The 72089-nt window shown below is 39.2% G+C and overlaps 4 protein-coding genes and 1 long non-coding RNA gene across 8 annotated transcripts; 1 reads left to right on the top strand and 4 right to left on the bottom strand.

The window, feature by feature from the left end:
• Window positions 1-29133: 29133 nt before the first annotated feature.
• On the bottom strand, window positions 29134-48722 carry LOC147502916 (uncharacterized). The gene is made up of 5 exons (XM_086604649.1): window positions 47727-48722; window positions 44610-47612; window positions 44450-44512; window positions 29459-29556; window positions 29134-29365 (listed from the first exon to the last, which is right to left on the bottom strand). The coding sequence occupies exons 1-2, from the start codon at window positions 48720-48722 to the stop codon at window positions 46296-46298; spliced, it is 2313 nt and encodes a 770-aa protein (XP_086460775.1). The 3' UTR covers window positions 29134-29365; window positions 29459-29556; window positions 44450-44512; window positions 44610-46295.
• Window positions 29601-37304, bottom strand: LOC147502917 (uncharacterized). Of its 3 annotated transcripts, none has more exons than XM_086607732.1 (5): window positions 36955-37304; window positions 31582-31919; window positions 30875-31496; window positions 30543-30794; window positions 29601-30456 (listed from the first exon to the last, which is right to left on the bottom strand). In XM_086607732.1, the coding sequence occupies exons 3-5, from the start codon at window positions 31024-31026 to the stop codon at window positions 30042-30044; spliced, it is 819 nt and encodes a 272-aa protein (XP_086463858.1). In that variant the 5' UTR covers window positions 31027-31496; window positions 31582-31919; window positions 36955-37304; the 3' UTR covers window positions 29601-30041. The 3 variants fall into 3 exon arrangements, with proteins under 3 accessions (XP_086463858.1, XP_086463860.1, XP_086463857.1); XM_086607734.1 differs by lacking the exon at window positions 36955-37304 and adding an exon at window positions 32392-32412; XM_086607731.1 differs by lacking the exon at window positions 36955-37304 and having other exon boundaries at window positions 31582-32378.
• Window positions 48723-50874: 2152 nt separating the features above from the next.
• LOC147502915 (uncharacterized) lies at window positions 50875-55368 on the bottom strand. Its single transcript, XR_015221848.1, has 4 exons — window positions 55274-55368; window positions 52235-52473; window positions 51895-52119; window positions 50875-51723 (listed from the first exon to the last, which is right to left on the bottom strand). It is a non-coding gene; the product is annotated as an uncharacterized LOC147502915 (long non-coding RNA).
• Window positions 55369-56415: 1047 nt separating this feature from the next.
• On the top strand, window positions 56416-67953 carry LOC147502914 (sugar transporter ERD6-like 6). Of its 2 annotated transcripts, XM_086607729.1 has the most exons (18): window positions 56416-56763; window positions 56836-56898; window positions 56969-57058; window positions 57125-57184; window positions 57285-57350; window positions 57452-57517; window positions 57627-57702; window positions 63917-63981; window positions 64093-64185; window positions 64686-64766; window positions 64865-64949; window positions 66075-66121; window positions 66219-66281; window positions 66600-66659; window positions 66814-66879; window positions 66969-67028; window positions 67346-67460; window positions 67580-67953. In XM_086607729.1, the coding sequence occupies exons 1-18, from the start codon at window positions 56563-56565 to the stop codon at window positions 67690-67692; spliced, it is 1470 nt and encodes a 489-aa protein (XP_086463855.1). In that variant the 5' UTR covers window positions 56416-56562; the 3' UTR covers window positions 67693-67953. The 2 variants fall into 2 exon arrangements, with proteins under 2 accessions (XP_086463855.1, XP_086463856.1); XM_086607730.1 differs by lacking the exon at window positions 67346-67460.
• A 1699-nt stretch (window positions 67954-69652) lies between these two features.
• Window positions 69653-71229, bottom strand: LOC147502913 (GATA transcription factor 18-like). Its single transcript, XM_086603917.1, has 2 exons — window positions 70328-71229; window positions 69653-70197 (listed from the first exon to the last, which is right to left on the bottom strand). The coding sequence occupies exons 1-2, from the start codon at window positions 70793-70795 to the stop codon at window positions 69946-69948; spliced, it is 720 nt and encodes a 239-aa protein (XP_086460043.1). The 5' UTR covers window positions 70796-71229; the 3' UTR covers window positions 69653-69945.
• Between the last annotated feature and the right edge of the window lie 860 nt (window positions 71230-72089).

Raw genomic sequence — 72089 nt, 5'->3', positions numbered from 1 at the left:
AATTCGGGGTAACCATGCGATGTTAGTATTTGTGTAGCCGGGTTGGATTTCCTGAGTAGTCTCAGCAACCCGGCTAAACAACGATCTGTATGAGAAAACTGGTAAACCAGGTCGTTCCTTGTTTTCATCGCGGTCGGTCTTGGCTATTTGTTTTGCTTTGTGTGCTTGACTTCGTTTGCTTGATCATAACCGATTGTGATTAGATTGCGCGATAATAGAACGCGTGGTAGGTGCGTTGCGGTGACCACTTAGCGATGATGACCGGTAAGCGTGGATGGCGCCCCGCTGTGGGTTATACCGCCGAGACGTTGTTCTAATTGCGATTTATTCAGTGCGGCAACCCGAAGTGTAGCTTCACATGCGTGACACGTGTAGGGAGGCGAGGGGTTCAGGGGACATAATGATGGCGGGCAGATGGCGTTTGGCGTCTCAAGGCAATTATGAGGCTCTTAGGAAAAGACGTTTCCTAAGGAATATAAACGGCTCTTTACATACCATCGAGGTACTTGGCCATCGTTGAGTCTGCGCTGCTCTCTATCTTCTTTGCTCTACCCTGTCGCCGTGCTCTGCTCTTCTTGCTTCTTCACCAGGTACGTGATTCCTTCTTTGTAAATGTTATTCTGTTTGAGAAATACCTAGAGTAAGTGTTAAACCGAAGCGCCGTAACTTTGCCGCTAGGTTGGGATGGCTAGATGTCGCGGCGTTTGTGAGAGAAACGTCACTATCAATGGAGGAGATGGAGTTTGAGCCTCATGTTCATGGCGATCGGGGAAGAGAAAGGTTGCAGAGGGAGCAGCGAAGCGGTCATAAACTAATCGAGGAGAGATAGTCGCTCTGGCTGGCGGCATTGTATTCAGTCGCCCGCCGAGTGGGTGAAACCTCTTTGGTCGTTTTGGTGAGAACAACGAAGTTGGGGCAAGGTCGCCCGATTCTGGTGAGTTCGCCCCGCCATGTAAGGATGTGGGGAGTGAATTCTACTACACAGGGAAGAGGCGGGGAAAAGCGGATGGTAAAACGCCGGTTGTAGCTTCCACTCGGCTCCCCATAGCGACTAAGCGTTCAAGAAGGGATTGTGCTAGATGGTGATAAAGCGAGAGGAGGTTGAAGAGCGAGGACATGGGGACACTCATCGGGGGCGATGGATATGGCCGCTTGTTTGGTGAGTTCCCGAGCTTAAAAGTTTGTTGTACCGACTTTCGATGGAGTCGGTGGTCTAAGCTGTGTTCATGCAGTTTCTTGCGTGGTATGATAAAAGTCGAAAGATCTTTGTGCGGCGCCGCTCGAGACTAATGGGAATCCGCGCGTGGAGGGGTTGATCGATGCGAGCTGCGTGGGAGTGGACAAGAAGAAACTAGAAGTGATGTCCACCAAGTACCGTAACGTAATCGGGCCGAGAACGCCAGATTGGTGACGGATGACCGAAGCGGAAAGGGAATTGGCGGTTGTGACTGCTTATGCGAAGAAATGTCAGAAGGTGGCGCGAAAGGCGAAGAAGGCGTATACTGAAGCCTGTATCGCCTATGCCGCTCTGGACGAAAAGTATGACACGCTGAGGTCATTTCGGCATCTTTGCCGACTAGCGCAGCCCCGGAAGACAAGCATGTCATTACTGAGAATTGATAAGGTGATCGTCATTTGACTCTGTCAGTCGTAAGTTGTGAGTATATTCTACATTCCTCTCTCTTATACGAGAGCAAACAATAGAGCTGTGTTTTCAGGCTTGCCTGAGCAGTTCGCCTTTTTGTTCGGAGGACTGGTTTCCACGAAAGTGGCAGTTCTATACTTTGTTTATTTTGCATGAGACGCCGATCTGGATTTTCTGGGTAATCCCAGCAGATCGGTGGGCATATCTATTGCAATGCTTGATCGAATATTGTTATTGCTTGTGTTTCACATGCATGTTATGTGTTCTGTGTATGATGCATGTAGCTTGCGATAGCTGAGTGTTTTGCTCGTGGAGAGCGTTCTCGTTTTAGTCGATCTTAGAAATATAGGTCCTCGACGTTACAAGAATTGGAGAGGCTAAGTAGCTTGTGAGCTCCTGAGAGCTGTCTGCTCGCTGAGAGCGTTCTCGCTTTAGTCGATCCGAGAAATATAGGTTCTCGACGTTACAAGAATTGGAGAGGCTAAGTAGCCTGTGAGCTCCCGGACAATCGAAAACCGGAGGCGTTTCGCTTTAGTCGATCCTAGAAATGTAGGTCCGACGCGTTACAAGAATTGGAGAGGCTATGTAGCCTGTGAGCTCACGAGAATGCGCTTTCGGAGAAGGTTTTCGCGTTAGTCGATCCTAGAAATATAGGTCCTCGGCGTTACAAGAATTGGAGAGGCTATGTAGCCGTGAGCTCCCCGGAATTTGGCTTTCGGTGAGGCGTTTCGCTTTAGTCGATCCTAGAAATATAGGTCCTCGACGTTACAAGAATTGGAGAGGCTATGTAGCCCGTGTGAGCTCCTCGAGAGTAATGCCGCTGAGTGAGAGTGTTCTCGCGTTAGTCGATCCTAGAAATATAGGTCCTCGACGGCGTTACAAGAATTGGAGAGGCTATAGCCCGTGGAGCTCACGAGAGCATGCTCGCCCGAGAGCGTTCTCGCGTTAGTCGATCCTAGAAATATAGGTCCTCGACGTTACAAGAATTGGAGAGGCTATGTAGCCTGTGAGCTCCGAGAGTCAATGCGCTTCGGAGAAGGCGTTTCAGCGTTAGTCGATCCTAGAAATATAGGTCCTCGGCGTTACAAGAATTGGAGAGGCTATGTAGCACGTGAGCTCCGAGAGAGAATGCGCTTTCGCTGAGAGCATTCTCGCTTTAGTCGATCCTAGAAATATAGGTCCTCGACGTTACAAGAATTGGAGAGGCTAAGTAGCCTGTGAGCTGTACCAATACAACTAACTGGAGTAGAGAGTATCGGTCGAAGACAAAACTTGTCTTACATTAATGAAAACAAAAGATTTACAACATGAATGGCATTTTTACCGATAAAAAAAATTTGATGAAGTAGATAAGTATTCCAAGGTCGAGGCAACATCTTCCCCTCTTGGGTTCTTATCCGGTATGCTCCATTGCCAACGACGCGTTCCACGATGTAGGGGCCTTCCCATGTGGGGGCTAACTTGGAATCGTCCTGCGTCTTTTTGAGCACTGATAAGAGCCCAAAACTGTAGTTTTAACCCCTTAATAATCATACTGTTAGACCAATTATGTTAATAATAAGTAAGAGTTAACACTGATTACGCGTTTTTATGCATTTCAGGTTTCAAAGTCCATTATGTGCAGAAATGTACCACTTTAGCGAGATAAAGGAGCAAAAGTCAGCAGAACTTCCGAAAGCCGTATCTTTGGACTCAGACCTCGGAATTGGGCATACCTTATGTCAAAACGACCGGCTCGGAAAGAGCTTTGCAATGGTCCAAGCCTTGACCCAATCAGAGGAGCAGAAGTGGACGAAAAGTCTGTGGAAGTCAACTGCAGCTGAAGAGGCCTTTTTGATTTGAAAAATTGGGTTTTGGGCCTGATTCTCTGGCCCAAACCCTGGCTCCAAGCCCATGCACGATTTTTAGATCTGGATGTATAAAAACAAAAGCTTAGCTCTTTGTTAATGGTAGATAGTTAGGTTAGAAAATAAATTAGATTAGTTAGCCTCCATTAAACCTTAATTCTAGATCTAGTTTTCATTAGTTTAATTAAGTTTAATTTCATTTCAATTCTTGTTTTAGATTAAACTCTCAAATTATTGTTCTTGATTGATTAGATAATAAAAATAGTTATTTTGTCAATTTCGATTTCTAGATCTAAATTCCATTATTGTTCGTTATCATTTCATAGTTATTAATTAGATTTCCATTATTGTTTAATTAAATAAATTTCAATGCTTTTATATTATGTTTAGTTTTAATATAAATGGAAATGATTAGCGGAATGATTCAAGGCTAAACCTCCATTAGAGGGGGTTGTGAAGCCTTGATGAAAGCTTGATTCCGATTATCGTAGAATCGTCGTATTTTCTATTCCACTCTAGAAATGATTAGTTCACCATGAGAATGGGTTTAATTGTTCACATGCTAGTTATAATTGGTAGAAATGCCATGTATAATTAGGGATTAGGAATAACCAATTGTTACGCTAAGCAGCTTCATTCGGATTCTGACGATTATTCGTCGTTAGTGGATTAAGTTGAGTTATGGTGGAATCAATCCCCTCTAACTCCTTATCATAGAATCAACGTAGCATTCCGTAGATATTCGATAACCGACTAGTTGCATCTTGTGGGTAGTTGCATCGTAGTATAATTCTCTTCGTAAAACTCTCATAGACTTAAAAACGACTAGTTAGATTAGAAAACATCCATGCTAGAGCACTAGGAGTGGAACGAACTCTATCTACTCCCCTATATCTCAATTGGTTGAGAGTAGAAGAAATCTTTGATAACTCAAGCACGTAAAAGACTAAGTTTAGTTTACTTACGTTGTGAATTCATAGTTCATTTCGTAGGTAGACTATTCATTTAACTGTTATCAAATGGCGCCGCTGCCATCTTAGTTGCACTTTATCATTGTTTTCATAATAGAATTAGTAATTTTTAAGTCCCATTTCACCCACCCACCCTTGTTTGATTCATACTGTGGTTGCCGTTTCAGTTTTGGAAAAATTCGTGAGAAAACGCGACTGGCCAGCGCCGCAAAGAGAGCGCGACCAGCGCTATCTTCTTGGACTTCTCGCTTATACACGAAGCGCCAGCGCTTCAAAGGAGAGAGCGCGACCAGCGCTATCTTTCGGAGCTCGACTTATTGAGCGCCAAAGAAAAGAGAGCGCGACCGCTATCTTATCGAGCTTCGACTTTGCCTGAAGGCCGCCGCCTAAGATAGAAGCCGCCCGCGCTTCTCTCTGAATTTCCAGGATTTCCACGGTCTTGATTTGAACTTCGAAGTTATCAAGTTTTTTCAGTGTTCTATTCTCTTATATACACCGAACACGCGTAAACAAGACGCTATTCATAAGTTTAAGCAAGGACGCTAATCAGGTATTCCTTTCTTCCACACCTCATCTCTCGTTAGAGGTTTATACTAGTATATCGAATTGTTTGGAGTGTTGCATGTGTAGTTAAGCTCGACTTAGTCTTGCATGAGATTAAGGTCCGGTCGTACAAAAACACCGAACGTAAAATACACAACAACATCAACAATCAAGTCTATCTAGTATACCACACACTACACCTCTAGCTACTATTCCACACACACCACCGATATAATGGGGAAGAAAGAGAGACTCCTCTCGGACTTCTACAAAGCCTTGGCGATAGCCCCAAATCTTGCATCGTTTCTAGCAAACCCGGGGGATTTTTGAATCCCCAAATATTTTAATTTGTTACCCGTTTTTCATGGTTTAGACCATGAAAACCTTACCAAAGACACGCGTAGGATTGAACAAGTCCTAACAACATTCCACCATCCTACGGTGGGTGCGAACAAATTAAATTAAGGGTATTCCCTTTCACCTTAGCCGATAAGGCGTCTTGGTTAACTGCCCAAGCCTAATTACGTGGACTTCGTGGGCTAAACTTGTTCAAATTTGTTTATGGAACAATTTTACCCACCCTAAAAACGGATGAGATGCTTTCTAAGATTCATTTCTTTTCGACAAAATCCTCATGAAACATTTTCAGAGGCTTGGAATCGTTTCACCGACCGCTTATAGAGTGTCCACATCATAACTTAGCTTAAAGACACGTTAGTTAGTGCCTTTTCAAAGGACTTCAACATCACCATAAAGAAGTCCTTGACATAATGAACGGGGTAGTTTCTTAAACAAAGGAGCCTCGGAGGCTTATAAATTTTAGAGGACCAAACTAAAGCGTAATAATAATTGGGGGAGTAGTGACGATTACTCCCGCTTCCGCTAGTTCTTCTTCCTGATTAAGGCTACCAAGATATGTTTGAGGTTAAATCAGATCCCGAGCTTAAAACTCTAATTGAATCCCTCACAAAAAGGTAGATGCCATTTCACGTACAACAAAAGCCAATCCCCCGTTATGAATGTAAATTCAAATCCATGTAGTTTTGGTTGAGCCCCCGAGCATCCCGAATCCCATCGTCCCTATAGCCTATGAACAGGGCTTGTTCCATTAATAGTGAACCTAACGCCCTTGGAGACAAAATCCCAACCGGGTTGGAGAAATAACCAAAACGTCACACCTCAAGGGTACAATCATCAATATGTTAGGGCTAACGCAGAGCTTTTAACCAAGCTCCACTCACGACAGGGGATTGTGGTCGTGGTAATTTTAATAATTATAACAACCAAGTGCAACCCCGACAAGGTCAAGCACAAGGTCAAGGTAATTATAATAATTATAATGCTAATAGAGGTATCGTTCCGGTAAATAATAACTATCAAAATCCACCAATAAATAATTCACGGGAAATAGTTCCAGTAACACCACCCGTGACTACTACACCCACACAACCGGATCGTCTTGACACCTTTATACAAGTGAGCCAAAAACTTTTCCAAACCATGGCTCAATCCAACCGGCGCCTTCTACAATCCGTGAACTAATTTAACCCAAACGGTTGGCTCAAGATAAAGCCCAAACCAAAGGTGTGTTTCGTGTAACGCAATACCTAATCCTAAAACAACAAACACGCCTTTGAGGTAACGGATAATACTAGTAATGAATTTGAAAATGTAGGTGAGATAAATGCCATCACCACTCCTCGATTCGGCGGCAGAGTGGTTGATAACAAAGTAACTATGCCTATAGTACCCCCCACCAAGAGTCCCTACACCCGCTATATTACTAGATCTTTGAAATAGAAACTCAAGAGCCTACCACCGTAGAGGTACCCGCCACAACACAACCAAAGAAACAGAAAAGCTACGGTAAAACATCCAGTGATACCATTGCTAAATATAGACAAAACCACCGTTTCCACAAAAATTAGCCATGTTAACTAGAGATACAAATTACGAGGAGATTAGGGATGTTTTCAAGAATCTAACTATAAACCTTCCTTTCCTCGAAGCTATAAAAAGCTACCACACCATGCTAAGTTTCTTAAGGAATTGTGTACTACTAGGCGTAAGACAAATATACCAAAAGACGCTTTTTAACGTAACAATTCCCAACCTTATCTGAACATAATGGAATTGTTAAGTACAAGGACCCCGGGTCAGTCCCTATCAGACAATGCACCTTAGGAGATTCCTATACGACGACCGGCGTTATTAGACACGGGGGCTAGTGTTAACTTACTCCCATTTTATTTGTATAGACAAATAGGTCTAGACAAAATGCAACCCACTAAAATGACGCTTGCAATTAGCCGATCGGGTCTATTAAGTATCCTAAGGGTGTAGTCGAAAATGTGTTGGTAAAAGTTCAGGATTTCTACTATCCGCTGATTTTGTAGTCCTCGATACGTAAGTCGCTAACTAACCGGTGTCCGATCATTTTAGGGCGTCCTTTCTTGGCAACCGCCAATGCGCTCATTAATTGCCGCGGATGGTTCAATGTCCATGTCTTTTGGCCATCTTGTCTGTTGAAGTCAATGTTTTAAAACAAGGACACACGCATTACCGATTCGCTCTATGGATGGAGAGGTTAGCATGATCGAGAGCTTTGCTCGAGATTATTTCAACAACACGTTCCCTGATAGTCATATGCCCAAAATTCTTTCCTTTGGAAAGTCAGACTCCAATATTTTCATTCCTACACTAGTGGATACACATGTTATTGACGAGGATGGGATAGATGACTTTCTCAAAGACGTAGAGGACTACCATAGTAATGTGGATATGACCAATCTAGATGGGAATTTGATGAGTTTCTTCGAAAGTAGGTGACAATTCACCCTATCAAGAACTAACTTGCACAACAACCACCTCGATGCCCCTCCTTCCACCCTTTCAAAGGAACCCCGAGTTTGCACTCGATCCTGTTGTTTCTTCTGTGCTCTATAATTTTTTAAATCCTCCTAGCAAACAGATACTTCAGAAGGACAAACTATTTGACACCTTCATTTTCAGAATTGAAACATCCCCTACACACACAATGAATGAGTTCGCTTAAAACCAAATCCTCATTAGGTAATGTGTCGTCTTTCTAGAACTTATCCATATCTACCATATTCTCCACAACCATTCACTTTTCCACACTTATTTACTAGAACACCCACTCATTCAAAAAATGAAAAGAAGGTGCATGATAGGTTACACAATAGGGTTACCCAACTTCGTTTGGATTCCACTAGGGTCGAGTCGTAGGAAATCTTGGTGTTTCATTGTATTTGGATATGTTTGCTGTGATATTTATTTATGGAATGATCCACAACTATTTCGGTTGTTGATATATGATCAACTGCATGTTCATACATATGTTTTAGATAAAGTCTTGAGTATCCGACTATAAACGACTCAATTTCGTGTTGGTGCATTTCCTTTCATTCCAATATATTGGTGAGTGCACCATTAAGGTAACCGGCCCTCCCTATGGAGTGTGTGGCTGTAAGTACCGGATCCTAAGTCCACGGTTCACATAATTCACGTTTTCCACTCTTGCATGTTTTCTCGATTTTTGAGTCATGTTTTCTATGGTGTGAATTATGTCTTTATTGCTTATTGTTTTTCCTTCTAAAACTAAAATAAAAAATAAAAAATAAAATAAACATAGTAATCTAGGAAGTCTCGAATCGACTTTAAAAGACCATCGCTAAAAACAAATTTTCTAAAATTCTTGTAAAAATTTGTTTGGGGTGGGGTGTTGTTGGTTTCCATACTAAATGTTTTATGTCCCACTAGAGTTGCTTAGGCCGTTTTATTGTATTACGATTCGGATTGACATGATCTATTAATTTAGAGTTCATTCGTTCAAGATAACTTTACGCCATGCACGACTTCGAGGCGTTTTCCACTATCCCGTATGTCATCCGAAGTCGGAATAGAGTGTTTTATGGATCATTGGATAGGAAATTCTCTCCTGATCATTTCCATATCTCATTCGCAAAAATCGGACATGTAACGGCCGGGAATTTTGATTTGAAATTCGCGAAAAAAATCGAAAAATCGAAAATTTCGATTTTGGGCTTGGGCCCAACTCGCGCCCACCCGCGCCCATGGAGAGCGCGCTCGCGCTCTTACATTCTCACGCAACAGTTCATCTCTTTCATCTTCCACCGCCATTAACATCTTCCAAACCTAAAAAAATCAAAATTAAAAAATAATACCATAAACCCACGCCAAAAATCATATCCCAACCCATTTTTGTTTGCAAACACCAATCAAAACAAACTCCACCAATTTAAAACTCGAAAAACCACCGAAAAATCAAACCAATTGGTGCTGCCGCCACCACTCCACCACCTCCACTGTTCTTCAAGTCGGTCAAGTAAAACCACCACCACCACATCTTATTTAAACCCCAAATTCTTATTCCAAACACTAGATGGCTCAACGCCGAATTATTCCGGAGCAAGTGTTCACTGCCGACCATTTCGCGCCGTTTTACGGTGACGAAATGGCTAGTAGAGACTGGAGTAGTTCGTGGTACTTAATCGAGGACTTCTATCATGAAGACTTGGTCAGACGGTTCTATAACACCAGGGAGTTGGAGGGGAGTAAGATTTTTGTGTTGGTGAGGAAGAAGAGGAGGGAGTTGACTACGGGGCTGTTGGCTGAGATTCTAGGCATTCCGCCTAGAATCAATCTGGATGCCGTTTTACAGGATCCCCAGTTTGACGGGGTTGAGCCGTTGATGGGCGTTACTGTCATCAATGGGAGCTACAATCCAAACTCCCATTGTGTGCGCCAAAGCTTCGAGGACCAACCAACCGCATGCAGCCCCTGGATTGGTCGGAATGTCCTAGGCAAGGACAAGGTCGCTGACATCGGTCCGACTGCCTCCATCGTCCTATGGATACTCCAGAGCGGAAGTACGATTTCTCAGATCCCGGAGTTTTTGCTGAACATGATCCGGGAGGTTCGACGGTCGCTGGCACCTCTTCCCCGCGGCTTATCACTAAGATCATGTTGAAGATGAAGGCAACTCCGGCCTCGAGAGGATTTACATTACCCCGCATCGGAACCCGCCAGATTTATAGGGAGTGTGTCCAACAAGTCTGGAAATTGCCAGAGGATAGGGAACAGGCTGAGGAGGAGGAGGCTGGGGGACAGCAGGATGATTCGGAGGAGGAAGAGGAGGATGGCACTTGCTTTGATACGGATGCCTTCCAGAGGTGTTGGTCTGATGCTGAGCGCATGACTATGCTACATAGGGGCATGCGTTCACTCAACACTCTCTGTGCAGACCTCCGGACTCGACAGGCCACCATTCACCACAACTTCGAGCTCCGCACCCAGAGGGAGGATGAGAGATGGGAGCAGGCGAGGGCTGAGATGGAAGCCCAGCGCCAGTTTAGAGTGGATATGCTAGCACGCTTCCCACCTCAGACAGACTCTGCCTCTGAGGACACAGCTACTAGGCATGAGCGTCGTCCGCGAAAGGACGCATCGCTGGCCGGACCTTCTCGAGCCCGTGAGCCACCACTGAAGTTCAGGCCCACCACCACCATGGCGCAGGTGTTTAGAGAGGATGAGGAGTGATAGTAGTAGTTATTTATGTTTAGTAGTTGTTGTGTTATTTACTTTTGTTGTCTTTATTGTAATGTAACTTTTATTTCAGTAATTTGAATTTTGTAGTAATACTCCGAATGAAATTTTAATATAAGGGTTTATTTTCATATTGTGTGCTTATTTCATATTGACCACACCTTCCAAACTTGTTTGGGGTGGTTTGATTATTTCAAGTCAGATATTAATAAAACCCTAGTGTTAGAATTTCATCATGAGTAAGGTGAAAATATGGTAGTTTAGGCATATCCGTGATTGAGAATCATTGTAGGATGAAATCTAGATTAAATAGGTACATTCAGTCATAAAATCCAAATAAGAGATAATCGGGTTTGAATTAGAATCCGGGATATGAGTTGTTTCGCTTTGAAGTTTGGAGATTTTAGGATTTCTAAACCGCCAAATTAGTTTTGGCAACTTTTCGATCCATTCTAGCAACTTTAAGCCTATATAAACTTGATACAATCTATCCTCACAACTCACATTACACCTAAACTCCATCACTCACCCTTCAAACCCCGATTCCCACGCTTCGACTTCATTTTCGCGAATTTCAGAACTGAACGCGCCTCTAGTTAGTTTGATGCTCAGCGCGCCTAAAATTCTGTCGAAAAATTTGGTCGAGCGCCGCCCGCTTCTAGTCGACCCGCGCTAAGTTATCGGAAATCAAAATACAAAAGAGCGCCGCTTCTAAGTTGATGGCGCCCGCGACTTCTCTGGACCAGAAATTTTCCAGTTTTTCGCGTGTAGTTTCCGGATCATTCGTAGCTATTCCAAAGCGTAATTTTGAGATGACATCTCCAATACTGATACCGGAACAGTCTTTCGAAGATTTGTTCCAAAGCACTACTTACGGTGCTTGGTTTCGCGAGGTGATCACATATGTTGGCTGGGAACCTCTTATGGTAAGACCGGCTGAACTTTATTCTCCAGCACTTGCATATTATTTTTATAATAACTGCATTTTCTTTGAGAGACCGGATGGAGAACAAGTGTTCTCCATCAACATTGACGATGAACCAATGGAGATTACCAGGTTCTTGCTAGTATTTGTTCTTGGACTTGCTATGCCCGGCCGAGATACAAGACCCATGGTGCTATTGGGTCGATAATATGCATGTCTACACTTATGAGTCTTTGCACGAGGCTTATGGGGCAGGCATTTTTCCAGATTGAGGACCAAGGGGACTATAACGCTGTTCTTGGTAGCCCGTCCATGAACATAGGAACTGTTATGTTTTGGATAATGCTAAACATTTTAGGGGAATGGCGCTTTTTCTTCGTGGAATGACGCCACTTGCAGCGTTTTTCCTTGCTTTTAGCCAATGGACGCCGGTTCTATGACCTTCCCAGACTTTGATGTCTAGTTTAGCACGAGCCTATACTATGAGGCATAAGTACCTTCTTATGCCCTGTTCTAATTTCAACGATTATGCTATGTTTCTTTCCTCTTTTTGTACACGCTTCACGGATTGGATTAAGGTAGACACGCGTAACCCACCAATAGTATTATTCGATCTTTCCGCAATGACTTGGCATGGGTGGCGGATACAACCTCACCAGTTGCACCCTACACCCCATCAGACCAAGTGGCACTTAATAGGTTAGCAACCATAGATGATAAATGGCGTGAAGCCCGGCAAATTATCATAGCATGGCAGATCGCTGAAGGAACCACTTCTTTATAGAAGTAGAGGATGACTAAGATGACTAATAACAACGGAGTGGAGGTAAGTTTTATTTTTCATAGTGTCCGCTATGTCCCAAGCAATTTAATTATGTTAACCCCATAATGGGTAGAACTCTTATAGAGTTGTGTCAGTTTTTATTTCCTATATTAGTACGTTCTAACATTGTTTTGCAGATGTTTCTGAATTTCACGCGCTTCAATGGTATTTTTCCTACCCTCTTTATTTACAATGCTTTGAGGACAAATCATGCTTCTTGTTTGGGGGGGCATAGAATCAATGTAATTAAGACATCTGTTAGGATATAGATATATATAATATGCATTTGTTTTCTAGTTAAAATTTCAAAAATTTAAAAATATAAATAAATAAGTTTATGCTATACACTTAGGAATATTGGTATTGTTTTCTTTCTCCATGCTCTTAACAATCTAGAAGTCTCACATAGTTGTTGCATCAGAATAATTGTTAGAAACTTAGGTTAATACGTAGGTAATAATCTTTGCATATATCTATAAATATATTACATGAGTATCTATGATTGTTAGCAAGAAGTTTTCAAATCTAGGCTAGAGTACTTATTCTACAAATCCTCGTGGAGAATATAGCCTAAAGCCTTATATGAGCTTTAAACATTTGAGAAATGACACAAGGGAGAAGTAAAATCCTGATAGAGAAATCACACGCCCACTTGCTTGATCACTAAACCATATCCTAAGTGAGAATTTAGGCAGCTTTTGGATCGATATAGCCGAAATTCAAACCTATGAATTATTTTCCGCTTAGTCACCACTCGAGCCTTTTCTTTAGCCTTCCATACACCACAATTCCTTTACCCTCGCTAAAAAACAAAACAAAATAAAAAAAAAAAAAAAAAAAAAAAAGAATAAATCAACCTACCCAATTTAGAATAAGTCCGAGAATAGAATGAGTGAAGAAAGAAGAAGAGAAAACCTGTGTAAACAAAAATTGTTACTTGCTTCAGTAAAAATAAAGAAAAGAAGTTTCCATCCAAAGAAAAGAAAAATAGAAATAAAATAAAAACTCCAAAAAAAAAAATATAGAATAAAAAGGAGTCAAAAGCCAAAGAAAAAAAAAAAAAAAAATATGGCTAAGGATGGAAACAAAGTATAGAAGCAAAAAGAAAATAACAAGTTTTTCTAAGTTACATAATAACCTAAGACTCTATTATCTCAGACTTGTCCTTTGAATATCCATTTCCTTCCTTCTTAAACCATCTCCTAATCCCTCAGAACACCTAATAAAGACCTCTAGCTCAATTAGGAATAAGGTTAGTGTGATAGTAAGTGGCGATGTGTTTGATTGACCCCGCTTTCCTTGTTGTCATTGAGATTGTAAGGTAAAGTGTGCCCACCTGCATTAATCGGAGTAGCTTAAACTTGAGTGCAAAAAAAATCAGAGTGTTGTTTCTTGACTATTATTGTGAGAACCTACTTAAGGACGCTTATTCCGAAGTTCTAAAACAAACCTCGCTAAACATTTGATAGTACTACTCATCAGATATATGTTTATTGTAGATGATTGATTATTATGCATATATTAACTTAGGGTTTTGAATTTGGTTATTCTTATATAATTGCTAGAGAGATGTATAGATAGTTGGGCATGAATAAGGAAACAATAGTTTTATTTTCTTAGTCGCCAGAGTATAGATGAAGTTTGTGAGTACCTTCATCGGAAAACTCTCATGAGGTTATAACTCGGCCCACTAGGGAATTCCTAGTGGTTTAAGGCCTTGTTGCATATGGTCAATGCAATCGACTCAGCCTAAACGAGAGTAGTTAGAACTCCATTTTTGGTCACTTATTCTAATTTCATATTTGCTTCGAGGACAAGCAAAATGTCGTTTGGGGTGGTTTGATAAGAGCCCAAAACTGTAGTTTTAACCCCTTAATAATCATACCGTTAGACCAATTATGTTAATAATAAGTAAGAGTTAACACCGACACGCCGCTTTTATGCATTTCAGGTTTCAAAGTCCATTATGTGCGTAAATGTACCACTTTAGCGAGATAAAGGAGCAAAAGTCGCAGAACTTCCGAAAAGCCGATCTTTGGACTCAGACTCGAATTGGGCATACCTTATGTCAAAACGACCGGCTCGGAAAGAGCTTTGCAATGGTCCAAGCCTTGACCCAATCAGAGGAGCAGAAGTGGACGAAAAGTCTGTGGAAGTCAACTGCAGCTGAAGAGGCCTTTTGGATCGAAGAATTGGGTTTTGGGCCCGATTCTCCGCCCAAACCCCCGGCTCCAAGCCCATGCACGATTTTTAGATCTGGATGTATAAAACAAAAGTTTAGCTCTTTGTTAATGGTAGATAGTTAGGTTAGAAAATAAATTAGATTAGTTAGCCTCCATTAAACCTTAATTCTAGATCTAGTTTTCATTAGTTTAATTAAGTTTAATTTCATTTCAATTTGTTTTAGATTAAACTCTCAAATTATTGTTCTTGATTGATTAGATAATAAAAATAGTTATTTTGTCAATTTCGATTTCTAGATCTAAATTCCATTATTGTTCGCTATCATTTCATAGTTATTAATTAGATTTCCATTATTGTTTAATTAAATAAATTTCAATGCTTTATATTATGTTTAGTTTTAATATAAATGGAAATGATTATGAATGATTCAAGGCTAAACCTCCATTAGGGGGTTGTGAAGCCTTGATGAAAGCTTGATTCGATTATCGAGAATCGCCGTATTTTCTATTCCACTCTAGAAATGATTAGTTCACCATGAGAATGGGTTTAATTGTTCACATGCTAGTTATAATTGGTAGAAATGCCATGTATAATTAGGGATTAGGAATAACCAATTGTTCTCGCTAAGGATTCAATTCGGATTACGACGCATTCGTCGTTAGTGGATTAAGTTGAGTTATGGTGGAATCAATCCCTCTAACTCCTTATCATAGAATCAACGAGCATTCCCGTAGTATTCGATAACCTAACTAGTTGCATCTTGTGGGTAGTTGCATCGTGAGTATAATTCTCTTCGTAAAACTCTCATAGACTTAAAAAACGACTAGTTAGATTAGAAAACATCCATGCTAGAGCACTAGGAGTGGAAACTAACTCTATCTACTCCCCTATATCTCAATTGGTTGAGAGTAGAAGAAATCTTTGATAACTCAAGCACGAAAAGACTAAGTTTAGTTTACTTACGCTTGTGAATTCATAGTTCATTTCAGAGGTAGACTATTCATTTAACCAAGTATCAAGCACTAGGTCTCCGTGTTGAAAACCTAGGATGAACTCGCTTATCAGAGGAGTTCTTCGAGTTTGTCGGGTAAGACGCGACTGACGCAGCTAAGTCTCGCTTTTCTTCCAACAAGTCGACGCCCCTGATAACACGGAGTCGCTATACCCCGACTCAACAAGTTCTGATCGAAGTTGGAGTGACGGTCACCGGGGAATTACGGCTTCGCGCCATAACATATGAGAATGGCGACTCACGGCATCGAGCGAAATCAGGGGTGCGTGAGCCCATAGAATGTTTTCCAAACTGGTTTGGCCATTGGCTCTTTATTCTTTCAATCTTTTTCTTCAAATTTTCCAAGATTGCTTTGTTAATCGGGCTTCGCCAAGCGTTATTCGAAAGCGCATCGCTGGAGTAGAGAACGATGAATGATCTTCCACTTGGCTAGAACTCTTTGACGCTCGCCTTTGAATCGAGGCCCGCTGTCCATTACTAGTGTATGTGGTAAACCAAATCGGTGATAATGTGAGTCCAGATGAAGTTTCGACGGGACTCTTTGACGGGCGAGAGGAATGGCCTCACCCACTTGGTGAAGTAGTCGGTGGCAGCTAGGACAAAGCGAAGCCGATTACTCTCTGTGGGAATGAATGGTCCCATGATGTCCATGCCCCACATGTGAAATGGCTACCGCTCGCTTTATGCCGACCGGGCCATGAAAGGTGTCGATGATATTGCGGGCTAACGCTTGGCATTTGAGACATTTGAGGACGATGCTTTAGCATCGACCGCATCCGGGCCGAAATATCCTCGAGAGATGGCCTCGTGGGCTAATGAAGCGTCACGCTGATTTCCACATTCGCCTCGGATTTCGCAAAAATCAATCGACCCTCGCTCGGGTAATGCATCGTAAGTGCGGGCCACCACTGATTTCCTCAATAGCTTTGTTTTGACTAAACAATAACGCCGAGCTTGATAAGAGACCGCTCGCTTTGGTACGCCCTGGAGGAGCGTGTCAGGCCGATATAATCGATGATGGGCTGCATCCATGTTTGGCTCAACCGACCGGCGGAGAGAGGAAATAGGTCGCTATCATCAAGGTATGGTCGAATTGGTATGCAGGTCGGTCGCATAACTTCTATGAGAACTTGTCGGGAACGCAGCTCGGTCCGGGTAGCCAAATAAGCTTAAACCGTCGGGCGTATGTTCTCCCACGCAAGAAATGATGTATGTGTACCGCTTAAAAGAAGGCAATAACCGATGAACGACCAAGATACTGGAAAGGTTACCTTCGGTAGTGTAATTTTTTGCAACCCGGGCGAATCCACCGGCCATGAAGTCACTAAAGACTTGGAGCTCTTCGACACCGAAGTCGCAGCCACCATCCGTAGTCCCCTAATTAGCTTTTCGCATTCAGACTGGCTTCGTTGTTGGAAGTTGCAAAATCAATGCGGATCGACTTTTCAATCATATTTCCGCCGTGGGAAACTAAGACGACTGATGCCGCCTAATCGAGATTATTTCAACCATCCACAAAAGAGAGACCAACGCGATTTGACTCCGCTTTTGTGTGTCCGGGAGCTCGGTTTCTTGTTCCCAGTTGGGGTCCTCGACCGAAATCGGCTAGAAATCGGCTTACGACCGACCTTTTCCGAGAAGCGGGGAATTTAACTCTATGTGATGTTCTCCGAAGTTCTTCGCCCAAACCGCCATTCGAGTAGTCTTGTTTTCTTTGGGAAGGACTTTCTTCAATGGAAGGTCGGTAAGAACTTTAATTTGATGCGGCTTGAAAGTACGGCCGAACTTCCGCGGCGGAATACAACAAAAGTACGCTCGCTCCGTGAAGGAATAATTTTTTCGGGCGTGAGTGTCTTACTCGCGGAAGTAGATCGCTTCTCAATTGTTTCCTCTTTAAAGAGAACCGAAATGATGGCTAAGTCGGAAATGGCCGATAAAGCCCCCCTGTCTCCATATATCGGGTTTGGCTAAGACGGAGGCGGAGAGATACTTTGAGAGTAGCTTTAATGATGATGACATTGACGCTTCCATGAGAACGGCTCGCTTTTTGAGGAGCCGCAGGAACGGTCGACATTTATCCGAGGCCCTCGATATGAATCGGCTGAGCCCACTCATTCCCCACAACTTCAGATTCTGCTTTTGCAGGCGCGGATCGGCATATCTAGGAACGCCGGATCGGTCGATTTGCTCGATCCGCAGACCGCGAGACCCGGGATAACTCTAAAAACTTGTCGGAGGACGCCCCAAAGAGGCATTTTTCGGGTTCAACTTCATGCCCGTGACGGCGTGAAGTCCGGAGAACGCTTTTGTTCTGGGTGAGGTGATCACCAGCCTTTTTGCTTTTTGACCACCATGTCGCCAATGTAGACCTCCATGGTGTCGCCTAACATGTCTTGGAACATATCCGTGACTGTGGCGTTGGTATGTCGCCCCAAATAAGTTTTGGGACCGAACGGAGGACGTTGTAACAATAAATCCCTTTGTTCCGTAGAATGAACTAAGTCTTCTCTTGATCTGCCCCCCGCGAAAGGGATTTGGTTGTACCCACCGTGACGCCGCCCATAAAGGAGAGAGGAGTTCATGACCACAGTTTGGTCCTAATCAAATTTTGGTCAACGCGAAAAGGCGGAAAGCTATCTTTAGCGCGGCCCCGATTGACATTTGTGAAATCGACGCGATAAGTTTAACCGCGGCCATTCTTTTGGGGACGGCAACAATATTGGCAATCCACCGGTAGTCTACCTTTCCGATGAAACCGACTTTCTTGAGTTTTTCGACTCGCCATTGATGGCTTTTGGAAGTCGCAGGATAGTCGACGAGGTCGTTGTCGAACCGGGTCTAGCATTGGGGTTCACGCTTAATTTGTGGCAAGCGAGGTTAGGATCGATTCCTTTGCACATCGATATAATGCACCAAGCAAAAATATCTTTATTCATTGATAAGAAATTTACAAGTTGAGATCCGAGTGGGGTCGAGGTTAGCCCCTACATATACAAACTTCGGTCGTTTCTCGCGCTAAGATTCTTTTTTTTTTCCCCCGGGGTTTTACAACGCGCGGGCAAGCACTATTTGGCTAACTCACTTCCGTGGAAGGGCTGAATCGCCGGTGGACGATCCGACGGGGCACGATGGTGGAGCTTAATTGCTCGCAACGCGCCGTGGGTAGGTACTTAACCGGGAGTGGATCGGGCTGCAAACACATTGATGGCGCGGCCGCTATGGCACCTCGCGGGCGCGGCATGGGCCGAGACGATCTCAAAACTTTTAATCGACGGCCACTATCGCCGAGTCAAAGCTAGAGGTCTTCGGTGCATTGAGGACTCGGGAGCGAAAAGTGTATGGCATCGAGAGAACTTCGCTTGGAAGAGCCCCCCGCCGCTTTGGCGGGTAGTTCGGGTTGGACTTCGCGACTAAGTCACGCGGCCATTGTGAAGCCGAGGCTCTCGATGGTGGGAAGCAATTCACGCGATTAAAGCCTCCCGTTGATTGACCCGGTTACAATGGTACGCGCCAAGTTGATTGCTTCTAAGCTCCATCATGCCTCGAGGTCCGGGGAAACGGAGAACTTGATGTAAAGTGGATGGTACGGCCCGTGATCCGATGAATCCAAATGCCGTCCGAGGATGGCATTGTATGGCTTAATTTTGTCGCCGAGAACGCAGAACCGAAAGTATTGCAGGTAATCTTATCCTCTCGGAGCCCACCAAACCGGTAAGATAATGTCACTAATGGGCTCTGGCTCGAGCCATTGAACCCGTGAAAGGGGAGCCATTGGGTCGACGAACGGACTTGGGAGGTTCATCTCTTGCATGGTGTGGTAAAATAAGATGTCACAGAACCGCCAGGTGGTCGATCAGACGCTTTTGATCCGTCCGGGGCCGATTTTGACATGAACGACCAATGCGCCATTATGAGGAAGGCGACTTTGCTTAAGTTGGCTCTCGCGGAAAGTGATATCGCTGTGGCGGCGACTGAACCACGCCGGGCATGGAGAGCTGCCCGGAAGTAAAATGATAGACTTCCGAAGAGCCAACTCGACGCCTTTTTCTCGGAAGAGGTCACGGAATCGTCCGGAAAGGTAATCACATGAATAGTGCGAGCATTGTCACGATCGGACGAAAGGTCGCCTTCTCTCGCGGGAGAACGATCATTTTTGAACGCCCTCTACCCGGAGGACGAGCCCGTATCCCGTGGCGTGACGGTGAGGTGGAGATCGATCCGCGCATTCGACGAAAGCCAAAGAACTTGTGACGCAGTCGCCATCGTGAATGCTAATGTAGTGTTTGATATAACCAGCCTTCCACCAGGTCTTGAGAGATAATGCTTGAGCCCCAAAGATGAATCGGCCATGGCACTTTGCTTTATGAAATGCACAAAAGGCTTTGCCGTGTCGACCGCTGGTCGCCGATTGTCGGCCGAAAAAATGAGGCGCTTTTAATCTTATCCAAGTGGGATCGAGAACGGTCGACAGTTGAACTCTCGTTGTTATCCGATCGCGCACGAGCCGGGGGCACGCGACTCGGGCGCTTCTTGCCCCGAGGGGAACGATCCGAGACTTCGCACCTCGCGGGCTCTCTCCTCGCTAATCCATGGAGTTTTAAAGTTTTTGCAACTTGATGTACTTATCCACGCCGAGCGCAGAGCTCTGACAATGTCTCTGGCGCTCTTCATCAATCCACCTAGCTAGGTCGCTATTTCGCGACTCGCAAGCATCGAAAAGGCCAGTGTGGTTTAAAGATTCTTTCAAGCCACTTTCCATGCACGCAGTTTCGGCTTTGAACCATCCTAGGAATTCACTTAATAGTTTCGCCCTCCTTGAATGATAATTGAAACAGAGAATCAAGATCCGCTTCTTCCGCTGTTGGACGATCGGGCTGGCTTAACAAATCGAAGAAGTCGCTCGAAAGTGTTTATAGAATCGCACTCAATTGAAAAGAACCAATCTAGAGCCATCCTCGGAGGCTGGCCTGGAAATAATCTGCGCAGCTGGAGATAATCAACTCGGGTGAGCTATAGAGTGCCAAACTCGATATAGCGAGCCACATGTCGACTCGTGGCATGTGCTGCCGCATACGGGAAAGCGTGCCGATAAAGTCGCGGTGGAGAGGATTTACCGAGGACCTCTCTGCGGTGAACGGAGATGCGCGATACGCCTTAAGCATCTTGTGCAATAACTGGTCGAAGTCCTTCTTCGCTGAGGTCCGGCCTAATCCTTTGGGATAACCTATTAAGCCGCCGATTAACGCCATTGATGCCGTGGTTCGCCCCTTTTAATTTGTTGTTGCCGATAACTATCCACCGAAAGACGTGAAAGTAGCATTTTCCTCCCCGAAAGCAAGGAAATGCTCTCATTCGCTATTCCTAACCGGCGGGCGCAGGTTTCAACTTGATCCGCTATGCTAACCATGCTTCGTGGGCCGGAGAGTTGAGATGGATGAATCGATCTAAAGTGGCTCTCAAGACCTAAAACCACAGACGGCCAATGTAAAAGGGTATTTTAGTTTTCTCCCAATTATAGTAGAAGAGGTCGAGATGGGTTTGGACTTTGATGGGACCGAGGTCGCCGTGGAGTTTAACCGCCGCCACGATCTTCTCTTGTTCTTCCTTTGTTGGGGAGAGAAGAATCAGTCCTAACGAAGTTCCAAAGAGATGGTATTTATAGGATTCTGGGGTGGAGATCCTTCGACACGCATGTACCCCTTTTGTGTACAAAATGTAGGGTAGAGCGGAACGGAATGAGTGCTGGAGTGGTTTTGGTGTGAGTCATACTCTGATTGGGAGTTGGTGCGGTAGTCCCTATTTCCCGGTGGTGGGAAATGCAAATAAGATTTTGGCAATGATTACATCTGGTGGGGCGCTGCTCGCCTCCTCGCCAAGTGTTCAGATCTTGAAGTATCTTCGCTCGCACCACCTACTTGTGCGAGTCGCCAAGATCGGGTCTTGGAGGTCGGGAGCGCTGAGGTCGCCAGTGCTTCGGCCCTCGCAAAACACACCTACTTGTAAGGAGTTGCTCACAGATCGGTCTTGGAGGTCGATGCGTTGAGGTCGCTTGTGCTTCGTCTGCAATGTTCCTTAGTGGGGATATTGCTCCCCTACAACAATCAAACTGCGACCTTCTTCTACCGCAGACGCTTTTGCTATAACTACTTCAAAGATGGTTCATGCCGCCTCGCATTTGTAATCTATAAAAATTAATATTATCACACCAAGTAAAAAAAATGGGAAAAGGTAATATTGAAAGCATACAAGAAGTTTTGAATTCAAGAAAGAACTTTTGACTCCACAAGGCTTTAATCTTCAATCCACATTTAACAAGAGTAAAATTTCTCAAAAGTTTATTTATAATAATAGTTTCCATTTATATACAAGACAATGTTTATATAGTCTAAGCACCATTTGTTAAACCAATACTTAACTAACAAACCTATAATTACATATGGAATCCTTTAACCCACAAAAACGATGCACGGTATCTATCTATCTCCTATAGGCTAAATTTAGATGTTCAGGATAATTTTAATAACACAAAACTACAAAAGCAACATGTCAACAAGTTCTTTAGAAACTTGTCCACATCTGATGACTTGATTAGCATGATTAACCCTTAAGCTCCTTTGCATTAGTCTCTAGATCCAAAAATCAGATATAGGCATATAGCACTAACAATATTAGGCGATAACAAGAATAAGAATTAAATGTTTGTGATACCTCTTCTCAAGATCCAAAGACTAACGCAATGACATGGGCCCTCATAAGACTTTGTCTAGACTGCATGACACTCAGGGGATGCAACATGCGTGTCCTTTCTCCTGCTTTGTCCTTTGCAACCAACCTGTTGTATCAACCATAGAAATTAACCATAGGCCCCTTAGACTACATAGATAACAACAAAAGCTTAAGGAAATTTCTGATAGCTTATATATGGATGGGAAGTTAAATCTTAACGTAAGTCCAAAACCATCAAATACATCTTTGCTTCTGTTAGACTTCTAAGAAGACATCTAACCGAGGGATTTATTTTAGGAAGTTTCTATTATTGTAAACTCTTATTTTTTCATATATATATTGAAGTGATACAAGGCCGAACTAACAAGGCCGTATCCTCTTTCTCTTTCCTCTCCATTCACAACAATACAATTTTACTGGTTCTTTACTACTTTGTAAATGGGACTTCTCCCAACTCTATAATTACAATTTATGCCATTTTATTATATTGTTCTAAATTTAAATGAAGTGGACCAACATTCATCAATATATACAGTTCCTAATCATATACACTTAGTGATGTATACTCGAAGGCGGAAGCAATCTTCGATGATAAACACCAATGAAAGTTTATGGAAATACCCAAAAACTAGGGTTTGAATAGAAAAACGAATTCTCTTAATTCAATAATAATAATCAAGTCTCAAAATCTTAAGGTTTACATCTACTTATATAGAGAACTAGTTAACAAATCCTAATCATAATAGAACTTGGGTAACTAAAATAGAATCTAGTCTAATTCTAATTAACTAAGGATTCAAAATAGAAATAGAATAAAAGATAAACTCTAGCTGTAGCATTATGCATGTGTTGTGCACATGATAATCTATTGCGTCCTCGCATCAATCCCACCAGCTTGAGAAGAGCTTGTCCTCGAGATTAAGTCCTTGTACTTCTGGTAGAAAGTAGGATCCATGAGTTGAAATGCAGCATCAGAAATCCATGAATTTTCTGAGAATGGACGGTCACACCACTTCCCCAAATAACGATCATAAGTACCCTGGCAAGTCATAGTAGTAGAAACATCAATGACAGTTTCAATCCGATCTGTAGCAGTAGTAGGAACAACACTATGATCTATAGATAGGGGAATAGGTGGAATACTATCTCGCCAACAAAAGGAGTGAGATCCGCTACATTATGAGTGCAAGAAATACACAACTCGGGAGGGAGGTCCAATTCATAAGCATTTTCTCCATGACGGGCGACAATGGGAAATGGGTCAAATCGTCGCATCATTAACTTGTGAGATGAAGGCCGACGTTCTTTTCTCAAATCACTACAAAAAAACAGTCAAGAAACAACGGCCCATAGATGTTGTTTAAGAAGAAAACATGTGCTATATTCCGTTGTTATGGCCGTCACAAAAACCGCTGTAGTTTTTTAAATACAACGGCCCGGGGCACTTGTAAAGTTTAAAAAACAACGACGGCTTTTAACACTTGTAAAATAACAACGGTCGTCAGCACATGTTTCCCTTTAAATTCGTCCCACCTATATTTGGAATAGAACAACAGAGTCAAGCCATTGTTTATGGGCAAAATGTTTCAGTGCTTTTTGCTGTCATTTTTTTTTTTTTTTTGTACCTGATAGAAACAAAATATATTCCTATAAAGCTATAACTGAAGAACAGTAACAAAATATAAAACAATAACAAGAACCTAAATCAAAGCAAAATATTTTCATTGGATACTTGAAACTTTAACAAAAAAATCCCATCCAACAACTTGAACAAATCCTATCCTACAACTTCGTACATAACCAAGTCTTTCATATAACTTAAGAAAGTAGTTTAGATTACATTAGTAAAGGCTTTAGGCCATGTAATAGAAGATCCCATGTCAATATCACTAAAGGTCTTTCCTCTAGCACCAAACAACTTAGCATTAAATTCTAGGATCTCGTCCACTATAATCCGATATGCATTCTCGTACATCCTCTCGATCACCAAGCATTCTTCCAATGGCAACCATCGTTCCCCCATGCTTTGCAGCTCACACGCGTTTGTAGCGTGATACCATTGGTCGCCTAGATAATGAATGACCAGTTTGTGCGCAATGAACAAAATATGAAGTAATAAGAAAATCTCAATACGATAAACATGTCAACTAGACATATTCATGTGTAAAATCAAGAGTTGTATAACAAATATATAGCAATATTATATATTTATAGTTGATAACTTCTTGCAGACTCAACAATGAATAAGTAAACTTGGCAGCTTTATATATATGTAAAAGGGAATTAAAGCAAAAGAAACCAAGTCATTTACAACATCCCAAACACTGAAAGAAAAAAGAAGAAATCCAATGATTACAAAACATCAAGCAGACATCATCAAGTGGCATCTTCATGTATACATGTGTAATGCTTCTTAATCACTGGTGCCTTGACTATAATGTGGGGAGCTCTTCATTATTTCATTTGGCATTGCTCAAAGTTAAAAAAAGAAGAAAAGAAACCATATTGTACTCTCACGGTTCCATCTTACAAGATGCACTAGTTCAATACCAAGGAATTTGCTAGGATCATGTCCTCGTATTCTGGACGCACAATTTATATTCCTTTCTCTTGTTTCTTTCTTCCTAGTCCTACTATCTTATTGGTTGTTCTATTATCTTCTCCCACTTGTATCTTTATGTTATATATATATACACACAATATACTACAACTTAGATTTTCATCTCAAAATCTTAAGTGGATAACATAAATAAGTCTTATTGAATGCTAGCTCGAGTATAATAAGATGGCATCTGTACCCAAAGTAAGATCCAGTCCTCATTTCAACCGACCCTATCTTTTGGCAGTTGAATGATATAAGAGACTGCCAAGTACCAACAAAGATGTAAACAAATGATGTTGGTCAGGTATACAAACTACCAACAAAGAGTTGTGTTATATAAGAATTTTGACTGATGGGCAACATAGGCAACATATCGTGTTAGACTTAAAATAAAACAATCGTTTGGTATGGTTGACTCAGTTGATAGCGCACCGAGGCATGAGTCCTAGTCAAGTTTTTGTCGGTAAATGACTAAATGTAATTTATACAAGTGCGGAAGCGCAGTTAAGACTTACTGCTGACAAAGTCCAATCTAAGAAGTTCAAAACTTCAAACCAACCATTGGATTAACTAGAAACAACTACCGTTACAAAATCTTTTAAGTACTTTAGACTTTGGTAAAGGATAACATAGAAAAAGCAAGCATTACTAAAAATATTAGTCGGCTAGAACTAGTGGTTGGTTGGTTGGTTGTTATTATCTATGTTAAAACAACATAATAATATTATTCTTTCATCAAGCTAGGAAGAAAGGATGAAATACATTTTATAATTTTAAAAATTTGTCATCATCCAAGCTCTTTTCGTTTTTGATAGCATTCAGTTTTAAGAGTTCCTAATATTTCTTTATCGCATCACTGACCTCAATTCACAAGTACAACCTTAGAGTTGTGGCTTATTTGTCAACTGGATCATTTATGTTCCTAGGTAACAGTTACTTTGCAAGTTTACTTTATATTTTGTTTTGGGTCCACATGTAAACCAACCGGTTTCTAACAAGCATTCACGCCCCTAGCATGCAATAAAAAGCTCTTGCAAGTTCAAAGATTTTGGATTTACAGCACCACTTAGAAAGAAAGATATATTGCTTTTCAAGTCCTTGATGCTGCTGCTAGTAACTTCAGGAATGTGACAACTTCCTCCACTGAACCAAGGTGATATCGTGCATTTGAGCGGTATCTTCCCACAACAATGAGAAGTAATTATCTCCCCTAAGATCGAAAGCACCGAGCAATATAAAAGCCGCTGCTCCATATGCCCTAGTTGAAACAATAACAGTAAAGAGGTATGGACTAGCTTTAGACCTTGTTCTAAACCATCTTTGGAGAGATTCGAGGAGAAGACTCGAGCTTAAAGAAATCGGAGCTGATGAGAGGTGGACAAACCAAGAAGACCGTAAGATCAAGGAGGATGCTTTAGACCTTGTTCTAAACCATGCTGAAGAACTTCCAGCAGTAGAGGATGACCAAGACTCTACTTTTACAACAACGTTGGAGATGGCAGCAGTAGAGGGCAAGCAAGGCTTGACTTATAACACATTGGTGAAATGACCTGCAGGCAATGAACGCTGATGGTTCGGCTGCAGAGCTTCCAGAAAGAACTGCTTTTTTGTCTTTCCTTTCTAGATCAGAGAGAGTCTCAGATTTCAGATTTATAAGCAGATTGAGAACGAGAATGAATATGACTAGCCCGTGCCAGAGTGAAACCAAGAGAAGTACTTTTTTCAGATTTCAGATTTCAGATTCGACAATTTCAGAGTGAAACCAAGAGAGTCTCAGATTTCAGATTTATAAGCAGATTTCAGATTCGACAATAAAGTACTTTTTTCGATACCTGGTGCCCAAGAGAAGGATTAGTTCTCAAAGGTCCGTCCACTGAAACCAGATTCATTATATAATCTAAAATGCATTGATTGATTCATGTTGGTTGCCTCGCGAAGAATACCAAGACAGCTCGGATTCCTAGATGCGGGGAGAGAGTGAAGGGGTTGATTAGCGAGATGGCAGCACCAATGAACCCGTTTTTGGAGAAAAGAATGGGAATAAGGCTCAAAAATGGCACGACCGATAGAGCTCGTCGTCTCCTTTCAAAGGTCCTACTCGTGCCCCAACTTTGAACCCAGCCCGACTGATACTGGTGGGTAGGTTCAGAATTACTAAAATAGAATAGACTCTTCCTTGACGGAACTTATACTTATAAAGTCACGCCAGTCGTAGTTTTCCCCTCAAGTGAGTAGCCAGCTAAGAAACACCACAGGGAATGACTCAGACGAGACCTAACATCCACCACAAGGAATGACTCAGACGAAACCTAACATCCGGTTTGAGCCTGATCCACTACAATCGTGGTCGATTTTTCTCAGCTATCGAATCAGCTAGGGTTCGAAGAAGAGGAACAAGGATTTTTCTGCGCACGGATATGACTCAAACAAAACAGCCCTTCGAGGGGTCACTTGAACCCGGATGGGCTGGCGATGGAATCTGGGACCGAACGCTCATCCAAGCCAACGGACGCCACGGTGGAAAGGTGGTTTGGTCTCCCCCTACCCTACCGGAATGAGCTATGTGCAAGGGAACACAACAACACTAAAAGTAAAAGTAATAGCACTAAAAGCACTTGGGCTGAGGTGATAGGGAACACAACAGCAGGAAGAGATGAATTGAGCTATGTGCAACCAACTATAATTAACGGTAAGCCAATTATTCATGTGGGATTATGTAGTGATAGCATCTTTACGATTTGCAATTTACAAGTTAAAATGGTACACTAATTTTAACCAAATACCTGATCAGATGGAGAGTTCGTAGAGATTCGCGTTGGTGCTCCCTCATTAATTCCTTGCATTGCGAGCATTGCATTCACTTGTCATTTGTATCTCCATTTGTGTCTTTTTTCCCATCAATCACTTGCTGTTTCAAATCATCTATTTGGCTTTGGAATTCCAACTTTGATCTCTCCGCTTCTTCGGCTTTCCTTTCATAAGGAGCTGCAGCCATAAGAGTGGTCTTGGAGACACCACTACCCAAGCCTAGTACTTTCGACCCTTCCATCCTTTCCAAAGACCTACAAACTCATTTTTACCCACATTGGGATTAATTTTAGAAGAATAATTGTAAAATTAATATATAAAAAGTATATATTAAACAAGAAAACACACCTCAAGCAATGGTCATGGTCCAAATCCTTGTGTTTGCTACTCGGGTCACAAGCAACAATTTCATTGATTTTTATCTGTAAAGCGAGAACAAAAGTAAAATCAGTTAAACTTACTTCTCTTGACTATAAGAATAGTAAATATATATTTCATACCATTTTTTTGTCGACTTCCTCCGAAACAAATGTTCCATTCTTTCTAGTATGAGTCACCACGAATATATCAGTTCGGGAGGGGGGATTAGTAGGATCATTAGCAACCTATGAATAAGAATATATCATCCCTTTAGCTCATACAGTTCTATAGCTCATACAAAAATGCATCCTTCTCGAACATAAATTGAAGAAGATACAATAAAACAAAAATTGTTCCACAACAACACTTAATACTGTTGATCATAGAATACCCATAGTTTAATCAAAACTTCAGTGAGTGAATATTTTACTTTGCTTTAGTTTACTAATCAGGCATCTTCCATATAAGGACCTCCCATATAAGGACCGACCTCTTGTCATATTTACCTCTCACAGAATCTAAGTGCATCTGTCGACTAGAGAATGAAGGAGAACATCTAGAGGCACATGTCCTAATATCCACAATTGTGACCTATATGTTTAATTGTTAAAACTTGGATCTTACCCAACTAAAGGAAGGACAAAAGGATGGTAGACAAGCAAAACAAGCAATCTGCTTATTTATGACCAAGAAATAACAAAAGAAAAAGAATAGGCTAAAGCATTTTCAGTATACCCGATTGATCATCCTTAAGGATTCATAATAGTATTTGACTATAACTTACCATTTCTTCTACAGTCCTTGCTGATTCTCGCCTACCCGTCGTGTGTGGATTCTTCATCATTTCTCTGTTTTCTTTCCCCCTTTCACGACGAAGGCATGCGAGCTCAGTTGACTCCATGTCAACAAATAGATCCCACTCTTCTTTCTTCACACCACTTTTACGATTCCGCTTTCTCTCTAAGATTGTATCATATTGGTCACAATGCTTCCGAAGACTAGACTTCCAATTTCTCCACATATTATTTGCTTTTGTGTAGTTGTTGGCCGATATTCTCTTTGGGACATCGAACCAGCTCTACCAAAACATATTCAGAAATCAGCCATATATATATATATGTATGAAAATTTCGAATGAAAGACATACTCACCAAGATACCATTCCACAAAAGATTTATCGCTTCTACAGGAACAAGGGTCCATTCAGAGTAGTGTGGAGGACAATGTTGCCTTGTAAGTTTCCCTAGTCGTGAAGCATATTTCGCTGCATTTGGTCCAACCGCCTTCCCATCAACATTGAATTGAACTTCTATTCTCACAGGAGGTGGGGCTACATAACAATATAGTAGATTGTTAATTATACACATACATAAGAAATAAAATAAACTAGAGTGATAAGACTTCCAAATATTAAAAATCTCACCCTCAGGCTCAAGCTCAGGCTCATGCTCATGCTCACTAGATTGCTCCTCCGACATTAGCATTTGATCAAATGTTGGATGCGACATGTATACCTAATATCTATCATGCTCAAAACATAACAATTCAACTTAATATCATGCTCAGAACAAAACATCCATTTACTATTACTAATTCTGACAATCAATTCCTCCAAAAGAAACTTAGAACAGAAAATATATATAAAAAATAATAATAACAAAAAATACAACAAAAAAAAAACAATCTAAACCCAAGAACCATCTGTGGTATCTACTTCTTCCACAATGTCATTTACTAATTCTGATATCATTTCCTCTTCACTCATTCTTGCCTAAAAAACCAAAGGATCCTCAAACGCGTCCACACCTTGATTCAACCTCTTTGGAGCATCCAAGACAACATACCAATTGTCCCTTGTTGGATCCTTGCAGTAGAAAACTTGAGAAAGCGGGATGCACAAATAAATGGCTCGTCATTTTTCTTATATTTTCCTTGGAACTTCCCAAGGTTAACAAATACTAAATTTGTTTCTGGATCAACCACACATCCATTTACTTTATCTCCAATCAGCACCCAATCGCAATAGAACACCACTTCTTTGAAATCAGAGTAATCCACTTCAAGTATTTGCCTAATGATGCCGTAATAAGTAGTTTGTTTCTCCCGCGAGGTTCACGATCCTTCGCACTTGCTCTAAAATTAGTAAAAGCATTCATTGAAACCCCACTATTTTGGGTTGACTTGGCCGTTTCGGACCCTGCAATACAAAACATGTATCCATTGTGCTTATATCTGTCATACGACTTAGCTTCAAAGCTCGGACCCATAGCAAGCCTTTTCAAGGTCATCATCTTCTGATTTTGTAGTTGTTGTCTTAACCAAGGAATGTATTCCAATGGCTTTTCAGTTGCTACATTTCTTTTTCGACGTCGACCCCTAGAAGGATGAGATGTATATGGTTCAATGTATAACTGGAACTTCCTGTAATTTAAACAACTTTAGATTTGAATAAATTTACATGTCAAATATTTGAAAGTAATGAAGAAAAAAAATCAGATTTTACTTACGCCTCCCATTCAGCATTTTGAGGACAATGTTGCAAAAGCCATTTGCGCACTTGTTCGTATTGCAAATTAGACAAAATGTACCTTGTCCCCTTTTTATTAGTAGTGAACTTTCCTCTTTTATGGCTTCCTTTTCTCGCTTTAGGCATGTACTTCATGCAATATCTTACTGATTCTTCCATAATGTACCGTTCCGCGATACACCATTCTACATGTGTCTTATTCATCACGTTCCCTTTGTATATTCTCATCATCCTGTTACATAAAATAAATCATAGACACGATAATTTCATATATGAATAGCATAAAATGAGATAAATATATATATCACATACCGCTCAAAATGGTACATCCATCGAAATGGAACAGGTCCATTAGTTAATGCCTCCTCCGCCAAGTGCACAACAAGGTGTATCATGGGAACAAAAAATGAAGGAGGGAAGTACTTTTCAAACACACATAAAGTTTCCACAACACGTTTTTTCATGATCTCGAGCGTCTCACGGTGAATAACTTTTGAGCACAAGACATTGAAGAATAGCGACAATTGCAAGATAGCGGCACGCAAAGGCTTATGCTCATTAGCAAAACTGGGAGCAATTGTTGCATGAGGATGTGGTAATCATGTGAATTCATGCTCTTGAGTTGAAGCTCCTCCATATTCACATGATGTTTCCAGTTTGAACTATACCCTTTAGGAACTTTCAGATCAACTAGAGTTTGACATACCAACTGTTTTTCTGATTTCGACAAAGCGAATGGAGCTTTAGGCAAGAAAATCTTACCATTCTCTTCGATAGGCCACAAGTTCTTCCTTATCTTCATTTCTTTAAGGTCTAGGCGAGCTGCAAGACCATCCTTATTCTTCTCTTTTGTTCCCATGATTGTCCCAAGGAGATGTTCAGCAACATTTTTTTCTGTATGCATCACGTCCACATTGTGTGGAATAAATAACTCCTACATTTACACAAAACTGAAAATGTTAAAATACCTAACATATTATAATATATAACACTTGTAATGCGAAACATTTTAAACTTACCTCCCAATACGGCAAGTCAAATAATTTTGATTTCTTGGACCATGCATATGAACCATTTTCATCGTCGTGTGCGGGTCTTTTCCTTTTCTTGCTTAATTTTCCATAAACTGTGGGAAATGTTTCCACCCTTATCAATACCTCAGAACCAGTCAAACGATTGGGCTTTTTTCTATGCTCTTATTTTCCATTAAATTGCATTTTTTGGCTCCTAAACACATGATCATCTGGTAGGAATCTTCTGGTTGCCATGTAAGCTTCCTTTTTCCCATGTAATAGTCTGATTGAGTCGGTATGTACACTACAAACTGGACAAGCATACTTTCCACCTGTTCTACTACCTGAAAGATGACCCAACGCCGGAAAATCATGTATCGCCCATAGCAAAATAGCTTTCATAGTAAATGTTTTCTTGGCGTAGGCATCGTATGCTAGACTTCCAACTCTCCACAATTCAGTCAACTCTTCAATCAATGGTTGCAAATACACATCAATGTTGTCACAGCCCAAATTTCTAAACAATTAAAAAATGAATACTTGAAATATAAATATCTCAAACATCACTATATTCAATTGTCTAAAAACTCAGGCTATGACGGGGTGGATACTACACATGCCAAAACCTAAAACCCACATTATAAAGAATCTTAACAACACAAATCTCCAAATTTCCTCAACTATCACTTTATTAAAAACTTTCTTCCATCCCAATACAAACATAAACAAACTTTAAAAATAACAATTTCCAACATCGTATTCTCATGTCATATAAAAATGTAACCTACGTTATTATATCCTTCCAAAAGAACAGACCTACTAGAATAAACTCTCGGATGCTCCGGCACGAATCCCCAATCAAACGGCGCGGTTCCAACTGCCTTCCACCTATGTTCCCAAGAACACACCCACGTTGCCAAAACAAAGCAAACATGGGTCAGCAAAATGGAATTTCTTTGGTATGAGTGAACTAACCACATAAAACCATTTCAAAACTTTTCTTATCCAACTAATACTTTAACTCTATCATAACCTAATAATTCTAAGCTGGGAAGACAGGTAGTTCCGTCATCTCAACCGGCATAGTTCTTCCCAAGCAAAACTTCTATTATCTTAACTCATTATAATACCTCGTTTTAATATCTAAATCATTGCATTAAAACTTACCGATATCCACTGCTGTATAAGGGTAGGACCGCGTCCCTGCACAAAATGTTATTAAGTCATACCCTCCTGCAAAAGAAAGTTAGAACTTGCATATAACATATGTAGATATCCTATGTATTCAAAAATAACTCAAACACTCGCATAATCAAAGAATACAACTAACCCGCAAGGCGAATACCTTAGTTCCTCTCTAGGGCAAAATCCAAAATCGGTCATTCATGGCACATTCAATGAATACCGGGTCATTCATGACACATTCAATGAATACCCATATATAACGCTTAACGGGCCATTTATGGCACATTCAATAAATGCCCACCTAACATATGACATCAAGCGGTCATAAAACTCAATTTCCAAAACTTAAAGTAGAGAGTTCAAAAGGGTGCGGTACATTTTGTTTTACGCATTATTGAACTTTATTTTATATATCATTTGAGGAGAGCGAATGAGTATCTTGATTAAATTAATTTTGGTTTACGCGTTATTAGTTTCATGGATGTCTAAGTGTCATAACGTTGCGTATCATAAAATACTGCAAAATCACATAGTAGTTAATACCCAAACACACGTATATATAGAGGTCTTAGCCTAAAGTCAAGTATGCTAATAGCCCTAGACCTATCTTAATAACCCAAATCATAATCCAAGTTAAAAAGTCAAAATTGGGTTAACTGGTCAAAGTCAACCCTAGTCAAAAGTCAACTCTGGTCAAAGTCAACTCTTGTCAAAGTCAAAGTCAACCTGCCAAGGGTCAACAGCAGTCAACCAACCCCAAACTCCTCTAACCCAAAAGCCCAAAGTCAAAGGCCCAAAGTCTAACTTAAAAGTCAAATTTTAAAAAAACAAAAAAAAAGAAAGATATAAGCCCACGATTTTGGCCCAAGCCCAAAATCGTTTTTGGCTACTGTTCATCTCCTTCACTCCTTCCTTCTTCCAGCCACCACCGACCACCACAACAGCCACCACCGGTCAACCATATCTAACCCAAACCCAACGGTTTGGTTCCCTATAAAAACCCCTACACAATGATACCAACAAATCACGATTTTATTAAACTGTGAAAAACTCGACTGGACGCCATTGATGCGTCTTCAAGCTTCCCTTCACACTCTCCAACACCTAATCTCCCTTCAACAATCAACCATCAAAGCTACAGCCTAAACTTGCAACAAAACCAACAACAAATCATTCCAACAATCAAAATCATGACGAATTTGGTTTGGCTTGGGCGCCATTACTGCTCCTCCGGAGCTTCAACAGCCCCATCTCGCGACACCAACCAATCGCCGTCAACATCAACAATTTCCAATCAAAACAAAAAAAGGAATTCAAACTTTAACAAAATCTCGACAATTTCCTTATTTCCTTCTGTTGGCTTGACGACGCCATTGACAGCCTCGTCCGAACTCTAAAAGAGTAAACTTCCTAGTTTCACTAATCCACTTATAATAGTTCACTTTAAACCATCTCAGAGTTTAACAGGGTTAACAATTCACTTCAGAGTTCACAAATAATTCACTTGCAGAGTTCACGGTTTAATATCAATCGCGCAATATCCTAGCATTTAACCAGTTTTAACGATTACAACGACACAGTTTTAACGATTACAACGGCGATTACCAAAGATAATAGTAGAAAGGCGCAAAAAAATGCTTAAACCGTGGACATCAAAATTATTTCTTTATACATGTCCAACTCTAGATTTAGTGAAATAGAAAAACTACTCCTTTGTTTTATAAACCCGAGCAATGAGAAAAATCACGAAAGACCCGAAGTCAATTTTAGCGAAAGGATGATCTTCCTCGTTCAACACCTTTTCTTCTTCCAGTAAAACTCCATTTTTCTGTATAAAAACTCTCGTTGTGTTTTTTCCCAAAAACTCTACGTGAGAAAACCCACCGAAAAATAAGGACAACACTTATCTATTTCTTACGGGACTCTTATCCTTAACTGATAGTTATCCTATATTATTTTATATATTATTCCTCATTATTATTATTATGAAAATAAGAGAACTAAAACACGGGGTGTTATAATATACACACCTTAAAAGGATCTCGTCCCGAGATTCAAGGTAGAGTGTAGATTAACCAAACAACAGTACGTCAAACAATAAAAATGAGACATACGTGTATACGCAAGTATACACACCTTAAAAGGAATAAATGTAATTAGTTTTCTTCAATTGCCAACACTTAATTAAAATCATTCTTTCACAGTTCAACAGATTCATATCATCAACAACTTATACTATGTCCACTATCACATAGGATCAAACACCTACAATGTGATGCATGCACACTGGCTCACACACCAACGATATGCAAGTATACCTTTGGTTCACACACCAACGATGCATACTAATTCTCTACCATCACATAGGATCAAACACCAACAATGTGTGATATGCACCTGGATCACACTCAACGGTGTACATGTATACACTTTGGATCAAACTCAACGATGCATACAGAGAGATGTTATGTATATTGGATCACACACCAACGATATACATAACTTGGACAATATAAAAACTTTCAAATCCAACCTTTATCAAAAGGGTTTTCCTTATTCCTTGGGTAAATTCCAAATTACTCAAATATGAAATTTTAAAATAACAATTTCTTCTTTAGGCAACACTTACTTAAAATCGAAAACTCCGTTAGGAAAACAACACTATAACATGCTGAATAATTTCAATTATAAATCATAAGAAACTAACCGTTAAAATAACCAGCATTTTATTTTCATAATCATACGATACTTTCTTACATGTTAAGTACCAATAAAGGAAACTAGCAAACAACAAATTCAAACATACCTAACATTAACCAGTGCAGTTCTTAGCATAGTGTCCCAACTGTCCACATTTATAACACTTGCCTACTAGTTCATTTGGTTTAGGACATCTTCGAATCGTATGTCCAACTTCCCCACAGTTCAAACAATTACCATCAAATCTCTTTAGCGAAGCACTCGCGTCCTTATCCACATGCTTACTTGTTTGCCTATTATATGGGTGATGCTGACTTTTTCTCTGCCCTTGACGTGGCTGACTAGAAATAAGGTGTAAGCTGGCTTGTTTTGGGGCATTCTCTTTAATCTTCTTATCTCTGGGTTTATTATCCAATTGTTCATATCTTAATGCCAAATCTAACACGCGATCGAAAGTTTCTGAATCAAAGGGTATCAAATAACTCGATAGATATGGCTCTAGTCCACGGAGGAACTTTTGGTTCTTCTTTACTTGGGTATCCACTAGATAAGGAGCATACCTTGATAGTTCATTGAACTTAGTCACGTACTCCGTAACAGTTTTCCCTCCTTGGGTTAGATGAAAGAATTCCTCAGTTAATTGCTCCTTAACAGCATTAGGAACAAACCTTCCCTCAAATCTTACTTGGAAATCCTCCCAAGTCATAGTTCCCATATCCACATTATCCTTGATAGACCTCCACCAAAATAAAGTTGACCCCTCCAACTGGTGAGAAGCCAACTCTTGCTTCTGCACCTCAGTGAGTTGCATCTTAGCAAACACGGACTCACACATAGTAACCCATTTCTCAGCATCAATGGCCCCTTTCTCTCCCTTGAACTTCTGGCCTCCTAAAGTAGCAAAATCCTTGTTTCTCCTAGCAAAAGGATCTCCTAGATTAGCATGTTGACCCCTCTGAATAGTTTCCACCAACTGAGTTAATATAGCTCCCAAATCAGCAGATATAGTATTACTTCCAGTACCAGTAACGTCATTGTCATCTCCAGCCATCACCTTAAAACAAAACGGACTTCTATTAGTACTCCAAACCTCTTAAACTCAAACACACCCAATCACCACATTCCGAGGATCACCTAGACCTTCCAAATCTAGGCTAACCTAAGCTCTGATACCAAAATGTCACAGCCCAAATTTCTAAACAATTAAAAAATGAATACTTGAAATATAAATATCTCAAACATCACTATATTCAATTGTCTAAAAACTCAGGCTATGACGGGGTGGATACTACACATGCCAAAACCTAAAACCCACATTATAAAGAATCTTAACAACACAAATCTCCAAATTTCCTCAACTATCACTTTATTAAAAACTTTCTTCCATCCCAATACAAACATAAACAAACTTTAAAAATAACAATTTCCAACATCGTATTCTCATGTCATATAAAAATGTAACCTACGTTATTATATCCTTCCAAAAGAACAGACCTACTAGAATAAACTCTCGGCTGCTCCAGGCACGAATCCCAATCAAACGACGCGGTTCCACTGCCTTCCACCTATGTTCCCAAGAACACACCCACGTTGCCAAAACAAAGCAAACATGGGTCAACAAAATGGAATTTGCTGGTATGAGTAGACTAACCACATAAAACCATTTCAAAACTTTTCTTATCCAACTAATACTTTAACTCTATCATAACCTAATCATTCTCAGCTGGGAAGACAGGTAGTTCCGTCATCTCAACCGGCATAGTTCTTCCCAAGCAAAACTTCTATTATCTTAACTCATTATAATACCTCGTTTTAATATCTAAATCATTGCATTAAAACTTACCGATATCATTTCTTTGTATAAAGGGTAGGACCGGCGTCCGCGACAAAATGTTATTAAGTCATACCCTCCTGCAAAAGAAAGTTAGAACTTGCATATAACATATGTAGATATCCTATGTATTCAAAAATAACCCAAACACTCGCATAATCAAATAATACAACTAACCCGCAAGGCGAATACCTTAGTTCCTCTCTAGGGCGGTCAAAAATCACGGTCATTCATGGCACATTCAATAAATACCCATATTATAACACATTCAATGGGCATATATATTTACGGGCCATTTATGGCACATTCAATAAATGCCCACCTAACATATGACATCAGCCGGTCATAAAACTCAATTTCAAAACTTAAGCGTAGAGAGTTCAAAAAAGGGTGCGGTACATTTTGTTTACGCATTATTGAACTTTATTTTATATATCATTTCAGAGAACGAATGAGTATCTTGATTAAATTAATTTTGGTTTACGCGTTATTAGTTTCATGGATGTCTAAGTGTCATAACGTTGCGTATCATAAAATACTGCAAAATCACATAGTAGTTAATACCCAAACACACGTATATATAGAGGTCTTAGCCTAAAGTCAAGTATGCTAATAGCCCTAGACCTATCTTAATAACCCAAATCATAATCCAAGTTAAAAAGTCAAAATTGGGTTAACTGGTCAAAGTCAACCCTAGTCAAAAGTCAACTCTACGGTCAAAGTCAAAGTCAACTCCGCCAAGGGTCAACAAACAGATCAACCAACCCCAAACTCCTCTAACCCAAAAAGCCCAAAGTCAAAGGCCCAAAGTCTAACTTAAAAGTCAAATTTTAAAAACAAAAAAAAGAAAGATATAAGCCCACGATTTTGGCCCTCCAAGCCCAAAATCGTTTTTTGGCTCTTGTTCATCTCCTTCACTCCTTCCTTCTTCCAGCCACCACCGACCACCACAACAGCCACCACCGGTCAACCATATCTAACCCAAACCCAACGGTTTGGTTCCCTGTAAAAACCCCTACACAATGATACCAACAAATCACGATTTTATTAAACTGTGAAAAACTCGACTGGACGCCATTGATGCGTCTTCAAGCTTCCCTTCACACTCTCCAGCACCTAATCTCCCTTCAACAATCAACCATCAAAGCTATAGCCTAAACTTACAACAAAACCAACAACAAATCATTCCAACAATCAAAATCATGACGAATTTGGTTTGGCTTGGGCGCCATTACTGCTCCTCCGGAGCTTCAACAGCCCCATCTCGCGACACCAACCAATCGCCGTCAACATCAACAATTTCCAATCAAAACAAAAAAAGGAATTCAAACTTTAACAAAATCTCGACAATTTCCTTATTTCCTTTGTTGCCAGCGGCGCCATTGGCGACCCTCGTCCGAACTCTAAAAGAGTAAACTTCCTAGTTTCACTAATCCACTTATAATAGTTCACTTTAAACCATCTCAGAGTTTAACAGGGTTAACAATTCACTTCAGAGTTCACAAATAATTCACTTGCAGAGTTCACGGTTTAATATCAATCGCGCAATATCCTAGCATTTAACCAGTTTTAACGATTACAACAACACAGTTTTAACGATTACAACGACAGTACCAAAGATAATAGTAGAAGGGCAGTAAAATGCGCAGAAACTGTGGACATCAAAATTATTTCTTTATACATGTCCAACTCTAGATTTAGTGAAATAGAAAAACTACTCACTGTTTATAAACCGAACAGCGAGAAAAATCCTGAAAGACCGAAGTCAACTGTTGCGCGAAAGGATGATCTTCCTCGTTCAACACCTTTTCTTCTTCCAGTAAAACTCCATTTTTCTGTATAAAAACTCTCGTTGTGTTTTTCCCCAAAAACTCTACGTGAGAAAACCCACCGAAAAATAAGGACAACACTTATCTATTTCTTACGGGACTCTTATCCTTAACTGATAGTTATCCTATATTATTTTATATATTATTCCTCATTATTATTATTATGAAAATAAGAGAACTAAAACACAGGGTGTTATAAATGTCATCTCCTGGGCTAGTTTTTCTGGGGATTAACAATGTTAACATTGTAAATTCTCGAGTCATGCAATAGGAGGGAGGAAGATTATAGGGAACCATCATGACAGGCCAACAACTATAAGAATTGCTATTCATTCCAAAAGGATTAAATCCGTCTGTAGCTAGTCCTAGCCGGACATTGCGTGGCTCACTTGAAAATTCAGGCCACTTACGATTAACTGATTTCCAAGCGGAAGAATCGCGAGGATGGCATGTAATCCTCATCTCCAACTGAATTTGCATGCCACCTCATTTTCTCTGCAATCCATGGTATTGTGTATAATCTCTTCAGCCTTGGTGTTAATGGGAAGTACCTTAGCACCTTCCATGGAATTTTGTTCCCTTTCTTCCTAAGAACAATTGACTTCCATCTGCTTGCCTTACACCTTTGGACAAAACTCCCTAGTTGCATGCTCTTTCCAATTATAGAATGCAATCATTACGACGCGTGGATCACCTCATAGTCCATTCCCAAAGATTTGATCGGTGTTTTCGCATTATAGGTGTCAATAGGTATAGTGCTCTCCTTTGGCAAAATAGCTTTCAACATTTGGAGCAACTCCGTGAAACTATTGTCCGACCATCTATTTCTAGCTTTCATACTCATCAACTCAACTGTCACGGAAAGTTTCATTAATCCATCTTCACACGAAGGGTATAAAGGTTGTACTGCATCTTCCTTCAATTTTTTGTAGTAATCATTACCATGTATATCTTCTTCATTTTGTGTGTCACGTCCACCTCGAAGTTCATCCATACAATCATCTAATGACTCGGGATCTATATGGGCATCATTAACCAAATCAACCATCCTAGGGGCTGCACTTGAAGAAGTGCTAGGAATCCCCTTTTTAATACCACTAGTGGGCAATGGTTCACCATGAAAAGTCCACGTTGTATATGTCTCATCAATACCAAGACGGATTAGATGGTCACTGACTTCATGTAGAGTCTTTTTCCCATTAACATTACGACATGCTACACATGGGGCAAGTACCATCCATCGTTTCCCGGTTTGTTTTGAGCAAATGTAAGAAACGATATGACACCATCAAGATATTTCGTAGAAGCTTGAGGTGCTTTCATCCATGCCCTGTTTGGGGGTACTAAAGACATTCCTAATATACAAAAGAATGAGAACTAAATATAATATTAGCAATAAGTACAAGTTCAAGCTAGCAATTGCTAAATACCAAGACAAAATTTAATGGTATATCAATCATAATTCAAAATACTAGCAATCACTAAAACGCTATATGATCAAAAGACCTCAATATATGGGGATAACAAGACTCATTAGAGACCGCAACTCTTTAATTTGGATGAAAAAAGAAAAAGAAAACCCTAGAAACAAAATTTGATCAGTTCTTTGTAAGTCATATCTTCTAGAAACTATATTGAAGGGATTATTTGATCAGTTCTTTGTAAGTCATATCTTCTAGAATAATCGTCATAAATATTTTTTCTATTTCGAACTTCTGGGCTTCTCGATTTTATTTCTTTTCCTTCTTCTTAGATCTCGTGATTCACACTAACACAACTCACACACTAACACAAGAAGATCACCTCTTAGTTTACAAGTGCACGTATTTACGCGGACATCGGCAAGGAAAGCAGAGGTCATAAAATCTTTAGTTTTTTTTTACTGTTCCAGTTGTTATTATTAGTGTTATTTTCCTTTTATGTATTCTGTAGATCTTCTATACAAGGATTACGAAAGTGACTGTAGATTGACGCTTACTGCTGACACCCCGCTTGGAGTATGGTTGCTTCCTTACCTTAAATATTTTCACATTCCATTTTATATTAAAGTCACTATATAGGAATCTATTGTTTTCAGTCTTACTAAACGGAGTGTTTGAATACTGATATTTTGCTTATATAAACACACACATATATCTGAGGGGGCCCTATATATACTGGTGAACCACTTTATTGAGTTACTTTTACTTTGTTGTGAAGGGAGAAAGAACCTATCTTCTTTGACTTTGAAGCTTGATACTACAGAGAGCATAGCCAACAGCCCATACCTAGAGAGGTGCTTGGGCTATTGAACCAGTATAAGGATTGAATGCCTAAGGAGCTTCCGAAGGCACTTCGCCCCTTACTTAATAAGGGTTTATCGACCACCAAATAGAGTTGGTTCCTGGAGCAAAGCCGCCTGCCAAGGGACCTTACCGAATGGCACCTCCTGAGTTAGCTGAACTTAGGAAACAATTGAACGAGTTGGTGGAATCGGGCTTTATCCGCCCATCCAAGGCACCGTATAGAGCACCTGTTCTCTTTCAGAAGAAGCACAACGGGAACCTAAAGTTGTGTATCGACTATTGAGCTCTCAACAAGGTGACGGTGTGCAACAAGTATCCTATTCCTTTGATTGCGGACTGTTCGATCAGTTGGGGTCGGAAAAGGTGGGGAGGCGAGGTCAACGGTAAGTGGACGAGAACCAGTAGATAATTCCAGAACATTCACATAAGGATACATTTGTGCATCATATTTGTAGTGTGCATGAAGTTGCGAGTCCTTGTGAATGTGGGGAGCCATTAAACCAGGCACTCAAAGACCACCTGGTAAAGTCCAAGGAACTACCTTATGACCCCCAAAGAGTAGGGCTGCCGGCGTTGCAGCTTGCTTAGGCGCTATCATTCTGGGTTTGGCCCTTTCGGAGTCTGTTTGTCCGCTGGGATTTAGTGTTCCTTAATGGATTCGAGTAAATATAGGTCGTGAAGTAAAAAAGAGTATGATATCGTTGTTCTTTGTTTCTTATTTATGTTTGCACAGTACGGTAAAGCATAAGACCTTAATTTCACTGAAAGGAGCTCCTCGGACCGCCATTCTGGACAAGGAATGGGATAAGGGACGAGCTATTCAATACCAATAGTAGTTATCTTTCCTCTATAGCTGTTAGTAGTTAGGAGGTCTAATACAAAATGGTACTATTACCGCACTGAACACTAACTCAATCAATACACCGCTTGGACGAGGGCTTCCTTCCTTTCCACGACCTAATCCCTATAGGGCTGCTCAACTACTTAAGAGTCGAAAAGCAGCCTATTTAGGGGACCAGTGTAGAGCCAAGTATGGTATAGCATGTCGGTGTTACCCGACGAGAGCTCGGTACTGAAGGCCTTTCCCTACCAAGTTGTCTCAATCACTGCCTTCTTGTCTAAGAACACGGTTGAAACCTTCAATGCAAACATCTATCATTAGAGTCTTCAAACTAAGGAAAAGTCTAGAGAGAAATGGTAAATAGAAATCAGAAACTCTCAATTACATGTCTGCCCTCACTCGATTCCTTAAAAGAATTCCCGCCCTACCATGATTTACCCAAGACTAAGCGCTGATGGGGACTAGACTACATGAACCTTCAGTTCGGAACTAGACCACACAGAAAGCTCCTCCATTTGCTGCTTTCTTAGTTTTCTTCTCATACTCCTTGAAGGGGTAAGCGGGGAATTCATACTGTGGGACAACTTGCTTCTTTCTTTATCCAACGAGCTCCAAATCTCCAAACTACAAGGCGAGTGTTAAATACGACTACAAAAGGCGAGTGCCTTATCTGGCTACCTACTAAAAGTGGGGAAATAAGACGACCTACTTGCCGACTTGCCTACCAACTACACGTGGAAGTGCCTACCTACTACTAGCAAGAAGTGGAGGAACTGGAAAGTCTTGGATCTGAAACCAGTCTCATATAGCTGGCAAATTAATAAACAGGATTTGACTTAGTAAAGGCGGTATCAGAAAGTCACTTTTTCTATAACCCCCATCTTTTGGCTTAAAACAGGAAGTAAGTTCGTGGCGACGCTGGAAAAAGCAACTATTTGGAATCAAATTACAGCAATATGCCTCGTAAATTAGGATTAATAAAAGATAGAGTCCTTTCATATCCCATCCTCGGACGTAGACTTTTAGTCGAACCGATTCACCAAAGTCACGGCAAGACTAAGTGGATTTAGAGGTAGAGGGAGTGTAACTAGTCATATTTTAATAGCCCATTGATACGCTAAAGATAGTTGGCATATGGCGCTATCTTTCTTACTGGTCCATTTCTTTTGTCTCTGCCGGGGATAGGTTCTTCAATATCGGGACCGTTAGGGACATGAAAATGCTTTTGGAGTTCTAAGGTTTCAAGTCCCAAGACCGAGAAAACAACCGCACCGAGAGATAGCCTTCTTCCTTGCCTAGTATTCATTCTAAGGTGCAGGCCATCAGGAGTTCCTTCTTCCTACGAGGCCATTTTAGTTTGAAGTTAATAAAGTGCTCCTTACAACAAAGCGAGAGCGGTTCAAACCTTATATCTTGGAGTTGCCCCATTTGGCCGATCCAACCGAGGGAATGAAATTGTTGATGCATAGAATGCCCTGTGATGGACAAATTGTCGACATTCAAGCATACCCATAACCCCTTCCTTTTTATTAGTGCACATGAAAGGGAAAGCCTAACAGAGACTACCCACACGGTGATCCATTGCTCTGCCTTATCTGCTGAACTCTCAATTGATTGGCGCATGAACGGCATGTACCCGACAATCAAAGACGGCTTTGCCAGCTTCCGGCAAAAGAAAACTTGATCAGATAGTTCGTGCTAAAGTACCAAATGCCCCGCCTTTGATCTTTCCCTTGCCGTGTAGGTCAAGCTATAAGAGCATCATTGGACCGACAGATCAGATGACAAGCCATTCTTATGTCTCTACATCGCTTCTCTCTTTCTCGCATTGACCGGACAAAGGTTTAGTCCTAAAACATAAGGTTTAGTCCTAAAACATCTCGTTAAGATGGAATGCTATGCTTATGATACCACATATACCCAAGGATTAACTAAGAGGACGTTGAAAGGTATCCTAGTTGTATGCGTTACTACTGCTGAAATTTTTTTTTGAGCAACCCAACTGATTTTTTACAGTGACTTAAACATTAAATTTGTAATCTTTGCGGAAAAATTCAACCTTTTAAAAAAAAATTGTAATCTTTGAGGAAAAATTCAACCTTTTAAAAATAAATTGCAATTGGCTTAATATAACAACAACAAATTCAATTTTTCAACTAATAACAGATATTAATCAAAGAATTAAGATCAAAATATGTAGTACCTGCTAATTGGATGATCGAGCAAAACGCATTCCACCAAAACCCCCCAAATCGAAACCGAAAAACTAATGGGAAAACAAATAAAATAATTGAAATCTGAAGAATTTATACAAAAAAATAAAAATAAAGTGTTAATTGTCACAAATGATAGTACATGATTACCTGAAACTAAGCTGTTGATGGCGACAGAATGAGATGAAAACAACAATCGAGATTTCAGAATGAACCTCAATATCTATTTCTCTCTCACACTTTGTTTAAGAATGAAAACTATCTGTTTTGTTTTGACGAAGGCGGATTCTCAAAATAATATTTTTCTTATTTGCCTAATCGAAATTTAGCCGTGAAGTCTAATTTTTTGCGAAATAGTGGAGCGGGAAGTAGGTTGTGGAAGCTCCAAATTCTAATGTAAGAGGACGACGGCTATTGAGTTAGACAACCACGGCTATGGGCTCAAGTTTTATTACGTGGGCTATTAACCGTCGTTTATGCCCGAATACACCTGTTGTTTTTTGGCCAATTTGGTGTAGTGAATAAACCATCACCAAATCACCAGCCTTGAAAGTCACCAACCGCTTGTGTTTGCCTGCATTAGTCTTGTACTTGGCATAAGATTTCTCCAAACGCTTCTTGACATCCTCACGAATAAGGTGAATCTGAGAAGCAAATTCATCTGCAGAAGCACAAACGGGAACAGTCGATGAAATAAGAGCAAGATCAAGAACAGTAAGAGGAGTCATTCCAGTTACAATCATGAAAGAAGAAAGACCTGTAGAACGGTTGACAGAGTTATTATAAGCAAACTCTGCTTGTGCTAGAACAAACTCCCAAGATTTGGGATTATCATCAATCAAACACCTCAATAAGTCTCCCAAACTACGATTTACAATTTCAGTTTGCCCATCAGTCTGTGGGTAGAAAGCTGTAGAAAATTGGAGCTTACTCTTAAAAAGCTTCCATAATGTTTTCCAAAAATAGCTAGTAAACTTGACATCTCGGTCAGAAGTGATAGTGCGAGGTAAACCATGCAAACGAACTATCTCACGGAAGTATAAATGAGCAACCTGTGTAGCATCTATAGTACGAGTGCATGGAATGAAATGAGCCATCTTGGAGAAACGATCCACAACCAAAAAAATAGAATCCTTTCTGTGTGTAGAACGTGGTAAACCCAACACAAAATCCATGGAGACATCAACCCAAGGTTTGTCGGGAATCGAAAGTGGAGTATACAAACCAGCATTAATGTGCTTACCTTTCGCTGTCTGGCGCACATAACATCGCTCAATAAACCGGTTAATATCTCTACGCATAGTAGGCCAAAAGTACTTCTCCCTGATAGAGGCAATGGTCTTTATGATCCCAAAGTGACCACTCAACCCCCCAGCATGCATTTTAATCATAATCTGATCACGGAGGGAAGAAACAGGAATACAAAGCTGTGAACCCCGAAATATGAAACCATCATGGAGGAAAAATTCACCAGATACACCATGATACACTAAACAGTCGACATGAATAGGACAAAATAGGCATCGTGAGCATATAAGTCGCGTAACTCATCAAAACCAAACAAAGAGGTACAGAGAGTAACCAAGAGATGCAAATGACGACTCAAAGCATTAGCAACCCTATTATCCTTTTCAGCCTGAAACTGTAAGTGGAAAGTATATTTCTGCAAGAAAGAGGTCCACTTAATATGTCGAGTACTGACATCCTTTTGAGTATTAAGATAACGAAAAGCTTCATGGTCAGACTTTATGAGGAATTCACGATGAATAAGATAATGATGCCAATGTCGTACAGCTTGGACAACTGCATAGTACTCCAAGTCATATGTAGAATAATTCAATTTAGCACCAGAAAATTTCTCACTATAGAAAGCAACCGCTTGCCATTTTGGCTCAAAACAGCACCAATGTCATACTTACAAGCATTACATGTCACCTCAAAGAGTTGAGTGAAATCTGGCAAAACTAAAATAGGAGCAAAAGTCATCTTCTTCTTAATCAAGTCAAATGCCTCATTAGCGTCAGGAGTCCATTTGAAAGTTTTCTCACTCGTCAAAGTAGTTAAAGGAGCCATAATACTACTGAAATTATGAATGAATTGTCTATAGAAAGAAACTAATCCATGAAAACTACAAACCTGAGTCACTGTAGAAGGAATAGGCCACTCAATAATAGCCTGGACTTTGGAATCATCAACACGAATACCATCAGCAGAAACCACAAAACCCAAGAATACCACAGAGTTAACCAGAAAAGAACATTTCTTAAGTTGTAAATAAAGCTTCTCAGTATGCAAAACACCCAAAAGAATCTCAATATGCCTGATATGTTCAGACTGAGAAGAACTGTAAATCAAAATATCATCAAAGTAGACGACACAAAATTTATTCAAATAAGGCTTTAAAACCTGAATCATAAGACGCATGAAGGTAGAAAGAGCATTAGAAAAACCAAAGGGCATGACCAACCACCCATATAAACCGTCCTTTGTTTTAAAGGCAGTTTTCCATTCATCTCCAAGGCGGATACGAATGTGATGAAATCCAAATCGCAAATCAAGCTTGGAAAATACCTTAGCACCATGCATTGAATCAAACATATCCTCAAGGCGTGGAATGGGAAAACGATATTTCACAGTGATTTTGTTAATAGCCCTACTATCAACACACATCGTCCAACTCCCATCTTTCTTAGGAGTAAGTAAAGCGGGCACAGCACAAGGGGACATACTCTCTCTGACAAATCCCTTAGCTAATAACTCAGTAACTTGCCTCTGTAATTCGGCATGTTCAGAAGGAGCCATGCGATAATGTGGTAAGTTAGGGAGGGGAGCTCCAGGAATAAGATCAATAGCATGTTGGATATCTCGTAAAACGGGTAATCCTCCATTAACAGGCTCAGTACAAACATCAGAATATGAATCTAGCATTGGTTGTAACACAGGTGGTATAGTAGTAGGGATTGCAAGAAATGACGCAGTAAGAGCAAGAAACAAACTGCAATTACGTCCGTCTACTAGAAAACCTGGTTTCACTGGTGCACGTGGATGAGAAGGTGGCCGGAATGGAGTCAATGGTGCCAAAACAATTTTCTCGCCACTAAAAGTGAAGGTATAAGTGTTCTCACGCCCATGATGAGTAACAATGAGATCATACTACCAAGGAAGACCAAGTAGCAAGTGGCATGCATCCATGGGTGCAACAGAACACCAAACATCGTCCTTGTATTTAGGACCAATGGAGAAAAAAACTAGACAACGGCGAGTAACCTTGACGGTGGCACCATCCTGTAACCAAGAAATAGTGTAAGGTTCAGGATGTGGCTCATCCTTGAGTTTCGGCTTGTCCACCATATCTTTAGAAACAATATTATCACTGGAACCGCTGTCAATGATAACATTACACAACATGCCATTCGAAGTGCAGTGAGTACGGAAGATATTATGATGAAGCCATGATGTAGGATCATGCTTAACAACTAGAGTAACTAAAGAACGACGAACAATCAATTGGGGACAATCGGAATCGGCATAAGTCAAAAAGTCATCAATCGCAGTGCTGTCTTCTTCCGGATGGATGAGATTTTCTTCATCCTGTGTTAAACCCACGTGTTTGCGCTTAGGACAGTCACTACGAACATGTCCAATTTCCTTACACTCATAGCATGTGATTGGACCCACTCTAGTAGGAGGAGGTTTGGATGACGAAGGAACATGGGTAGAATTGGCACTTGCAGAAGCTGAAGGGGATGAGCGAAGCAAATCTTCAGCTTTGAGAGCATATTTAATGGCATCAGACATATCATAAACATCTTTGAAAGCTAATGCCTCTCGAAGTGGTTTGCACAACCTATTCAAATAACGCCCAACTTTTTGATCGACGGATTCAGACAAATTAGCCCGTGTGCACAGCAAAAGGAACTCCTCAGTATACTCAGTCACACTTTGAAGCCATTGTTTCAAGTTTTGGAGGCGCATGAATAAATCCCTTTCATAGTCATGAGGAATAAATTCTTTTTTTAACTCTCGGCGCATCTTATCCCATGTAGTAATCTGGCGGTAGTGTGATTGTGCACAGGTTTGTTGCAATTCATCCCACCAAACGAGTGCATAACCCTTGAGTTTGGTGGCTACCAATTTAACACACTTAGGATCTTTCATATTCTTGTAATCAAAAAGATTCTCAATTTTGTTCAACCAATCCACAAAAGCATCGGGCTTCAATTGTCCATCAAATTCTGGCACATCTAACCGTATATCACCCATCTGAGTTTTTTCTAAAATTCGCAATAAACGGTTTATGTCAACATTACCTGCGGTATCTTGCAAATTTTTCGGAAGCTCGTGTCTTTGGTTGCGACCATTATTGTTATCGTGCCGCGGTGGAGAAGGGCTAGAGGAAGAGTCAGAAGGATCTGGTAGGGCAGGGGCTAACCAAAGAGGTTGTAGACGATTTCCACGTAGTGACATAGGTAGAGAGTCAATGTACAGATCAAGGTCGTAAGGCGCACCATTGGTAGCAGCAGACCCATTGTGTTGGTGGCTATCGCGACCATGCCTATTAGTTTGGTGCTCCTTGACTTTATAAACAGGCCCAGATGGACTGGTTGGGGTACCTTGGGCTTGATAAGTAAAAGCCTGTGAGGGAATATCCAATTGAGCAGGATTGTTGTGTAAAGGAAGGATGGGTCATCTTCCTCCTTCACGAGGAGCTTGCTGGTAATGAACATTGTCTGCATGGCCAAGATTATCTTCATCTTCATCTCGAACTCTGTGTCGTTGTAGAGTCTGATGTGAATTTAGATCTGCTGTGCGAAAAGTCATACCAGGTTGGTGGTGATGATATGGGAAAGGTGGTAAGGCCTCAAAATTTCGAATTGGTTGTTGTTGGAGAAGTCGGGTCTGGTTTCTCCTTGGTGCACTTGCAACAGCACATTTGTGGTGGCTGTGATTGGGTTTGAGTGGGGGTAACTTCGGCAGGGGTTGTGGGTCACACATCCATGCGGCAATGCGATGGTGGTGTAATTGATACTGTTCTCTAGGTGCTTTTGGTAAAGAAAAGGCAGCGGGAAGGTGCTGTGACGAGCGTTGTCGTGAAGAAGTGAGGCTGTCGACATCATAGTTTCGCTCTGATTCAAGAAGGGTGGGAGTATGCTGCTGATGATGCAAGGTTGACACCTTCAATAGAATTTCGTCTAGTGCTTCTTCAATGCGGGTAACACAAGTCGTCAAAGTAGGTGGTTTCTCCTTGTTTTTTTTTGTGATTTACCATTATGAAAAACCCAAAATCTTAAAGAATCTGATACCAATTTGATGTATACTCGAAGGCGGAAGCAATCTTCAATGATAAACACCAATGAAAGTTTATGGAAATACCCAAAAACTAGGGTTTGAATAGAAAAACAAAATCTCTTAATTCAATAATAATAATCAAGTCTCAAAATCTTAAGGTTTACATCTGCTTATATAGAGAACTAGTTAACAAATCCTAATCATAATAGAATTTGCATTGGGAAACTAAAATAGAAGCTAGTCTAATTCTAATTAACTAAGGATTCAAAATAGAAATAGAATAAAAGATAAACTACAGGTGTAGCATTATGCATGTGTTGTGCACATAATAATCTATTGCTTCCTCGCATCACTTAGTTGATTTTTAAAGTTTATTATATCTCACTACCATATTTAGGGGGAAAAAACAATCAGTTCAGAGGCAAACAACATGCATGCACTGTATTAGAACTGAGCTCATCTATACCAAATATTTGGTCAGTATCTAAAAAACCTCGTAAAAACAAGAAAGAAAAAGCAAGACAGAAAGCACAAAAAACCTCATATTTACCAAATATACAGTTTTCCCTTCATATTGGAAGTGAGCTCTAAGCCTCTAACCGAGTCTCTGGTCAAACCGACTTCTGGTCCAACGAGAACACGATCTTCTTGCAATAATGTATTTAGCAGCGTTGACTTTCCAACATTGGGCCGCCCAACAATAGCTAACTGTAAAGGGGGCGACTATACCACATGGCCCAGCACAAAAAGACCATCCGAAGTCGGCTATGATTGGTTGGTGTAGAGAGAGAAAACAGGAGAGAGGAGATAGAGAGAGAGTTTGACTTGTTATTTTATTTCTACTAACCAATCACAGTCGACTTCGAACGTTTTTTTGTGTTGGGCCATGCGTTTTAGTTCTATCCAACTGTAAAGGTAGCTTGGATTCCTCAACCTCATAAATGCTACAGCCCAGACTAGCTTTGTCTGATAGAGAGAATCAATTAGAGATTAAAAAATCAAACTACCGTAAACAGGAAGGATTATAAGAATTTAAAATAAAATCACATCTATTAGGCTGAGTCAATGGCTCCCTATCCCCTTAAAAGTAGAGCTAAAGTCAACATAGTTGACTTTAGCTCTACTTTTAAGGGGATAGGGAGCCATTGGACTCGGCCTTACAATGGCTCAATGAGGATACATGTGTCCATGGGTGTCTTTATTTATAGATCAGCAGAGATAAGGACACAGATGAACACACACTCATATATATTACACAGCCATAATGCACCAAATGACAAGTTTTTCTCATAATGAAACAAACCAACAAGTTTACTGTTACTACAACTAAAAGCCAATGTAGCGACAAATATCCGAAAATACTTAACAACGTGACTGCCAAGGACGGAGTAGTGATCAACGAAGCATCTTAGGCACCATAATTGATCTATTAGGTGAGAGGAATTCATGGGAAGAAAAACTCCAAAATCAAGTTAGAGTACGTGTATTCCTGCATATAATGTTTTAAAAATAACCATGAAAAGTGAACACCATAAGCATGTATGATAGTACGAATGCTGAATGCATGAGTCAAGTACTAGATGAAGATTGAAAATATAGTAGGTATATGGACATTAAAAAGTTATAAGCATTTGGCTGTCTAATTTAGCATGCAACAAGTCACAGACGAGAATAGGACGAAAAAGAAAATCTAAAAAAACATGAAGCGCATTTATGGAACGAAGCATATACTCTTCAAGCAAAGGAAGAAGTTCTTCATAGAGGTCAACCATGCCTAGTCCAGTTTCAGCAGATATCCCAATAGGGTCTCCATATCCCAATATTTGGGCTTCTCCAGCAGTTGAAACAAGACACCCCGTATGATCATCAAGTGATTCAGATTTATTCATCACTAGAACAATCCTGATTCCAGATGCATGCTTCCGCAACCACTTTCCGACCTCCAAATCCATCAGATGCAGTCCATCTCTACTCTCTAGTGACAGTAGTACGATAAGAGGAACAATATAAATCCACCAAGTTAACTCGTCAGTATATAATATATATATTTGGCAGGTAAATCATGAAAATTCCATTGAATGGGAACATCAACTTAACATGAAACGAAAAATTCAAAGTAACACTAAAGAGTCGTGAATGAACTAACCGCACATCAATGAGGAAGATTGCAAATTGTGACCTTCTTAATACATTCCCAGTCATCTCTGCAGTTCTATCTAGAATGCTTCCCGTAGATGCTGCCATCTCTAAGCCAGCCGAGTCCAATACCCTAAACCGCAAATCACCCAACTTGGCAATACCTTCTCGTATGTCACGAGTAACATGATCATCAGGAGTATTATACACAAGAGCTTCTCTCCTCCGGATGAAACTAAAATGGCAGAGAATGACAAGTTTTAGATTTTTAAAAGCTGCAAGAGATAAAAGTAAAGAATCCGAGCGGAGCACTTGAAGGGGCAAAATAATGAACTGAAATGGCAACTGACCGATTAAAAAGTGCCGATTTTCCTACATTTGGACGTGATTACAGTAGGAAGGGAGTCGGGGTCAACTTTGGTGAAATCGATAACAGACATTTTATAACCACGTTTCTTTCTTGGCTCTTTAGTACGAGTAGCATCATGATACTCAGTACACAGATGAGGGAGTCCACAAAATCCAAAATGAGTAGAACATCTCCAGGGGTGCATGGTCGAACTACAGTTGGTATCTCTAGTAGAAGACACTAAATAAATTTGGATTAGGAAAACAATGTAAAATTAACAATATAAAAATTGACAATCTATCTAATAAGATAGGGGGTTTATTTTTTTTCTCACTAAAAGACAAAATAATAGCAAAGGTTGGTCCAGATCTGTTTGAGGAAAATCTAACGGTTGTTGTGCGGTATGCGAAATTTTATTCACGCCAAGTCGCGGTTCAACTCACCGAATGCCATTAACTCACCATATGTGAAATTTTTTTGGGGAATTAACTCTACACCCTAACCTTTGTCACTTCTAAAGAAATGGTTTTAAACCATCGGTTCTTCGCAAATCGACGCTGCCCCAAATCTCATCTCTCGAAAATTAAACCCTATAATCTCATCTCTCTCGAAAATCAAAAGGAAAGACTTAAAACCATTACTTTAATTTTGATTTTAACCTTGGTCAATTTCAAGTTGAATATTGAAACAATCAAGGTATATATAACTTCATTTATTTTCATTGTTTAAGAAATGGGGTTGTGTCAAATTATGATTTTTATGTCTTTTGTGTAGTGTTTGCTGTCGACTAAAGAAGGTTGGTTTGAAGACTAAATAAGGTGTTGTGTTTGCTGTCGAAAAGCGCATTACTTCGCCATTACTGGTAAAGTTTATTCGTCGTTGGAATGGTTTTCCTTCCTCATTGAGCTATAGGCTAAATTATATAATTTTAAGTGAGATCGGGGATCTCTGTGTATGCATAATATAGTTAAGAACTAATAAGTTTGGAAAGTTTTTGGGCATAAAAATAAGTTGATTACATTGTTACTAGGTTGATTGATTCATTAAAAAAGCACGGAGGATTCCAGGAGGTATTCTTGTTTGCCGCTCCCTTTAATAGTGAAGAAATAGTCGAGTGGGACTTGGGATGTAACTAGGGGTTAGGAGCTTGCAGGCCAAAATTCTTTTGCTGAGATTTCTGTTAAAATTTATGATGAAATATGACTTTTATTATTTGCATAAGTTGATTTATAGTCTTCTTCAAATCATTGGTGTTGAATATATTGTATTTTATCCCCAAGCGCTAGCATAAGTTGATTTATATTCTTCTTTTATATCGTTGGTGTTGAATATATTGTGTTGATTATATTGAGTTTTATCCTAAGTGATTGATGTCATTGAATGTTTTCTTTTCTACCTTTCCGCTAGGGTTTTATACCCATCTTCTCACCTCATCGTCGAGCACTCGAACTCCCCTTATCAACTCGATTCCAAAATCCCCAAATCCCCAAAACTTTTGATTTTATCAGTCACATATTCTTAGTTATATATATTTAGATAAAAATGATGTTGATGTGATTACCAGGCTTAGGTTTGTACTTTGTAGCTGGCTTGATTCTCTTAGTACGCTTCTTCTCAATATCTATCATTACTTTATATATTTGTTTATTGCTTTGGACTGCTTTATATTGGTGCTGTTTTCGTTAGATATTTGTCAATTATATATCAAACCTGAATAGAAAAAAGAAAAACATAGATTTGGCAAACTATTTTACTTCATGTTATTAGTCAACACCATTTTTTTAGGTAATATTTGAATATTATTTTTTACTTCCAAGTGAGAGGATTGGAGTCAATAGCTTACAATAAGGACTGTAGTGGTGTGGTTTTGTTCAGGATAATATTCATGAGCTTCTCAAATTTCACAGAAGTTGGTTAGAGCTCCCTTAAACCAATATTCTAGGTATAATATTTCACCCGCTTTTGTTTTTAGGACTCCCCTTATTAAACCATCATTTCAGTTATTATATCATTTAATTTTATGCATAATTTCCTTCCTAGGCAATCATGGTGAAAGAGCGAATTTGGGCTGTGAAAGAGCGAATTGCAACAATATGCATGAAATACTATTATGTGATTTAACTTTGTCCCGAGTAACGAAATTGTTTTTTTTTTACACACCCACATATATATATATATATATCCAGTTACATATCTATCATTATATTAATTGTTTATGAGCACAACTATATCAACATATTAACGGGGGTATCTTAGGTCGCGACTTCTTAGTTAAAGTCTTTGAAATGTTGATAGGTTTTTGAAACTATACCCAATTGGATGTTATGACAGGATTTAGGCTTTTGAAATGTTGAAAATACAAAAGAGACTCTACTGGATCACTTTGTGTCATAACAGTATGAAATACTATTATGTGATTTCACTTTGTATCACTTGAACATAGTACCGAGTAACGAAATTGTTTTTTTTTATACACACCCACACATATTTATATATACATATTTATCCAATTACATATCTATCATTATATTGATTATTTATGAGTACAACTATATCAACATATTAACAGGCGCATCTTAGGTCGCGACTTCTTAGTTATAGTCTTTGAAATGTTGATAGGTTTTTGAAACTATAGCCAATTGGATGTTATGACAATATTTAGATTTTTGAAATGTTGAAAATACAAAAGAGACTCTGCTGGATTTTTTTATTTTTTTTAAAAAAAATGATGATGCTCTTAATTGAAGACTCTCTCCCTTTATTTTTTTCATTCTCATTCTGATATGTATTGAATTAATGAATGTGTAAGGGTATGTGTAATGAGTTGGTTTGTAAGCAATGAAATGCATAGAATTGCAATAATTAAGCTCACTTAAGTATACGTATGAAATGATTATGAAGTATAAAACTATTGGAAATGGTTATATCATCGATCCAATGCTACCATAGAGATGGTCTTTTGGGGTGTTGTTCAAAAGCAATGTGTCTAGAGTGCCGACTGGCACGGGCATTCACTAGTGTAAAAATAATGTGCACTCACCATTACCAGTGTTGAGGAGGAGACTGTGTATGAGACGATAGTGATGATGGGAACGAGCATATGTTTTATTGGCAAGAAGACTAGTAAGTCACTATCTGAAACCATCTTCTCTGTCTAATAAAAAGGCTTGGTGTAGGCACTACAGCCCCCATCCAGCGGCTTCCCTTGTATTTCACAAGTTGTGACATGGCACATCGAAAGTCATTATAGTAGGGTATGTACCAATTTCCAGTGCTAATTTGAAAGAAGTATTGGTTCAATGTTGATTTGGTACTTTGTAAGTTGGGCTTTTATCATTCAGTTGGTTGGGTTTTTTTGGGCCTAATTTGAAACAGTGTCGTGGGCACGGGCTATATATTAGTACATAATAACTAGTATACTACATAACAGTGGGGCGTGAGCGGAGAGGGAGAGGGAGAGATTTAGAGGGCGTGGATAGGGAAAGGGACAAAGAGAAAATATGAGAATGAGTACAGAGAGAAACCAACCAATAATTGCACATGCCCCGCTTCAGCCCAGAACGTTCACTCCACTTATTGATTCAACTTTTAGACTCCAAACCTACTAGTATATTGCTAAGCAGTGGGGCGTGAGCGGAGAGAGAGGAAAAGGGAGAAGGAGGAGTGGAGAGGGGAGAGGAAGAGACTGAGAGTGCGTGGAGAAAGAGAGAAAAGGAGAATGTAAGAGATGAGGAGAGACATACCGAAACTAACCAAACACTTCTTGGTCCGGTGTACCCTAACTTGACTGAAGTTGAAGGAAAGCGGAGGGCTGGGCTTTAAGACATACACATGGGCCCATTGAGAAATGGGTCGAGAAATTGGCAAAAAGTCTACCAAACGTGCCCCCTTGGGACTTGACAACCAATCTATCATCAAACCCACACAAGTCCAAAATCCAAACAAAGATAAAATATCTCAAGAGATTCCGCACATGATAGAATCAGAATAGTGGGCACAGAGTTTATTACGAGCGTCAGTCCACTTGCACAATTTCAACGTGATCAGCTCCTGACACCGTAACGAGATCAAAAAGATAATCGTTATTTTATTTTATAATAATTAAATTAATAATTAAAGAGACAGCAAAAAAAAAAAAAAACACAGTGTGAGTGAGCGTGCACAGTAACAGACTAACAGTCCAATCAAACAATTTAAGGCAATGGATGAGAAGCATTGACACGACATATCCATCTGGCTCTATAAATATAATTCTATTTTAAGCCCTCTGCTCATATTTTGCATTATTATTTCTTCATCTATTGATCCAACAAGAAGAATTATTCAAAGATGAGTTTCAGAGACGATAATGAAGAAACACGTGACTTACGCAAGCCATTTCTACACACGGGAAGTTGGTATAGAATGGGATCAAGACAATCCAGCATGATGGAAAAACTAGGGTCCTCTCAATTCATGCGTGACGGCTCTGTTTCTGTTCTCCTCTGTGTTCTCATCGTTGCTTTGGGTCCCATTCAATTCGGCTTCACCGTATGTATACCCGTTTCTTCTTTAATCCTCAATTATTATTTCTTTTTAATTAATACACTTATTGTTTCTCAGTGTGGTTACTCTTCCCCTACACAAGATGCTATTACTAAAGATCTCAGACTTTCTATTTCTGAGGTGAGTCAATTTTAATTGTCTTGTATTAGAGTTTGGAGTGAGCTGGAATTGATTCATTTGTGTTGCCCAGTTTTCGTTATTTGGTTCTTTATCAAATGTGGGAGCTATGGTTGGGGCGATAGCGAGTGGGCAGATTGCTGAGTATATTGGGCGAAAAGGAGTATGTAAACTAGTTTTTTTTTTTTTTTTATGTGAGTTGATTGAATTGGATTGTTGCATTTTGTAGTCGTTGATGATTGCGTCGATACCAAATATCATTGGTTGGCTTGCTATTTCATTTGCTAAAGTGAGTGAGTTTCTGTCATACTCATTTCAATTACTTATATATATATTATAATGTGGATGAGTTATTAGTTATACTTTGTTTGTTTGTTTTGTTAATGTAGGATTCATCGTTTCTCTATATGGGAAGATTGTTAGCAGGATTTGGAGTTGGAGTTATCTCTTATACGGTAAGCTAAGCTCAATTCTATCTCTTTATTTTTTGATTTTTTGTTCTTTCCGATGCTAGTGGAAGCTTTATTATGGGGTTTGTGTGCTGTGTATTGGATAGGTTCCTGTGTATATAGCAGAAATAGCACCACAAGAAAAGAGAGGAAGTCTAGGATCTATTAACCAAGTAAGTTTGCCTTTTATGTTTTTACTCTCAATCGTGATAGAGTGTTGTTTGTTATGAATTAGTAAGTTAAGGATCAATTAGGTTGATTAGATCTTTTTGTGTTTTGTAGCTCTCTGTCACGCTTGGCATCATGTTGGCTTATCTATTGGGTCTTTTTGTTCCATGGAGAGTACTTGCGGTTTTAGGTCAGTTGTCATACTGCTCATTGTCAAGTCTTGTTCTTTAAAGATTCTCTTTGAGTTTGATTTCATGGTCCAATGAGTAAGAGCTATGATACTTAGGAGACTTCAATATGCCCAGGTGTGGTACTATTAAACAAAAACAGAAGTATTGTACAAAACCTTTTTTTTTGCATTTCATTAACACAAATTGCTTGCCTACACTCTCTCTCTGAAGTGAAAATCTGCAGAGTACATAATTTAGGGGGGTGCAAAATAAGAACTAGATCTTCTAATACATTTAATGTAATGTAAGGTCCTGTTTGGTAACAACAAAAGGTTAGACGAAAAATTTAGCATCACTACAACGTCTTCTCCCACTTGGGAAGAGTGCCTACTGATGTGATCAAAACTTTATAAAGATTCTGCAAAATTTTACTCCCACCTTATGACGCAAGTTAGTAGATGGCGTTGTCCCAAGTCCTAAGAAACCACAACATATATCAAGATATCATATTTATCCTATGCAAGTAAAGCTTCAAGTGCAATCTTTGCAATTGCACCTGTGCTTGTACTCATTGTTTAACAAATTTGGACTGCTTATATTATACTAGCTTCATGCCACGTGCCTAGGCACATGAAACATCCCAACATGGATGAGCCACAACACTTTTTTTTTTAAAAATTTATAATCGAAGTGAAATTACTATTTTTCCTTTATGTGCAAACTTTTTTCCCAAAACAAGAGCGTATACCTTCATTTAAATTACAATAAGATACATTCCGATTTCGATGTTGTTTAATATTAATAGTTATTCGCTTAGATTAGGAGAGAGAAAAAAATGAGATACATAATACGTATAAAGCCCAGTGGTAATATCACACATTAAAAAAAACCACATAGGGGCAATTTTGTAATTTTAAGTATATGACACTTTTGTAATTTAAATTGGGTAGAAAAGCATAAGGTTTTTTTTTGTAAATTAGATAAAATGTAGGGACTAATCTTTAATTTAGGCAAAATATATAGACTGCTATGTAATTATCGTACAGTATAGGGATGGTCTTGTAATTACCGTAAAGACTAGAATAATTACATAGCAGTCAGGAGTGAACGGAGCAAAGTGTTACTATGTCCTCGAGAAGAAGATTGAGAAGATGCTGCAACTAAATAAAATATAGACATGAAGAACGCATGAATGACCTGCAAAATATGAAAGAGTGGTTTGATATATACATATGCTGATATGCCATTGCCATAAAAGATTTGTTAAATTTGAAAAAAAAACGAATACATAAGCTTCAGGCTACAAACATAAATCACTTAATAAAGCATCAATTAAACATGGGTAAAATATGAAGAGCATAATACATTATTAACAGAGGAGAAACTGGTGAAAGAATTACTTCTTAAGCAATAATACATCATTCTTAAGAAGCAATTACATGCTCGGTTTGACATAAGAAGTTTTTCATCGAACTCCCTTTGAGAAATTGTAGCTCCCAATGCTACTGGAGAAGTGTCTTTGTAGTTTAGAGTTTCTTATTCCTATCTAAATTTTATGTGGACATTTGTTATCTTATTAATTCTAAATACTCAAGTGTCGGATTCTGAACTGACCAATACTCCGGTATACATTGTCGGAAGAAACTTACCTCTCAAAGTGATTGTATATGTGAGTCTCTTAACATAATAGAGTCGCCCCTCTTAAACCATCCATTCCTATTTTCTTAAAGCAACATTATCCCCACCCCTCCATCTAATATAGTAGAGGATGAACGCCTCAAAACAAAATAAAAAGGATCACCTTCCCTCTTCTTCCCACCCCACGTTTCAATAGCCCCCAAAATCGGGTGGAAAGATCATTATACCTTTCTAAACCCCATAATATTACCAAAACCAATGTTGTAGAATCGTAACTCGTATCTTAAACCGTAGAGGTTAAGAGTCAGATTAAATCTTAAACCATATCGTAAATCGTAAGATTTTTTTTTCCAAGTATTTTAGACTTCAAAAAATATATGTATAATTAGAAACTCATACATGAATGAAGTTTTAAAACCATGTTATTTATAAACCTTTAAAGTAGGCCCAATAAAAAAGGCCCGGTTTGAAAAAAGGCCCGGTTTGTAATTGTTGTATAGTTTAAAACAATATTCCAAGTTTTTTTGCCCAAATTGTTTGTAAAAAGTCTGTCCAAAATAAAAAGAAATATAAAGGCCCAATTAAACATTTAAGTTACAAGCCCAAATACCAATAAAAAAAGCCCACTAGGGCTTAGAAAATAAAACAATCAAGAGTCTTCTTCTCCAATAGTTCAGCCGCTCTCTCTGGTTCGATCTGCTCTCGCCTCTCTCTCTCCATTTCAAGCACTCCGACCACTCGATCTCTATGCCTCTCTCTTCTCTACTTCTGCTCTGTCAAGTGCCTCATGTGCTTATATTTTTTGAAAGTGATGGTGTTGTAAATAGGTACTAATTACTCACTTCTTTCTCATTTTTACTTCTTCCTCATCTTTTATTTAGATTTTAAACTGTAAGATTTAAGAGTTATTCCGATTTTCATAATTTCCGGTTTTTCCAACGAGTCAACTCGATTTCTATGCGGTTCGAGTTAACTCGCGAGTCAACTCGCGGTTTTTACCGGTTTCTACAACACTGACCAAAACCATAATCAAAATCGTGAAACATTACACTGACTCTGAAAAGCGTTCCGCTCTTTCTGGCAATACCTCCTTAATATTAAAACCTCTTTTTAACTTCCTAAATACTGCTTTTGATACTAATAGTTAAAAAAAATGAAAAAAACTGAAACCCAACAACCCCAAATAGGCAAATAGAGTTTATAACCAGGTTCAATATCTCATTATTTAAAAAAAAAAACCCACTTACCATGAACAATTCGGGACCAACCAACAATCTTTATATTCGATAGATAACTTGTGGATAGTACAAGTAATCACCGAACGATGGTGTAAAATGAAGAGAATAAACGATTCAGGATCAACTGTAAAGAATAGTAATCTGGTACCAATCAATTGTAGAGATGAGAGAAATTTTGAGCATAGATGAGAGTTTGGAGAGAGAAGATGAAAGTGTAACAGAAACATGAGCAAGAGAGATGGAGGGGAGCGAGAGGAAAATTTTGGGGAGTGTGGAGAGACTGAGGACAGTCAGACAGAAACCAACCAAATGACATTTTGGGCCACATACCCCCCGCCAAAACGTTTGTTCAGCTCACTTGATTAGGGATTGTTTTGTAGTTTATATAAAACATAGGGACCTAAAATTATTAAATATTAAATATATATTTAATAATTTTAGGTCCCTATGTTTTATATAAACTACAAAAATGACAAAAATGCCCATGTGACGGACATGAATTTTCCTGTTCATCAACCCCCACATTTTTCCTAGGCTACATTGACACGCCGTGTCGGATACGGATACGAATTGTCGGACACGGCAAAATATCAAAATTCGAGGTAAATTACATGCATTATGTGTCCGACACGGACACGTGAATACGTATCTGACACGGATTTTTTTCAAAATATGGCGTGTCCATGTAACCTAGCATTTTTCTAATGTACTAAGATATTGGACTTCACGAGGGTTGAAATGTGGTCACATTTGGTATAATCTCCTTTTAAAGGCACAACTTGGAGGCCAAATTTGAGCAAGTTGTTTTAGTTTGGTGGTGGCAGCAAAGTTGAATTGGATTTGCATATTTTTGATAATGTCTTTTACCCCATAAGGGGTTGTTTTTTTTTATTAGGGACTATATACGAATAAAATGTTCCAAACACCGAACCTTAGGAAAGTTGAGCAAAACATGGTATCGGATGGGATATGAGTAAACGCAGAGCAAGAGTGCCATAATTTCTGATTTGAGAAACTCTTAATACCCAAATGTTTACAAGAGTAAAAGTGAGAGCAGAAATAAAGGTGGAAGCGCTAGCCGCTGGCAGAAATGAGCAGGAGCGGCACTCCTAGTAATAGGATTTGGTTAGAGCATATTGGATGTGATCCCATATCAATGTCTTGAAATGTGAAAAAATGAGAGCAACGTCCTTTGTTGTGCTGTATCGATGAGATATATTATCTCTAAACAGTTTGTTCAGCTGTTTTAGAAGCTAGACTCTCTCTCTGAAGTGAAAATCTGCGGAGTACATAATTTAGGAGGCTGTGCAAAATAAGAACAAGATCTTCTAATACATTTAATATAATGTAGGGTCCTGTTTGGTAACAAGCAAAAGGTCAGACGAAAAAATTAGCTTCACTACAACGTCTTCAGGACATCTTCTCCCACTTGGGAAGAGTGCCTACTGATGCGATCAAAACTTTATAAAGATTCTACAAAGTTTTACTCCACCTTATGACGCAAGTTAGTAGATGGCATTGTCCCAAGTCCTAAGAAACCACAGCATATATCAAGATATCATATTAATCTTATGCAAGTAAAGCTTCAGTGCAATCTTTGCAATTGCACCTGTGCTTGTACTCATTGTTTAACAAATTTGGACTGCTTATATTATACTAGCTTCATGCCACGTGCCTGGGCACGTGGAACATCCCAACATGGATGAGCCACAACACTTCTTTTTTAAAAAATTTACAATCGAAGTGAAATTACTATTTTTCCCTTATGTGCAAACCTTTTTCCCAAAACAAGAGCGTATACCTTCATTTAATTACAATAAGATACATTCCGATTTCAATGCTGTTTAATATTAATATTTATTCGCTTAGATTAGGAGAGAAAAAAAATGGGATACATAATACGTATAAAGCCCAATGGCAATATCACATAAAATAAAATAAAATAAAAAACGCATAGGGGCAATTTTGTAATTTAAATTGGGTAGAAAAGCATAAGGATTTTTTTTGTAATTTAGATAAAATGTAAGGACTAATTTTTAATTTAGGCAAAATATAGGGATTGTTATGTAATTGTCGTACAGTATAGGGATGGTCCTGTAATTACTGTAATGATTAGGGACTGTTTTGTAGTTTATATAAAGCATAGGGACTTAAAATTATTAAAAAAAACAAAAATAACTGAGAAATGATGAAAATGCCCATGTGACGGACATGAATTTTCCTGTTCATCAATCCCCACATTTTTCTAATATAGTAAGATATTGGACTTCACGAGGGTTGAAATGTGGTCACATTTGGTATAATCTCCTTTTAAAGTCACAATTTGGAGGCCAAATTTGAGCAAGTTGTTTTAGTTTGGTGGTGGCAGCAAAGTTGAATTGGATTTGCATATTTTTGATAATGTCTTTTACCCAGTAACGGGGTTTTATTTATTTATTAGGGACTATATACGAATAAAATGTTCCGAACACCGAACCTTAGGAAAGTCAAGCAAAACATGGTATCGGATGGGATATGAGTAAACGTAGAGCAAGAGTGCCATAATTTCTGATTTGAGAAACTCTTAATACCCAAATCTTTACAAGAGTAAAAGTGAGAGCAGTTATAAAGGTGGAAGCGCTAGCTGCTGGCAGAAATGAGCAGGAGTGGCACCCCTAGTAATAGGATTTGGTTAGAGCATATTGGATGTGATCCCATATCAATGTCTTGAAATGTGAAAAAACGAGAGCAACCTCCTTTTTTGTGCTGTATCAATGAGATATATTATCTCTAAACAGTCTGTTCAGCTGTTTTAGAAACTAGAGAATGACCCCCTGCATGGGCAGACACATCTCCACCTAAAACGAGTTATGTCTAGAAGTTTGCAGATATTCTATCTTGATGTGTTAGTTTGTGAATATTTGATTGTTCTTATGAGTTTTCGTGTTTTTGACGTGTCATTACCTCAACTTATCGAGATTCCCTATCCGTTAGGTTCTCAAATGTACAGTGCTTTCTAAGGTTTTGGATTTTCGATTTTTGACAACCAAACCCATTCTTTGTTGACTCAATATTCTATATTTGATTTTAGTCGACTTTGTTTCACTTTGGTAAATGTCTTGTAGTACCTCTAGTTTTTAACTTTTGAGCGTCACATTTTATCCTTGTATTATTAATGGACTACTCTACAGTCTACACCAATTATACTCATGTCTGATTCGTTTTTCAAATCATTATGCTCTTACAAATGTCATTAGATTGCTAAGTATCACAATAACATCTTAATAAATGCTTATTCTCATGTTTGGCTATTTCCATGGCTATAAGAACTAGGTCTACTGACTTCCTTCTTTGATGAACTTATGTTTATTCTTTGCAGGAATTTTACCGTGTACAATTTTGATACCTGGACTATTTTTTATCCCCGAATCACCTCGATGGCTGGTAAGGATCATGGAATTACTTTTCCATCTCAACTGGTTTTGACATTCACTTCTTGACTATGATGTATTGAATTGCCTCTTTTGTGCTTTCTTTCTCTTTTCTTTAATCCAGGCAAAAATGGGTCTTATGGAAGATTTTGAAATTTCTTTGCAAGTTCTACGTGGATTTGAGACGGATATCTCCTTTGAAGTTAATGAAATCAAGGTGTTCTCTTGAACTACGTTCACTTTCTCATGCAAAAATTCAATTTAATCCATGATAATTTTGTCCTGGTATTTTGCATTGCCATCTTCAGACCAGGATAACTACACGCTGATGGAATTAGGATCGTTAAAAGTCAAGTTATTTAACAATTGCTATTCTAGTGGTATTTAGTATAATTTGGTTTGGTTTCTATTTAGGTTTCCTTGGACTACAAGGATTGAATTGTATAAATAAGGTAAGGCCTTTGGCCTTATGAATTAGGAGGTTGATTTATTGAGAATATAGTTTGTGATTTTCGGATTAAAAGTGTGTTGATTTTAGGTTATACTAAATTCCCATTTTCTATCAAATTAGGGTTAGATTTAGCCTCAATATATCAATGGTGTGTTGATTTGAGGTTTGTTTCTGCATTCTATTCACATCACACAGACTCATTGCAGATAAAAGCTTATATAGAATATGTTTCATGTGTTAACCATATGGGAATTGAGTTTATGCAGAGGTCTATAGCATCACCAAGAAGAAGAACTGCAATCCGTTTTTCAGATCTCAAGCAAAGAAGATATTGGTATCCACTAATGGTATCATATCTTGTTTAATATTTCACTGCTTTGGAATAGTATTCCATCCTAACAATTTTTAGAACCTAATTTGCTCTGATTGTTGATATTCTTCACAGGTAGGAATTGGTTTACTTGTGCTGCAGCAGTTGAGTGGAATCAATGGCATCTTGTTCTACTCCAGTAATATTTTTAAGGCTGCTGGTGAGGTGCTAATTTTTTAAGCTTGACGGTACTATAACCCACAAAAACGAGCATTTGATAGTGATACTTGCACACTGCTTTGTTATTCATTGTTTATATTTTTTGTTGTTCCGTTGTTCCTAAATTTGAATAAGTCTCTGAGAATATTAAATCGTACCAGTATTGGACTTTTTCTTTTGGTTTTATATAGATAATTGATAAGAACATACTCTATTAATTGGAATCACTTTTCACATTCACACATTGAAGTACAAGGACCTCCTTTCCTAGGAGCTCATTTTTTAGGGGTTTTAATTATATGAGTCTATTAAGCTATTACTGATGCATGAGCATGTATATTAGTTAATAATTAATTGGTAGTTTCTATTTCTCAGGTTTCCTAATTCAATTAGGAATAGGAATAGGAATTAGTAAGGTTTCCTATTTGGAATCCAATTAGATTTGTAAGTTGAATTTATTATATAAAGGCATCTAGGCCTTCATTGTTAGATGGTTTTTATTGAATATTATTTATTTCTTCTTGTTTGAAGGTTTAAACCCTAGTTTTAGGTGTTTGTTCTATTAATCAGAATTGATGTTTAACCATTGTTGAAGCTTCTGCCAACAAGATACATCAATTACACTTCTCCAATATTGCATATTCTAGGGGAGTTTTGTGGTGTAGTGTACACAAATTTGGCGCTGCTAAATAGTTTTTAGAGATAGAGGTCATAATCTTTTTCTTTTTCTAAAGGATTCCAAAAACTTGGTCTTTGTGCAATTAGGGTTTGATATTAGATGTATCTGCATTATCGTGCTTTTACATTATTATTATTATTCTGTTTATTCTTCTTGTTCTTTAGCATCTTAAATTATTTTAGCTAATTGGTGATTACTTCCTATTGGGAGTTGAATTAATTGAGGGGTGCTTTTTGAAACTCATGCACTCATTATTTTCTAAAGAAAGTGGTTTTTATCTTTAACTTAATATAAACTGCAGCTTATTATCTTATTTACTATCAGCACTGTACGCTTACCGATAAAAAAACGAAAAACAGCACTAGACTCTTAAGGTCAATTAAATACAAAATGACCGTGTCTTTAAGCTGTAAACGTGTTATCTAACTCTTGCTCGTATTTGATCAGGAATTTCCTCAAGCAATGTTGCAACATTAGGACTTGGAGTCATTCAGGTGGGAATCCTAACTAGAAATATCAAATAGAGAATTTCAGTTTAATTGGATATTTCATGTATTTTGTGTGAGCTTCTAAACATTATATGTTAAACAGGTCCTTGCTACTGGGGTTACTACTTGGTTGGTGGACAAAGCTGGTCGCCGGCTACTTCTCATAGTAAGTTTCAGAAAATACGAGATCCCAGCATCAGGCATTGGGTAAAGCTATCCAGCATTGGGCCTTTGGATTGCCATGTACTCCTATTAAGTTAAAGAGGAGTAACTGTCAAGCCTGAGACTTGGTGTTTGGCAATTCACCCCCAACCTTTCAAGGGATATGTGTTTCTTGAGCAAAATTAGTTTTTCTCTTCCTTTCAAAAGATGATATATAAATCCATCATCTGTGCCTTATCCCAACAGATGTGGGCTTTTGAGAACATAAATTTCTATTTACAATTTCAAACTAAGATTGTAAGAGAGTGATCCACTGGTGCAGGTTTCATCATCTGGAATGACTGCTAGCCTCCTCCTTGTTGCAGTTGCATTTTATTGGAAGGTTAGTCGTGCTGTGCACACATTAGACTCTTCATTTCGAATCATGTATTTATATTGGTTGCGAAGCTCAAGCGTTGGCATTTGAAGCTTATATAGTTCTGCAATTCCCAATATTTGGAGTGGTTTCTAAGTATTATTCACCCTTCCCAACCTAGGTTGCTGTGGAAGAAGGTTCTCGTTCCTACGGTGTCATGGGGATACTGTCACTAGTGGGACTTGTGGTATGAGCTTGCTCTCCGAAATTCTTAATATTGCTTAATCATTGTTAATGGTGTTATGTCACTTTTTCCTGACAATGAGTTTCTTTCAGTCCTTTGTAGTGTTCTTCTCTCTTGGAATTGGAGCTATTCCATGGGTTATAATGTCTGAGGTATGCTCTTTATATCAGAACTTCTGATTTCTCAAATTTTAATGGATCCCTTTTGAAAGCACAGAAAAATATGGGTTCACACCTCCAGAGCTCCTATATTGCTTTCTATTCCTTAGATGATTGCCTCTCCATGCCTGAACTGCAGCATTCTATTTTTATTTTGTTAGACACTTTAGCGTAGGACAGGATTTAAAATGGTAATGCTTTATATTTTATCCTCAGCTCCAGTCATAATAATATGGCTTGGCTTTGTTTTCAGTAAAAATAAAATTGACAATAGAGTGCATTATTCTTAATGTGACGTTGGCTCGTTGCAGATACTCCCAATTAATATCAAGGGCCTTGCTGGTAGCATAGCCACACTGGCCAACTGGCTTGTATCTTGGTTGATAACTATGACAGCAAACTTGCTTCTACACTGGAGTCAGGGAGGTGTGTGTGTGTGTCTCTCTCTCTCTCCCCCCACCCCCTTTCCACAGACATCAGATTACTTATTGTATCTACCTGCCGCGGCACATCTAAAATTCTAAATAAGCTTTATTTTGTGACAGGGACCTTTACCATTTACACAGTTGTGAGTGCTTTTACTGTTGTGTTTGTGGCGCTGTGGGTACCCGAGACTAAGGGTAGAACTCTGGAGGAGATTCAATGGTCCTTCAGATAAGTTTCGCCTTGGAAGATTTTGGATCTCAATATTTATTCTACATTCTGCTTGCGAAAACCGTCCAGAAGCAAATTGTAACATTATCTGGTGGTAATGTATACTGGTGTCTTCGAATCCAGTTTGCCTTCAGTCATTGAGTATATCCTGGCTTTTCTTTTATATGTTTGATTCTTTTGTATGTTCAATGTAACAATATATATAGGCTTGCCAATTTATTATCTGAGTTAAATAATAAGAAAATTATGTACCATTATTTGAAAACAGGCCTGAAAATGAATAGAAACTTTTGTGAATTTACCGAACAGGTTAACAAACAAAATGTAAATTTGGCCGAACAAAATAACTTCTGCTCTTAACTTCTGAGAGAAGGGGGAAGGAGAGAGACAGAGAGAGGAGGAAACAATAGAATACAGGAAAGGCAGCCAAGTTTGTGTAACTTGCAAGGGTAAAACCGTAAAACTACAACGACATGAAAGAGTCCTATTGTTTCTTGGATGACAAGAAAAGAGTCCTAAAATGAATGGTCATCTATTTTATTTTAACGTGGTAACTTTATATGTTTTAATAGTTAAGAAGGTAATTCCTAGAGAGAAGCTTTGAAAGAAAAATATGGGTTTGCTAAATATCTCGGTAGGATCAATAGAAAGGGGGGAAAAAGAAGAGAACAAGAGAAGAATCTAGTTTCTTGAGTGATGAATATTTAGATTCAAGTTGGTGTGCAAGGAATGGAACAGATTAATCTCAAAGGATCCAATCTTTAGAACCTCCCAAACTCAGAGATGCTTAAGTCTACGTCCTGCTCATGTACTGCGGCGGAATTGAGCACTTCTGTCTCACTGGTTCGGGTCAAGTGGTTCTCCTAACATTACGAGAATCGTAGTTGATTTTTAGAACGTGGGTTTGTGGATTCTCAATGGCCTCAAGCAATAATGCTTGTTTTTCAGATGTTGGATTTAAAGATTATTCTTCGGAAACCCATGAATGGGGCACATCTAAAGCGAAAACTTGGTGTATGTCGCTTTGGGGAAAGAGTAGATCCGTCTTCATTGCTGGAACTTTGTACTGGAAAATACCAAAGATTGTGTTGTGGTTGAACATTAAGACAGACAGTGCAGGTGTTGTGGTTGAACTGATAAGGAGGAATATTTTCCCGCTGGGGAGATCGGGGATTGCAATGGTGAGCTTAGTTACTCAATGATCATGGTCAAACACATAATGATAAGGGTCTTAAAAAAAAAATTGAACTCCAGTGGGTGAAGAGATATTGCTTACGCTTGAGCAAGATATTTGGAGTAACTGGAAGGTCATATTCCCTTCTGGAACAGAGATGTTTCGTCTGATATGCACGCGTCTTATGCAGATGTCGTTTGGTTTTGGGTAAAACCGATTTTGATATTAAGAAAAATAGTTCTTTATTCATACAATTTGAAGACTGGGGTGCTGCAATTGATACATGACTCTGATGTAAACGGCTGGGTGCATTTTTTCTCTTACGAGGGCAGCCTTACCCCAGTGCCTGGACTCTTTCTTTATATATTTTCTTTCTTAAGTATGAGAAAATTTTAGCTGTTTTTGGTTTCCGAATGTATTGAATTGCTGGTATATGACATGAATGAGACAACAATTTAGTAAGCAATAAGGAGCATATCAATGACAAAGTGTGGTGCACCGTGCACTTGGACGAATTCAGCTAGCTTAGCAGCTGTTGTGTGACCAATTTAATTTGAAGTCAATTTGGGACTGCAATACTGCATGCAATCCTAATCATTTCGTTTTTTCTTCTCCAGGTAACTCCCCCCATTTTCAAGTTGTATTTATTATTATTATTTTTTTTGTTACCATTTTTTTAGAGATGTGATAAATGATATAAAAAGGGACAAAATGTTGGCATTTCGCCTATCAGATTCTAAACAAAAAATACGAAATAACAGATAGCTAGCTATGAAGCCTGTGAGCAAGCTTGAGATCAAGGTAGCCAACTCATATATTCTCATTGTATTGTTAATTTGTTATAGATCAAACATGATCCACTTTTTTTTTCTACAGAGTGAACAACCAATAAACAGGGCTAACTTCTCCAACTTTAACAAGACAGAACTATGAAAATTGTCCAAAGACGCATTCAATGTCTACATTTAAACGCATTAAACATTAAAGAACTAAAAAAAGACACTGAAACAACACAGAACAAAATGTGTATGTGAATTCACTAACTATGATGATCATAGCATGACCGTTACTGTATTTCTTCCATCAACTGTAATCATGAACTGGGACATTGAGTCGCCATGAAAGGAAAGGGATAGTATTATTTGCCGAGTCGCTATCAGTATCTTGATCAATGAACCTGAATTCATTTCCTTGGTGGGTCCATGAGTTCATGTGATGATGGCCCATGTAGTGTTGCGGGTCCATGATTGTTGATGCATTGGAGTTGCTGGTGGAGGAAGTTGCAGCTCTCCTCTCTTCCTTCTTGTACCGAATTCCACAAGCATTGCAAAGTGACTGCAATAGATCACTTAAAAACGTCAGTTACCTTGTTTAAACGTAAAAGTAATATATAAACTTAAAAACACAATAAGAAATAGATATATATCAAATCAAATGTTAATGAGGGAGATGAAAATGACCTTACCTTTGGGCCTCTAGGTCCATTTCTCCACAAAGGGGTAGAAGTGGTATCACAGTTAGCACACCTTCTAGCAAGAAGAGGATCCCCATTCAAGTTGTTGAGAATACCATTATTACCGCCTCGGTTACTACTCTTATGTGTAGAAGCTGATGAAGAAGAAGGTTTCTTGGTCTGAAATATGTCCCAAGAAAACTTGTTAGAACCGCTACTCGAAGAACTTGATCTGTGGCTATGTTGATGATCGACGAAGTTGTTATTGCTTTGACGAGTTGAAGGTGTTCCTAAAGAAAGAGTACAATCAACAGAAGATGATGAGTTGAATGAATAAGCATCAACTTCGTCATACTGTTGTTGTTGATGGTTCGGCATGGAGAAAAACATGGAAAATGAATTGCTAGGAGCTGCTTGGTAAAATCCACAAGAGGAACATGGACTGAATGAATTCCCGTGAGAACTACTGCACCTATGCATCTCAATGAGTGATGGGAATATTTGTATTTTGCTTAGACTTTGAAACTATTGAGTGAAAAAAGCTCAAGTGTGGTTCATCAAACTTGCCTCTTATGTCCAAAGAGTGAGTGAAAGAAAGAACAAATGTAAAGATTTGAAGCTAAGTTATAGTCCTATAGAGTGATAGAGATGTAATGAATATATAAAATATAAAGATAGAGAAGAGATCGAGTGTACGAGGGAAAGTGAAGGGGTGTTTGTCTGATAGCTTAAATAGTTACTATAAGCACAAAATAAAGGTCAGCAACATCTGAGTCTACGTTGATTTCAATCACAAAGAAAGGAATATAGGCAGTAGTGGTACTATTGATTATATAGTATATATATATATATACTATAATAGGTACATAGAGATATCTGGATTCATAAAGAGAGACTCGTTGTGTGGGTGAGAGAGTTGGTTGTGTTGTGTCGTTACTAGTTTTGAATTGGTAATGGTATTTATAGTATAGAAAAAGTGAAGAGAGTAGTAATAGCGCAGGTAACAATGTTGAGTTTGGTCATAGGATTCAGTCAAAAGAAACCCACGTGAATAAGGGGAACAGTCTTCTATAGATCTCTGATATCTCTGCTCTTCTTCGATCACGAGGTATACGGTATTTACCCCCTCCAAAAAGACAGAAATTTTATGTCTGTATCCGTATCTCTGTTCTTTCTCTCTGCATTTGCCATTCCCCTACTTACTGCTACCCCTCCCAAGAAAAAAGGGTGCCTTGCATCTTCAACAGATTCAATTTAGTTCACTTGATCTACACACTTGCTGTACTTGCATGTCTCTATCCATGTTGTATAAATGCAAATACACATCATGTGTACTTTAATTTAGAAAGTTGCCAATGCAATTACTTGAGACTATTTTATTTTTCATTGGTTTAGCAACCAATTTGACAAACTAGACCTATTGAATATATGGTATTACTGTATTAGTTACAATATTTTGTGTAGCGTTTCACAGACACATGGATCAAGTGGTTATCTATTTTCATATGCCTTGATTGTGTGTGTTTAATCGGTTCTCAAAGATACGCATCATTATCTCGTTATCTAATTTTAGTATCCAAGGTAAATAGAAGAAACAATGACAATGACACGAATCGTAAGCATAGATTCATAGATATCTCCAGAAATCATAACCAGTTCTTCACCCGAGTGCTTGTTTGGAAACTAGGGGTACTTGTTTGCCCAGTACTTGTTTGGAAGCTAGGGGTATGTAAGAAAAGTCAGATAGTATATATTGAAATTTGAAATACAGTAC

Source organism: Coptis chinensis, chromosome 4 (assembly GCF_015680905.1).
Source record: "Coptis chinensis isolate HL-2020 chromosome 4, ASM1568090v1, whole genome shotgun sequence".
Taxonomy (NCBI): Eukaryota; Viridiplantae; Streptophyta; class Magnoliopsida; order Ranunculales; family Ranunculaceae; genus Coptis; species Coptis chinensis.
The sequence above is the reverse complement of the archived record's forward strand: the minus strand, read 5'-3'. Positions and strand labels throughout refer to the sequence as shown.

Coding starts and splice junctions, on each gene's coding strand:
- LOC147502917 (XM_086607732.1), bottom strand. CDS start 31,026: ATGAAAAAACGTGTTGTGGAAACTTTATGTGTGTTTGAAAAGTACTTC. Junction 30,795..30,874: donor TGGATGTACCATTTTGAGCG/GTATGTGATATA, acceptor TTTATGTAACAG/GATGATGAGAATATACAAAG. Junction 30,457..30,542: donor CAAAATGCTGAATGGGAGGC/GTAAGTAAAATC, acceptor TTTAAATTACAG/GAAGTTCCAGTTATACATTG.
- LOC147502916 (XM_086604649.1), bottom strand. CDS start 48,722: ATGGGTGATATACGGTTAGATGTGCCAGAATTTGATGGACAATTGAAG. Junction 47,613..47,726: donor AGGATGGTGCCACCGTCAAG/GTTACTCGCCGT, acceptor CTTCCTTGGTAG/TATGATCTCATTGTTACTCA.
- LOC147502914 (XM_086607729.1), top strand. CDS start 56,563: ATGAGTTTCAGAGACGATAATGAAGAAACACGTGACTTACGCAAGCCA. Junction 56,899..56,968: donor TCAGACTTTCTATTTCTGAG/GTGAGTCAATTT, acceptor TGTGTTGCCCAG/TTTTCGTTATTTGGTTCTTT. Junction 64,950..66,074: donor TAATATTTTTAAGGCTGCTG/GTGAGGTGCTAA, acceptor GTATTTGATCAG/GAATTTCCTCAAGCAATGTT.
- LOC147502913 (XM_086603917.1), bottom strand. CDS start 70,795: ATGCATAGGTGCAGTAGTTCTCACGGGAATTCATTCAGTCCATGTTCC. Junction 70,198..70,327: donor ATGGACCTAGAGGCCCAAAG/GTAAGGTCATTT, acceptor GATCTATTGCAG/TCACTTTGCAATGCTTGTGG.